Source organism: Mercenaria mercenaria, unplaced genomic scaffold, assembly GCF_021730395.1.
Source record: "Mercenaria mercenaria strain notata unplaced genomic scaffold, MADL_Memer_1 contig_144, whole genome shotgun sequence".
In the NCBI taxonomy this organism is placed as follows: domain Eukaryota; kingdom Metazoa; phylum Mollusca; class Bivalvia; order Venerida; family Veneridae; genus Mercenaria; species Mercenaria mercenaria.
Genome location: NW_026459413.1, coordinates 11197 through 72545, shown reverse-complemented (window position 1 = coordinate 72545; position 61349 = coordinate 11197). Strand labels below are relative to the sequence as shown.

The 61349-nt window shown below is 34.8% G+C and overlaps 2 protein-coding genes across 2 annotated transcripts in view; one reads left to right on the top strand and one right to left on the bottom strand.

Moving 5' to 3' along the window:
* Nucleotides 1–1700: 1700 nt before the first annotated feature.
* On the bottom strand, nt 1701–38886 carry LOC128551643 (uncharacterized; the record flags this gene model as incomplete). The annotated part of the gene is made up of 6 exons (XM_053532543.1): nt 38807–38886; nt 35701–36141; nt 30871–30942; nt 28368–28707; nt 17088–17174; nt 1701–1772 (listed from the first exon to the last, which is right to left on the bottom strand). Coding segments are annotated over exons 2-6 (958 nt in total), but the record flags the coding sequence as incomplete, so codon positions are not given.
* Nucleotides 38887–55345: 16459 nt separating this feature from the next.
* LOC128551644 (uncharacterized) overlaps nt 55346–61349 on the top strand; it is a 17054-nt gene continuing 11050 nt past the window's right edge. Inside the window, exon 1 of the mRNA XM_053532544.1 lies at nt 55346–55590. Within this exon, the coding sequence (XP_053388519.1) occupies nt 55391–55590 (200 nt within the window). The 5' untranslated portion in view covers nt 55346–55390. The remainder of the gene's footprint in view (nt 55591–61349) is intronic.

Genomic DNA, 61349 nt, shown 5'->3' with positions numbered 1-61349 from the left:
CATTCAAGGGTATGGCCTCTAGAGAGGTCAAAAGGTTTTTCTATTTTAAGACCTACTGACCTAGTTTTTAATCGCAGTTGACCGAGTTTCAAACTTGACCTATATATCATCAAGATAAACATTCAGACCAACTTTCATACAGATCCCATGAAAAATATGGCCTCTAGAGAGGTCACAAGGTTTTTACATTATTTGACCTACTGACCTACTTTTTGACGGCACGTGACCAACTTTCGAACTTGACCTAGATATCATCGAGATAAACATTCTGACCTTAGTTTATGGAGATCCATTCACAAGTATGGCCTCTAGAGAGGTTACAAGGTTTTTCTATTTTTAGACCTACTGACCTAGTTTTTTACCGCACATAACCCTGTTTCGAACTTTACCTAGATATCATCATGATGAACATTCAGACCAATATTCATACAGATCCCATGAAAAATATGGCCTCTAGAGAGGTCACAAGGTTTTTCTATTATTTGACCTACTGACCTAGTTTTTGAAGGCACGTGACCCACTTTCAAACTTGACCTAGATATCATAAAGTTGAACATTCAGACCAACTTTCATACAGATCCCATGTAAAATATGGCCTCTAGAGAGGTCACAAGGTTTTTCTATTATTTGACCGACTGACCTAGTTTTTGACGGCACGTAACCCACTTTCAAACTTGACCTAGATATCATCTAGGTGAACATTCTGACTAATTTTCATGAAGATCTCATGAATTATATGGCCTCTAGAGAGGTCACAAGGTTTTTCTATTTTTAGACCTACTGACCTAGTCTTTGACCGCACGTGACCCAGTTTCGAACTTGGCTTAGATATCATCAAGATAAACATTCTAACCAACTTTCATACAGATCCAATGAAAAATATGGCCTTTAGAGAGGTCACAAGGTTTTTCTATTATTTGATCTACTGACCTAATTTTTGACGGCATGTGACCCAGTTTCAAACTTGACCTAGATATCATTAAGGTGAACGTTCTGACCTGTTTTCATGAAGATCTTGTGAAATATATGGCCTCTAGAGAGGTCACAAGGTTTTTCTATTTTTATACCTACTGACCTAGTTTTTGATGGCACGTGACCCAGTCTCGAACTTGACCTAGATATCGTCAAGATAAACATTCTGACCAATTTTCATGAAGATCTTATGAAAGATATGGCCTCTAGAGAGGTCACAAGGTTTTTCTATTTTTAGACCTTCTGACTTAGTTTTTGATCGCAGGTGACCCAGTTTCGAACTTGACCAGATATCATCAAGGTGAACATTCTGACCAACTTTTGTAAAGATTCCGTGAAAAATGTGACCTCTGGAGTGGCCACAAGCAAAAGTTTACGCACGCACGAACGCACGCACGCAGGCACGGACGGACGACGGACGCTGCGTGATCACAAAAGCTCACCTTGTCACTATGTGACAGGTGAGCTAAAAATGTATTAATGTATTAATGTTATGAGACACACATTTTTTTCTATTTTATTTATAAATTGCCATTTGCTGCAGCAACATTAAAATTTAAGATTTGACGACTGCTGAAAACTGCAAACTTCATGTTAATATGCGTCGGTTTTCTATTTTAACAGATTGTATTTATTTTGCTATTTGTTCTCAGACTCAACCCTGTGCATTTTTCATGGATACAGCTTTTTAATGTGATCACTAAAAAGAAAACAAATCTTCTACTTACTTTTTTTCATCTGAAGATACACATCTTCCGCTGCCGGGTGTGCATATAACGGCATACTTGACTCTGTTTCTTCTGAAATCACAAATAAAATACTAGCAACTTAATCAAAACTCGTATATGTTGGTCAGTGTCTTTGACACGAGAGCAAAGTAATAAGTCTAATATTCGTCTGCATTTTTTTTGAGGCAATGTTGATGTAATATAATTTCTTTGACCTACACCTAATATTCGACAGCAAGAATAGCTTTATACTTGAATATATCAGTAATTAATGAAATGATATTTCTCATACTTGTAAGTTACCTAAAATTAAAAAGTACAGACGGTTATATATAATAATATAATACTTTAGTAATAATTCAACATTTGATTGTCGAAGTTACTTTGGTAACAGATAAGAATGTATGACTACCGAGGTCGAATTTGTCAATGCTTTTGAGAGAACAAATAACCACCAATGCGGAAGGCATCTAGACCTTAGAGAGAACAAATAGTCTGCAAGGTCAAACGTTATATCGTTATATTGATTTTCAAAGTCTGATCCCCAATTACTCAAAATCGCCCAGGTCTTTGAAAGAACAGATATCGATCGCCGTGGTAAAAGCCGGCAGAGCTTTTGTAAGAATGAATTACCACCGATGTGAAAACCTCCGAGGTCTTAGTAGAATAGATATCTACCATCGAGGTCGAAGTCATCTAGGCTATTATATTAATAACAAATGGCCAGTAATGTAGAATAGAAAAAGTGGAAACTCCACAGGTCGCTCAACACGACAAAGAAAATGGTGCAGGCTCGGTTTGATTGTGCCTGTTCCCGGACGGTAGTGGAAATGCATGCTACCGTCCGCGCACTCTAGCCCCGGGTTAAGCAGAACTCAACATTTACACATGTTACAAGTACAAAATAATTAAAGAGGCATCCGCAGATGTGTTCATACCACGGTGCACATGGAACCTTCAATGATACACTTGCATGTAATTCCATGAAAAACGGCGTTTGGTCCCCAGTTAAAATAATGGGTTTGCTCTAAACGAGAAAACAATGAGCAGAACTAGAATTTAGATAAGGGATCTGAGGTTATGGAGCCTGCAAATCACAGTAACTGACAAAAGACAAAATTAAAAAGCAAGCACCATATCCAAGGGGTGATTATACAATAACCAAAGCTATGAATGCGGGAGAATTGGAACCACACATGCCGAAATGTTCAAGCTGAGAAACTAAACAGCACTAATAACACGACATAGAAGTCGTGCTGAACGATCTGAGAAGATCGAAATACAACAGACCTGATAGAATGTACGGGGAGACATTTTACGGCCGCCACACGGCACAAACAACGCTGCTGTGATAATTAAATAAAAAAAAGAAGTCACTTTAGCCTTTCAAAGTATGAATTTTACCACTGAGGTCGAAACCATAATATTATTATTAATAATAATATAATAATAACAGTAGTTCAGCAAAAGGACTGTATATTTACAAAATGTAAAAATATCCCGTTTGAGATAAAAGTGAATTATGATAACTCTTTTAGCTCAGATGCTGACAGGAATAACAAGAAAAAATCTGACAAATTACTTTGAAAAGTAGTCTGCAGAGCTGAATAAGCAGATTTTTTAAAATTTACCGTTGAACTTTATAGAAGAAACTAGAAACACGGTAGCTGCCATGTTTGCTTTAAAAAACAGCTTTTAACACCATCATTAAAGGAGGCCAAAGAACGACTGGGTAAAATCATTCTCATATCTAACCACCGGTGCTAGAGGAGATTGTGTTTGAAGCTTTTTTTCTCTATTGTTGCCAAACAACATTTCTTTAATGGGATACTGAGTTATGGAGAAGATACGAACTTTACCTGGATGCTAAAGTCACCAGGAGGCCTTGATATTCCGATTACCCTTCTATATTTTATTATTTTGACCTTTCTATATTTTCCTATGGAAAAGCGTTCCCATGGGAAAACATTTTATATCCCATGGGAAACCATTCCCAACTGAATCTAAATATTTTCCCATGGGAAACAGTTCCTTAGGGAAACATGTTAAAGATTTCCCATGGGTACATTTCCTGCATTAAACAGTAATGTAAGTCAAAGGACCATGTACGTATTTTGACTCTATGTATAGTTACGAACAACTTATTTTTGAACTGTATAAACAGCGTCTGAAACACTTGGCAGTAGTGGTCCGTTCTACAGAGTTTAAATTTGAAAACTGATTGGCTAAATTACTTAAGTTTTAAGCAAGTTTTTGAGGCAAATGTTGAACTCAAAATTGTTTTTGTTTGTTTGTTTGTTTTGAGTTTAACGCCGTTTTTCAACAGTATTTCAGTCATATAACGGCGGGCAGTTAACCTAACCAGTGTTCCTGGATTCTGTACCAGTAGTGCGTAATTTGCTTGAAACTCGTCGGGAGAACACCAGAAATTAGGTAGATACACTGAGCTGGGATAATATAAAGATTCGGGATGCATCTGTTCCTAGGACAGAACGCAAGGAATCATCAGGAGGGATGGGGGGGGGGGGCTGGTACCTTATGTTATTGATTTAACGATGGAATCATTAGATGATAAAAAATGTACAATGGCAGGTAAAAAGTGTTTGAAGCAACATAAGCAATATGAAAAAGTGTTTATCAATCACGATCAGTCAAAAGGTGAGCAGCTTCTCGCTGCAAGTTTTAAAGCAACGTTTGATGGTTTTACCTGACGATATACAAATTTATCAATGCAAAGAGGTGTGTTGTTAGAAAAGACATTCGTGAACCTGATCGTTCTAATTACAGGGACGATCAGGATAGTAGATATGTTAGGATAATAAAGGACCAAGTAGAAGAAACAATCATAGGCAACAGGGACAAGAGCGGTTGGAACATCAGAGGCGACAGTAGATAACGACAGGTTTCTGAAATGGTTGCAGTCCAGATCAGAACATTGACAATTATGTTTTAAGATCTACATATATTTCAAATAGTGACATTGTAGGAATCTCAGAAACACGCTTTATAGGTGATAACGATCTATACTTACAGGGATATCAATGGTTTGGTCAAAACAGGGAAAAGTACACACAACAAGAGGGCCATGATGGCCCTATATCGCTCACCTGAGTTTAATTGCTTTCTTGAAAAAATTCTTTGCTAAAGCTAAACAAATAACCCCATGGGGTGGGGTCAATTTGAACCCGGAGGTCATGATTTGAACAAATTTTGTAGAAGTCTACCAGGCAATGCTACATGTCAAATATCTAAGATCTAAGCCTTCTGGTTTATTTTTAGAAAATTTTTGAAGATTTTCCTATGTAAAATCAAGTGACCCCTGGGGTGGGGTCAATTTTAACGTCGGTGGTCATGATTTAAACAAACTTTGAAGAGGTCCACTAGGCAATGCTACATATGAAATATGTAAGCTCTAGGCCTTCTTGTTTATTTTGAAGATTTTTCTATGTACAATCAAGTAACCCCATGGGGTGGGGTCAATTTGACCTCAGGGGTCATGATTTGTAGAAGTCTACTAGGCAATGCTACATGTCAAATATCTAAGATCTAGGCCTCCTGGTTTATTTTTAGAAAAATTTTGAAGATTTTCCTATGTAAAATCAAGTGACCCCTGGGGGTCAATTTTGACCCCGGGGGTCAAGTTTGAATAAATTTTGTAGAGGTCCACTAGGCAATGCTATAAGTCAAATATCTAAGCTCTAGGCCTTCTGGTTTATTTTTAGAAATTTTTTGAAGATTTTCCTATGTAAAATCAAGTGACCCCTGGGGCGAGGTCAATTTTGACCACGGGGTCATGATTTGAACAATTTCAGTAGAGGTTTTATAGGCAATGCTACATGTCAAATATCTAAGCTCTAGGGCTTCTGGTTTTTGAGAAGAAGATTTTTTAAGATTTTCCTATGTAAAATAAAGTGACCCCTGGGGCGGGGTCAATTTTGACCCTGGGGTCATGATTTGAACACATTTGGTTGAGGCCCACTAGGCAATGCTTCACGCCAAATATCTAAGCTCTAGGGCTTCTGGTTTTTGATAAGAAGATTTTTAAAGTTTTTCCTTTTGGTTGCCATGTCAACCAGAATTCTGTATGTAATTCAATTCTCTGAACAATTTATAAAGAAGACCATCCAAGGAACAACCCTCTGAAGTTTCATCAAAATTGGCATGTTGGTTTAGGAGGAGATGTTGTTTAAAGGAAAGTGTGGACGGACGCCGGACGTACGGATGCCGGACGGTGAGCGATCACAATACCTCACCCTGAGCACTTTGTGCTCAGGTGAGCTAAAAATGCCAGAAATGGGTCACGGGGAGTAGGATTTTTCATCAAGGATAACATTTTTGCTGATTTTATGATGATTTTAAGGTTTCAATTATAGAGAAATATTATTAATGTATTTTTGGATAAAGTTGTCTTCAGAAGTTTTAGAATCTTACTTTAATGCCTTCTGTCTGTTACTTGACAAAAGAGAACTCTTCTAGATATATGTTTAATGGCTTACATCCATAAGTACCAAAATGAAGGTTAATATACATTTTATGGTGACTTTAATAGCAGATGTGGTAACCTTCAGGATTTTGTTCCATGAGTTTATATTTTACCTGATCAGTAAGTGAACGATTACAAAACAAAACATTATATGGAACAGGTTAATGAATTTTGAATATGTGTATTTTGAATGGGAGAAATTCTACCCAGAATGATTTCACTTTAATATCAAAACAGTTGTTGACTGTTGTGTTGTTTGTTATTCAGACTTATGTATTAGTTTAATGTCACTGTACTGTTTGTTCCATGATGTCAATTATGTACGGGATCATTCACTGACTTTGGACAATGAAATACGTACAAGAGTAAAACGACAGAATAACTACAGTGATAAATCAGACGATAAATATGATAAGTATAAGTAATTCTGAATAATTTTATGCCTGATGACAATACTCTTTATTATAAAAATGCCCTAATAGATTGTTTAGAACAAGGATTGAAAACGCAACAGGAGGTTGAAAATGTATACGATGCATGGGTTAATGTTGTAAAGGAAAATGTGTAGTGATATTTCGTATAAACCTGTGTGTTATGATTATGTGAATAATAAACTTAGACGACCCGGTAAACCATGATGGAATGCTAAACTCACAGATTTATGGGCCAAAGCAAGTCAAGCTGAAAAGTTATGGTTAAATATGTTTAACCGTAGGCAACAAACAAATTCGATTAATTGTTATCCCACGCCGAATGGGTTTTTCGTGAGGAATGGTAATGCAATTTTTTGGGGGGAAGTGGGGAGGCTGGCAGTTACCGATTGAGGGTACAATGATCATGTTGATAATAAATATTGACGGAACACAAATTTTGTTGCGAGGTGCATGATCTGGGTGGTGGGGAGACTGGGTGGAGGAGCGAGATGAGGGGAGGGTACAACTTTGCATGTTGATAAATATTTATGGAAGGATTAGGATTCGAAAAAAATAAAAAAAAATGGAAAATTGTGGGGTGGGGTTGGTGAGGGGGTGTGACCAGGGCGGCGGGAGTGACCGGGTGTGGGTACAAATGTTGAAAATAAATGTTCATAGGAGAAAACATGAAAGAAGTTTAATAAAATTCTACCAATTGGTCAGTTTGTTATGTATAAATATGTGGATTTTTATCAAATTAAAGAGCAATAACTCTAAAGTTACTAAAGAGATCTTGATAAAATTATGTGTGCACTACCACATCATTATAATGATCTAAATTCATTTTAAGTTTCATAGTTCTAGTTCAAATATTTATGTCACAAGTTATGAAGCAGAAATTTTATACATTGACGCAAACCTAACTCATTATATATGCATAAGCACATACCCAAAGAAACATGCCTGTTGAGTAATATTTTACAAGGGATAGTTTTAGGTTTCCAGAAATACGTTAAACAATAGGTTGAATATTTAGCGGTTGCTATAGAGGGCCAACAGACGACAAGTTTACCTTATCACCTTTCCATAGGTACTACAAATCTTACTATGCTAGAGGGCGTGAGAGGTGTTGCACATTTCATTACCTCTCTTGAACAGACACTGTCAAACCGTGTCTGCTAGTATTATTCTTGGTTGCATTCTATGCTTCCAAAGTATCTTTTTACAGATTCTTTTATACTCCTTTATGGTGATTTTGAGAAATTTGAACGAACAAACGTAGCACTTTCTTTTACAGGGTGCAAGAATACATAGTGTTGTTAATTATGCATGGCGGTTTGTTGACCTGATCATAAGGCCCCATTAAAATCTTTGCTGTCTCCCTATCAAACATTTCAAGGGAAGTAGGTTAAACTTTCTTAAGGAAATAATTCACTTGTTTGTTTAATTATACTGATTTCTGTTATAAATTTGAAAAGCATTTACGACTGTTTGCTTCTTTCCTTAGATATTTTAAAAGCTTAATGATACATGACATTTTTGTGTCGATTCATCGTAAAATCCAAGTCACTAGATTTTATGTCACCTATATACAAGGCCACTCTGATATCCCAGGAATTTGTGAAGGAAAACATTGTAATTGTATTTGGTTTTATCAGCCTTGATACCGATCATGTGAATTTAGATGCTATCCAAACCGTTACTTATACTATATCCAAACCGCTAACTGTTTTCGATTACTTGTAGTAACTAAACCGTTAATACTTGATACATGGCTGACTTCACGTTGACCATATTGGACAGATCCAAACACGGCTACCGTTTTAGTAACCATACAGTGAACAATATCAATTTGACAAATAAACTAAATAGGCATACTTAGACAGTCTTAGAATTTCCTAATTTAAGCAATGAAGTATTGCACTATTCTGTAGAATTTTACATCTGTATAACATGCCTGGTAAATAACAGATCTACCTTTTTCAGAGGTATACGGTAAATCGCTCCTTTGCAACTTCCGAGCTAGTGCACTTCGCGATAAAAGAACATCAACAAAGGTGAGTGTAATCATATATTTTACATTTTAACAGGCAATGTATCGAATATCAAAAATCGGGGAATGGCAAACGGTGTAGATATGATTTAACTTTAGAGACAACTTAAAGTTTGCTATTTTATTCTTAATTTGTGGTCGTGGTGATGTTTACCAGCAAGCTGATTTAGCAGTGAATTTGGCCATTTCGTCATGAAAGTACTTTCATTGTCAAATATTTGCATTTTAACTAATATTAAGAAGCAAACCGAGTAGGCGCGAGATAGCGGTAATGTATACAATGCATTTGGAAAAAAGATATGTACCGAAAATGGTTTGGGAGTAAAAATATTCACTTTTTACTGTGAAAGAGCTCTGTCATGAAGGAGATAGTCATGTTGCCAAGGAGTTTTGAGCAGTTTTTAATGTAACAGAATAGTAGTTATGTTCAGTTACGAGATACAATTCAATTATGACATTTTAAGCTCGACTATTCGAAGAACAGTCTAGCTATTCTACTCCATTTTCTTTTTCTAGATCAGTTACCAACCTCACTGGGTCAAGTTCCATAACGCTGACATGTAAAACTGATGCAGATATTGACTTGAAACTTCACATGTGCCTTCGGGGTTATAAAACTAGTTGATAGCATCAAGTCTCATAACTCTGACCTGCATTTGGCCAAATCGTGCCACCTTTTGGACTTAGAAAATCCTGGTTAAAGTTTTGCATGCAAGTACATACAGCTTCTACTTAAAGGCATATAGTTTTGAAACTTATATTTTCTTTTTCTAGATCAATTACCAACCTCACTGGGTCAAGTTCCATAACGCTGACATGTAGTTTGGGCAAATTATGCCTCCTTCTTGACTTAAAAATTCTGGTTAAGATTTGCGTCCAAGTATCTGCAGAACAAATGCACATATGAAATCGAAACTTCACATGTGCCTTCGGGGTTATAAAACTAGTTAATTACATCAAGTCCTATAACTCTGACATGCATTTTGGTCAAATTGTTTCCGCTGTTGCACTTAAAAATTCTGGTTAAAGTTTTGCATGCAAGTTACTGTCTCCAAAACTAATGCAGAAACTGGATTGAAACTCTATAGATATTTTAACATTTAGGGTAATATGTTCCTGCTTCTGGGACAATTATTCGAACAGTCGAGCCTTGGCTGTCTTACAGACAGCTTTTGTTATATTTATACAGCATTTGTATGATACATATTGCTTATATTTTCTTATATTTATTTTTGCTTGTTTTGTATTTAGTGCTGTTTTAACCAGTACTTCTGGATTCAGCACCAGTACCAACTTGTTCTCAGCAAGTAACTGTTATGTTCTCCATATTAATCATTGTGTCAGTGATGGAAGACAAATGATTACAGACACACTCTGAAATAATCAGGGGGATCAGACACCTCTGCACATTCACTATTGACCTAAGCGGGCGGGCTATATTTTCTTAGAAGCGGCACGTGCTACTTTTTCTATAAAATAAATATAGTTAGAGAAAATATAATACGTGAAATTATCTTGTGAAAAGTAAGGGTTGGCTGTATTTTTAAGACGCCAACTTCAGTGGAAGTGGCTCTGAAACTTGATTACACTAAGTATTACACTTGTGAAATCATATCTGAATATAACGATACCATAATTATTTTTCGTTGAGGACACGAACAGTTTGTTTGTACGTAGTCGCTTTGACTTCATCATTGTACGAGCACGTTCAAATGCACTTATGAATCTAAAATCTTAAGTTTTAAACAGTCATGCTGATTTACCAGCTAAATCAAATTTATAGGACAACTTTACGTAGAAGCTAATCATCATGCATTTAGTGCGTTAACGATGTACACATTTAATTGGCAACCTCAATTACATATACAATAACTGACAAAATTACCAAATTGGTCGAAGTCTAAATTTAAGAACTTTCTGTATAATTGAAATTCAAATATTCGCGGCTATTTTCATTTCTATCAATCTATCTTTTATCTGAACCAATTAGACGCGTATCTCGAAAGGGACTGGACTAAGGATTTTGTGTAAAAGTATCTTTCTTAAGAATTGAAATTTTGTCATATTATGACGTTAGAGCATTAATTAGCATCATAAAAATGCGAAATTAAGAAAAAAACATGCCCAAGTCGTTAAACGCATTTCCTTATTCATGACCTGTGAAATCATTTAAATTCGCTAGCAGAAAATTGCGTGCAAACGGCCAAAGGCCAGTTTCGAGCTGGCTTTAATTCGCGCATTTTCGATTTAAAAAGATTTCATCAAAGCAAACATTTTGATCAAATTTCTTGAACATTCTGCATAAAATGTAGCCCCTATTGCATTTAGGAAGTTTTTCTTTGATTTTACTGTGTGACCTAGTTTTTACCTCAGATGACCCCTATTTGTACTCTTCCTAGAGTACATCAAGACAAACATTCTGTTCAAATTCCATTATTATCCAGTGTAAATTGTAGCCCCTGTTGCATACAAAATGTTTTTCTTTGATTTGACCGGGTGACCTAGTTTTTCACCCCAGATGACCCATATTCGAACTTGACCTATTTTCATCCAGACAAACAAAGTGAACGAATTTCATGAATCATCCGGTGTAACATGCAGACCCTATTGCATACACAAGGTTTTTCTTTGATTTGACATACCGACCTAGTTTTTTATCCCTGATTACCCATATTCGAACATGTCATAGATTTTATTAAGGCAACCATTCTATCTAAATTTTATAAATGTCCAGTTAAAATGCAGCCCCTATTGCGTACACAAGGTTTTTTCTTTGATTTCACCAGGTGACCTAGGTTTTTACCCAAGATGACCCATATTTAAATTTTACCTAGATTTTATCCAGATAAACATTCTGATAAAAATTCATGAAGATCTGATGTAAAATGCAATCCCTATTGCATACACAATGTTTTTCTTTAATTTGACCTAGTGACCAAGCTAAATGTTAACAGAGAGACAGACGTCAGACGACGGATGTCGGATATCGAGTGATCACAATAACTCACCTGAAGGCAGGTGAGCTAAAAAGTTAACAGAATGTACAACTGTTCAAAATTTACAATTATAGCTTAATGAAAAATCTTTATCAAAACAATATATGGCAAATTCAAATGGCAATGGAACAGTGACTTTGTATTATTTCAAAGGAGGACAACCCAACGTAAATATTGTAAACTTTTCGATATAACATCAAAATTATCAACACAGAGCTCTGTTAATGCAACACAGAGCTATATCCTTGGCGACATGACTATCTCCTTCACGACAGAGTTGTCTCTCATGATAAAATGTGAATATTTTTACTCCCAAACCATTTGGCGCCTACTCGGTTTTCTTCTTAATATTAGTTAAAATGCAAATATTTGACAATGAAAGTGATTACATGCCGAAACGACCAAATTCACTGCTAAATCAGCTTGCTGGTAAATACCACCACGACCACAAATTAAGAATGAAACAGTAAACTTTAAGTTCTCTGTAAAGTTAAATCATATCTACACCGCCTACCATTCCCCGATTTTTGATATTCTATACAATGCTCGTAAAAATGCAAATAATATGATGACACTCACCTTTGTTGATGTTCTTTTATCGCGACGTGCACTAGCTTGCAAGTTGCGACAGAGCAATTTGCCTCTGAAAGAGGTACAGAACATATACCTCTGAAAGAGGTACCTCTGTTGTTTACCAGGCGTGTATAACACTTTTTTCTTATTACATATTCTTAAAATTTAATATAAAAAATATGATATGGAAAAGGTATTTGAATTGTATGCAAACAGCATCATTGATCCACTACATATCAGTTATCCATTAGGTATTCTTTGTAGTGCAACATGTTTACTAAAAAGTAAAGTGCTCCTTTATCTACAGTTCAAAGTTTATAACAGCAGGAGCTATTTATCACATTGTGTGAATGGAAATACACAGCCTTCAAAACACCAGTTCACATGACAAGATCAATGATGAAAGGTCGATCTCCAGGTTCCAGGAGATGCTGAAACCAATCTTTCTCAGACCCAGTGTTATAGAAGAAAAGAGACATAATTATACAAAATTTGAATAGCCGCGGGAGTTATCTACTGTGAACAAAACACGGGGTCTTAACAAAAACTATAATAAGAAAGATTGGTCAGAATATAAAAAAGAAATTACTTTTAAACACTTACAAATATTATCTATTCGGCAGCTAGATTAAACATGTACTGTCAGAGTCATCAAGGGAGATAATGAATTTAATAATACTTTCTACTACGTAAATCAGAAATTCAAACCCATGACAAATATCTGAGATAACAATAATCAAACTATGAACTAGGTTGGCATACAAGTATTCAAGATTGCCTCGTGAATTTCATTTATTAAGTTGAATAAGTGAAAATACATGAAAACTTTTAAAATTTTCACAATAACTCAACTCGACGTGCAGATAAAAAGGTATCTTTTAGTTTAATTTCCTGTCCTAGGGTTAGCATGTCACATTATCTACCGTGGGGTCAGCATGTCACAAGTGTCTGTCGTATAGCTAACTAGTCACATAGTCTATCGTATGGTTAGCATGTGATGTAGTCTGTCGTAGGGTTGACATGTCACATAGCATATTGTTTTGCTGCAAAAGAATATCGTTTTTACGTTAAGCAGAAATATTTTATGACATTATTGACAATACACCAACACTAATCATGGAAACAAAGAGACTCAAGTATAATCATGGCTTTGAATTGACACATCAAAAATAGTTTCAGCAAAATATGTTTGTATAAACCTATGTACTAAGTTTAGAGACGCTTTTTCGTGGAACTAATTCTAAAGACGTGTAGTGACTATTTCAGATGTTAAATTATCGAGCATTAAAGACATTTAACGGATTATTTTGACATAACATAGCGGCGTTATGCCTGTAATGGCATTTACGACATTTAAAGGCTTTATTACGTTTAAAGATTTTATCGCATACAGCTGTGCCACTGGAATCATTTCTCTTTTTAGATGATAATATATACACCGTCAAAAGAGCCGAAATGTAATAATTAACTCTTTATTTTTTATCTTTCTAAACAGCATATATACATCCTTTTCGTTTTATTCAATAGTTAGCGTATATATCCACATATTGTAAAATTGGTTTAGTTTATCTTAAAATAACATTAAGACGGATCATAATTGTATATTTTGTAGTTTTATCCTAAACTGTACCTATATCAGTTCAGATTTAACTAAATTAGGTGTCCATATGCACGTGTACCAAAACAAACGGAGGTTTTCTTAAGGATTAGATATTTATTTTGCACTCTGTTGATGAAATAGCTAAGCCTGCAACAACTTTAGGTTAAATAATTTTAGAGAGCATGGAGCATTCATTGCTAGTTTTATTTGTCAAAGGTTTTGGCTTTGAAATGGGTCATATCATGCATGATATTTTCATCGTTCATTCTTATTCTATTAACTGCTTCAAGAAAGGAAAATGCAACACTGTCTACCATTCTTTGTTGTTAAAGTGTTGATATCATGTGAGCATTTGCGTCTCTTCAATCATTATATAAACACCTCATCTGTATATGGCAAATATTTCATTCTTGCAACTTGGATGCAAATATTTTAATATTAATTGATCATTATTCATTTAATTTGAACTAATATGGTCGTTTATTTTGTGATTCTTTAAACGTGACCGATGTGCTTGTGGAGCTCGCATTTACAAAGATCAAAAGTTAGAAAAATATTGGAGATAAATACAACTTCGCGAACAACCATTTTTTTCTCAAAATTTCTCGACACGTTTTTAACTTCAAAGTCTGTTTATTTAATGTATATCTACTTTTCAAAAGTAGGCGTTTCTTAAAATCTTTTATTGAAAGGATATGATAACGCAACAAAATCAAACATTATCCAGTGCCAAAATCTAAAATTATACTAGACTTGCTGTTATCTATGATCCCATGTTTGACACCAACACGTGGCGTCAAATTTTGTCAAAGACGTCTACAAAAGCATTTCATTAGTTGAAGACGTATATTCAGTATTCTTTTCTGATGAATGAATCTCTACATATCAGAATAAAACTAATCCAAATACTACTGGTCAATCAAAGAATACCCCCTTAGGCCTCACCAAATTACAAAGTTGTTCATCGGATTTGCCGCTCGTATATTTTCAGAAAAACAAAGAAATATTTTTTTTTGGTTTTTGGCTTGCGCCCGCCCCATTGAAAAAATCAATCCAAAATGTTTTGGTGCGCTACTTTTTACGGACGTAAAAGTTTATAAATGCTTATAATTCCAGTCCTAGATTGTTCTCAAATGGATTTTAATCAAAATAAATACATACTACGCACACATCGTCTATAATAAATCATAACACTTATATTTAGTTGCATAAAAAGTTGTTTCCCTTTTATGCAGTTACGCCATTTTCTTCAAATATTTACCAAATTACATACTATAAAAATCGATTTATTTCATTGAAAACTGGATGAAGAAAAAAATACTAATTTATTTGATAACATCAATCTACATTATTTTGGTAAGGGTAAATACTTATTGATGCATGTCACTTATCTGTGTTCTGTTTTTCCTGTCCAAATGATCAGCATTTGCATACGAAAGTTGGTGGGGTAAGGAATTTACATTATGAGTTGTTTTCAGAACATTCGATTTTCAAATTTTCCAATCATTTAGTAGACTAATGTTAATGCACGTTAATCTCCATTTCAGGCTTTAATTGAGACTTTGTTTCAACAAATTCAATATGTTATGAAAGTTTAAAGTTAGAAAAAGAGCTGTACATAAGACATCATGCTCGACTTTTCTGAATCAGAGTTTTTTCAGTAAAAGGGGCATAATAGTCAGAAGCTTTGAAAGTACAGAGCTATTGGTCATTTTATAAAACTTAATTAAAAATATTCTATGTTAAAAAGGGGCATAACTCTGTCTAGATTCAGACTTAATAGTATTGTTTCTCCAGGTGTAGATTTTGACAGTAAATAACTGTTCTTAGTTTCAAATCAGAAGCTTTAATAGATCTAGTAACACTCACATAGATCTTTGATGTATCAAAAACTTTGTAAAGTCAGCTAAGAATGATACATTTTCATAGCAGTAAATATTCAAGTCACATATGTATGTGATAAGTATGGTGTAAGGTTATGCATTGTTGTTTATTACATATTTTCTAACCGCATTTTCAAAAGCATGCATTATTTGATTACAGTGTACTGTATGATAATGTTATTACCTTTTTTTCACGAGTTCGCTTTGTTGTGCGTCTGATTTTCTTAATCCCTGGGGACTTAGTTTTTAATTTAAAAGGGCTATACATTCTATTTTAAGGTTTTCATTAGTCAGTCGAGAGCCAAATCAAGACAAATATATTTCTTCGCTCTTCGCTCGCTCCTGATTTTCTCAAAAACCTAAAAAAAAATATTTTTCTCTCGCCGCCTCATTTTTTTTCAGAAAAAAATCCGATGAACAACTTATCAATTTGGTGTGGCCTTAACACCCTTTTGCCTATTATATTTATGTAAACATTATGGAAATCTTCTTGGATCATTTTTAAATGTATAGCTGGGTCGTTTTTGCAGTTCTTGACTGTAAAGTCCAACACAACTCTCCTTTTGAATTTGAATGATTCGATCATAAAACCAAGTTTTCAAGAAATCATTACAATTTTAGAGTTCTTTGTTTTTCTTTTGCCAATGGGATTCCATACCCACGGGATTCCCATAGAAAATAATTCCGATGTGATTGCTTGATATTTCCATAATTAGTTCCAGAAACCAGTCCCACACTATTCCGTTAGATTCCCGATTCCCGTCGGAATGGTTTCCCATAGGAAAAATAAAATTTGTATTTTTTTGTCAATTTTTAGAAAATAAACATTGAAATAGTCCTAAGTAAACACAAATTACGATGATTTATATATTCTTAGCCGAATATGAAAATATAGATTTTACTATGGGAAAATTGCGCCATATGTTTCCCATGGAAAGGTACTTTCCTCATGGCAAATGACCGTTTCTGATAGGCAAATCGGTCATTTCCCATATTATGTCCAAAAACTATAGCGATAGGACACTGAAAACACTTGGTTAATATTCGGTGGCTACGATCTTTCATTTGAACCCTCATTTAAGTTTTAACTCTTTCTAGAGGTACTAGGCGTTTCTCCCAATAAGTGTTCATGGCAAACTACAACTGGCGGATATTTGTTCATTTAAATATTTGGATAGAATTATGCTGGGCTTTATTTATCTAAGTCGTAATGACCCGGACGACAACATGCGGAAATCTGACGTCATAATTAACGTTATAATGCTCTCTCTTATCGGTCTTCGTGTGAGCCACTGTTTGTCGCAGAATATACAGAGCTTGAATTCTTCTTTGTTTGACTAGCAAGCAATATACGCAATCTCAGAATACTTCTTTAAGCTATATTACCTTTCTTCTGGTGGTTGCTGAATGTAAACCATCCATATATTCTTTCAAATACGTTCGGCGTCTTCTCTCCGACTCCTTTTTTTGTTTCTGGAATGAAAAAAGACAGTATTATAGGAAAATATGTCGTAAAAAAGAAGGTGAATAAGATATGTTTCGACGCAACTAATAAAGCAAACGACCGCTCCTCCAATGTATACCTTTGAATTGGGGCGGAGTCTAGTTAAATATTACATATTTTCTAGTAAAAAGGGAACAAAATAAGAATTAATTCAGTTATACTAAATTCATTTCTGTTAAAAGGTAAACCATGAAATTATTTGAAAGTGTTTTGATAACATTTAAAATGTTAAGTTGCTTACAGCAAAACAAAACATAAGATTGAAAAGTTTCATTTTTTCTTAAATGTTTAGGCGCATATTTCAATCTACCTGTAGATGACTGACCGAGCATGTTGCCTCTTTACGATCACATGGTATTACTATAGTCACTTCATTTGGTTGGAGTAAAAGAGGATTGTATGGTAACAATATTCCTGCGAACTTAAATAATGTGGTTCAAAAGGTAGTTAAACCATTCACCAACGTTTATAATTTGTAATACATTGGCTAAAACATTTAACAGAAAGTCAGCATTTTATGGTTCAAGTACAAAAACATGTTTATTTACGCGTATATACAAACTAATATGAAATAAGGCACCACCTTTTAGACGGAAAAATCCAATAGATATATATTATATAGATTTACTTCAACATAAAATGTACAATAACAAGTATAATATTAATACATATAACAAAAGATAAACATGTATGAATTAATATAGCCATGTCAATCAACATTATTTGTCAAAAATAACACACAAAAAAGTTTAAAAATTCTCTTACTTCCAATGTGGCCATTGTAATGTAGTGCTGTATGACATATGAAGATATCACATTAGAAATCACAATAAATCCAAATTGAATCTAAAGGTATTTTGATGAAAGAAATATTTGATAATCACAGATATAATGATACTTATTAAAGATGGAGTATTATCTTTAACCGAGATCAAACTGTGAACAACAAAATTGACAGGAGGTGACACACTAATTGCAAGTAATTACTGGCCATTTGATCGTAACTAAAAGACTATCACACCTTTATTTATCAGTTTCAACTGAGAAACTCATGTCGTTATGAAAGGAACTATTCTGAAATACCCAAAACGTACCCTATACTACTTGCGCATGCGCTTTCGTGCACCCAAAACGTACCCTATACTACTAATTTCGCATGCGCTTTCGTGCAGGCAAAACTAATTAGTATTATAGTGTACGTCTGGCCTGCACGAAAGCGCATCTCTAAGGATTTTTCGGTAATTCAAGAGCCATAATTCAAAAGTGCCTAAGCCGATTTAGCTAGTTATCGAACTTGGCCGAGGTCTTATGGTATGACACATTTTGTTAAAGTTTGGTGAAGATCGGGTAAGAAATGTTTGACATAGAGTGCGGACAAGCTTTGTGACAGACAGGCACACAGGCACACAGACAGGAGTAAATCAATAAGTCTCCCACACCATAGCACTCAAATCTTATATAAGTAGCACGTATTATTTATGGGAGCCTACGGAGGTATGGTGTACCCAAAGGAGCAGTTTTATACCCTTACTTATTTGTTTTGCTATGGTGCTTACCATATATTATATATTTTAGCTTCTTCTGCCAGACGACTTTTACCAGGTGATGACGTCACGACCCGGAAGTACAATACCCGAGGTTATTTTGTCTTCACTCGCCTGGATGTGATTTTCCCAGCGCAGAGCTAGTTAATCTAAGTTTAACACAGTGCAAATTTCCAGAAAAATTTAAGACAGCCAAAATAACACCAATTTATAAAAAGCATTCAAAATCTGACAAATCTAACTATATACCAATATCAATACTTTCAATACTTTCAATATTATCAAAGCTTATTGAAAGGCATGTGCCAAATCCAATAAAGGATTTCTTAGAAACTTATCATCTTCTGTATTCCAAACAATCAGGCTTTCGAGCAAATCACTCCTGTGAAACTGCACTTACAAATAATATTGATGATTAGATTAATGCCATAAATAATGACTCTTTTGTTGGCACTATATTTCTAGATCTAACCAAAGCGTTTGACCTTGTAAACCACTCTTTGTTAATAGAAAAATTAAACCTGTATAAGTTGGGTGAAACCCCCGTTATATGGTTATCGTCGTATTTAAATAACTGCTCTCAACAAGTGTGTGTATCTGGACAGCTTTCTTCTCCAAAGAAAATTCTGCGGGGGTCCCACAAGGCTCTTTTCTTGGTCCTATATTTTTAAACTATATATCAATGACCTTCCTTTACACACAGATAAATCAACCGTTGACATGTTTGCTGATGATGCAACGAAGTCAGCATATGGTAAAAGTGTGACTGAAGTGCACAACAGCCTGCAATCTACGATGACAAAGTCCATGAATGGTGCAAAGAAAACTAAATGCTTCCAAGTATATCTAAAACTAAAGCTATGTATATCACAGCTTATCATAACAACAATAAAACTACAGATGCTTTTGAGAAAAGCGCATGTCTCCGACAACTGCCTAATCATCTAAATAGTAAGTCAGTCTTTATATACTGTTTACTTAGAGCACATGCGCATGCGCTTTTTTGACACTAAAAGGACACACATACTACTTTTTAAAGTAGTATACCGTAGATACCCATGTGTAATGCGCAGTTTTTGACCCCCGGGAGCACCCCCGAATCGTTGGTGCGCATTATACACAGGTATAGACCATTTTCCAACTTCAAAACAAGTTTATATTCCAATTTCGCCATTTTGGTCAAGTGAAACTACTCTCCGTGCTGTCACCGCTAAAATCTAAGATAGCCGTTACGTTCTGTAAAAGATCGAGTTGTTTATTTTTCTTTCAAACAAAATTAATTTCGTATAAATTTTAAGGTATTTTGATGAAAGAAATATTTAATAATCACAAATATAATGATACTAATTAAAGATGGAGTATTATCTTTAATTGAGATCAAACTGTAAACAACAAAATTGACAGGAGGTGACACACTAATTGCCGGTAATTACTTGCTATTTGATCGTAACAAAAAGACTATCACACCTTTTGTTATTAGTTTGAATTCAGAAGTTCATGTCATTTTGAATGATACCGTTCCGAAATACCCAAAACGTACCCAATATTACTTGCGCATGCGCTTTCGTGCACCCAAATCGTATCCTATACTACTAATTTCGCATGCGCTTTCGTGCAGGCAAAACGTATCCTATACTACTTGTATAGGGTACGTTTCGCCTTCACGAAAGCGCATGTGCTCTGAGGATTTTTCTGTTATTCAAGGGCCATTATTCCAAAGTGACTGGGCCGATTTGGCTAGTTATCGAACTTGGCCGACGTCTTACGGTCAGACACATTTTGTTCAAGTTTAGTGAAGATCGGATGAGAAATGTTCGACTTATAGTGCGGACAAACTTTGTGACAGACGAAACACAGACACCCAGACAGGAGTAAATCAATATGTCTCCAACACTACTGTATGGTGGGAGACAAAATTAAAAATCACATCGATTCTAATATCTAATAGCATACAAATGCAGGTTCAGCCCCTATCATATTCATGACATAACAAGCTGTTAGGAGTACATGCTGATGAACATCTGAACTGGACGATCCAAGTTGAACAAACTATGAAAAAATGCAATTCCAATTTATCTTCTTTTACGAATAAAATCTTACCTCAACCTACATTCAAGAAAAACTATGTTTTAATTCTTACATTTTACCCGATCTTAATTAATGTTGTACTGTATGGGGGAACTGTACTGATGAGCTTTACGAAACTGTCTTAAAATTACATAAACGTGTCGCAAGAATCATACTTGACAAAGAATATAATGCTCCACCAGCTGAATTGTTTAAAGATTAAAATGGATGATTTATTCTGAGAGAACAAAGTATAAAAAGGCAATCCTTGTTTATAAATCCATTAAAAATCAATCTACTGAACACCTTGCTTCAAAATTAATTGAAAAACAAACAAGTGATCGCCAACTTAGATCAAATGAAATCGATGAAATCGAAGTACCAAAGCCAAGAATTGAATTCTTTCGTAAATCATTACACTACTCTAAAGCTGTAATTTGGAACATCATTCATAAACATATATATACTCATCAGACACGTTAGAAAAATTCAAAAGATCCTGTGTTCAGTGGCACTTCTCTGATATAAATAATTAGAGTTAAGAATATAATACCTACCAGTACATATACTACTAGATGCTCATTGTACATAGCAAAATTATTAGTATAAAAAACTTGAAAGGAGAACATTATGATATGGAAAGATATGGAATGATATTTAGGTAAATATTACACAATGCCTGCTGACTGTTACAATTTACTCACTGACACTCCCATTGTGCTTACTGGTATAGTAATCCAATAGTATTTGCCAAATGAAATTATGATATAGACATCAGGGTCTAAGCAGCAAAGAAGTTGTAACTTTCAGCACGCATGGTATCATTGTCAGCAAGCATGGTATCATTGTCAACAAGCGTGGTATCATTGTCAACAAGCGTGTTAAAGGTGCCAGCATACATGATTACTATACCAGTAAGCACAATGGGAGTGTCAGTGAGTAAATTGTAACAGTCAGCAGGCATTGTGTAATATTTACCTAAATATCATTCCAGATCTTTCCATATCATAATGTTCTCCTTTCAAGTTTGTTATACCTGTTTATGGTTTATTACATGTATGTTTGACGTTCTGTAGAAATCTATTCGTAGTATACAGTGGAACATATTGTTAATCGGTTTTGAAAAATGTATATAATGCCGTATATGTTATCCACTTTAAACAATGTCGCTACTTACTTACTTACTTAAATTTCATACTTCAATCTTCACATTTCAAACTTCAGGGTTCACACTTTAGACTTCAGACTTCCTATTTCATACTTCAAACTTTACACTTCTGACTTCATACTTCACATTTTATACTTCAAATTTTACATTTCAAACTTTAGATTTGCATGTGTTTCAACTGACTTCATGCGGTTTTTGAGCGTTTTTTTTTTTCGTTGTTTAAAACAAGATTGGACATAATAAAGTATAGTGATTATGGCAGAGTTACTTTTGGCTCCAGAGGCATATTTTGAATAAATAAAATAGAGTATAAAATAAAGACAAGAAGATTTTAAAAAGATTTTCCTTTATGAGTCCGTTTAAAAGTACTGTTCCGCGGATTGAATCAATTTTTAATTTTGGCATAATTTGAATACCACTAATAATCTAATAAAGATTTTTTGAAAATATTTTTCCTTTCGTTTACCATGGCAACCAGACTTCCGCACTGAATGAAATTATTTTAGCAATTTTCATGTGCGTCACCCATGGATCATTCCCGTGTGATTCTTCAAAAAATATTCCAATAATTTTTCTCAATAAGATTTCAACGGACGGACAACAGACGTTGAATTACCCCTTAATTTTCGAATATCAACAAGCCATATAATCTAAACTCAGGAAGTCGTTTATTTTCCTAGAACATTTAAAATGTGCACAATCAAGAATACTTAACATTCAAATAAAAAATGGCGCACAATAAGCAGATGACGTCAAATCACGTGATGTTTAGTCTATGAAGTGCAAAGTGCGAAGTCTGAAGTCTTAAGTGTGAAGAATAAAGTGTGGACTGTGAAGTGTGAAGTGTGAATTATGAAGTCATAAGTATGAAGTCTGAAATATGAAGTCTAAAGTATAAAATATTTAGTCTGAAGTGTGAAGTACGAAGTGTCACCACCGGTCGTGCGTACTTATTAGTGTACTTCGGTTCCATTGTTATCCGTAAAAGTTTGCATAGTTGGTAATTTTATTAGTATGCTCGTTATCTTTCTCATGTAAGCTTAAAATGTATTTGTCCTAGGGCTCGTGCTAACATGGTAATGCATTTTCTCTCAGTTTCAAACAATTATGTATGATAACGGTTTTTTTTACGTTATCAGTGCCATTTTCTATATGATCAAAATAAAAAATTAGGGTAATATTATTAGCAGAATATCAAAAAATATACGTAGTAACTTATTTATCTTAAAGTTTTAAGTAACCATTGCAACGGAGGTGTTTAAAGTACCTTTTATCTTGCTTTTTATCAGAATGTCTTAGAAAAATATCAAATAAATTTACCTTTCCTGTTTAATTTAGCTGCAAACCATTTTATTCCTAAATTAAGTAATATGTTCGTTTTATTTGCATCTACTTAAACAAATATTAAAGCTTAAAATACTTACAGCAGTAATTTTATTCTCATAGATATAGTTGAAATACAGAAAAAAAAGCTGATACTGTGTTCCTTAATTAGACTAGTGTTAATGTCTTTGAAATTTAAATTTAGATATAAAGATCACGGGGCTCGTGTCCATGATAACATTATATTAATTCAAAATCACCATATTCTATAGAAATATGATCCATTGTAGAGTACAGTTTTTGTATATAAGTGCTAAATTGTCAATCGAAAGGGAAACGAGGTGCTACAAATCAAACTGCCCAAATTTTATTTGAAAATGACGGAAATAGATAACCTTGCACCCAACTATTTTCCCAGTAATATCAGTTACTATCATCCATTGACTAACATTCCGCATAACATTTCAATAAAAGTTCGTAAAAGCCGCAATATGTTGAACACTATTCAAAGCGAAAGACTAATAAAGTATTTTGGCAAACAATAGCTGTTTAGAAATAGTTCATATTATAGGCATAGGAAATAGAGATCAATATAATTGCACCTTTACTAATCCTACCAGGTGTTCTGTATTACAAAAGTGGATCTATTGTGACATTTTGATACAAGCAAAACTGTATTATCTGCACTACTATTTACCTACTGGTACTTCGTTTTATTATTGGCTTGTTAAAAGTTAATTTTTTACCATATGTAAGTTGACAGAATCATAGGAACCATGTCTTGAGGGTAAATCAAACACAAATGAATAAATCCTTAATGATTTTTTTGTGCAAAAAAGTATGATATTGTGTCTTAAACAGTTTTCATTTTCCACTCAATTGTGTAATTGCAAGGGAAGTAAACTAATAGATCTCTACTTATAAGTACTAGCCCAAGGCAAGAGTTGTCATTCTTTGTGGATCACAACTTTAAATTAAAAAATAAAACTTCTGTTATTGATATTAACAAAACTATCATAAACTTCACATTTGTGAAATCATTTTTGGTTATTTCAAGCACTTGGAAATTAATTTCTAGACTTTATTTAATGTAATTCTATCACTGAAAATTTTAAGGCCTATCTCTACATATTAAAAAAAGCCCTATCTGATGACAGCGCGCTCGACTATTAGAGAAATTGATAGAACTTTAGGGTCAAAATATTAACAGATATATTTAGACAAAACAATGAAAATAGATAAGACAAACGATGTACCTGTATATGTGTATTCGGATAAGCTAAATTAATGAAAAAAAAATCGACAGCAGCTACATGCAATTGCTTTTTAGTCATCGGCTTAATTAATTAGAAATCGGCAGCAGCTACATGTAATTGATTTTTAGTCATCGGCTTAATTAATTAGAAATCGACAGCAGCTACATGCAATTACTTTTTAGTCACCGGCTTAATTAATTAGAAATCGGCAGCAGCTACATGTAATTGATTTTTAGTCATCGGCTTAATTAATTAGAAATCGGCAGCAGCTACATGCAATTGGTTTTTAGTCATCGGCTAAATTAATTAGAAATCGACAGCAGCTACATGCAATTGCTTTTTAGTCATCGGCTTAATTAATTAGAAATCGACAGCAGCTACATGCAATTGATTTTTAGTCATCGGCTTAATTGATTAAATATCAGCAGAAACTACATGAAATAGAAATTTTAGTCATCGACTCCACCGATTAAAACCAAACACAAAAATCAGCAGCAGTTACATGTAATTAAAATTTTAGTCATCGGCTTGGCAGAAGAATCTTATAATTATAACTTTTATCGTCGTCTTCATTATGAACATCAGCAGTAGCTACATGTAATTGAAAGTTTAGTCTTTGGCTTCATTGATTAAAAAAAATCAGCAGCAGCTTCATGTAACTGAAATTTTAGTCACCAGATTCATTTATTTAAAAAAAAATCAGGAAAAGCAACATGTAATTTAATTTTAAGTCATTTGCTTCATTGATTTAAAAACAATCAGCAGTAGCCACATGTAACTGAAATTTTAGTCAACGGCCACAATGATTAAAAGTATACACTGAAACTTCATGTAACTGAAATTTAGTCATCGTCTTCATCATTAATTGAAAAATCAGTAACAACTCTATTTTTAACTGAAATTTTAGTAATCGGCTTTATTGATTAAACAATCGACACTAGCTTCAAATAATTGAAATTTTAGTCATCGGCTTCATTGACCTAAAAAATCATCAGCATCTACATTTCAGTTCTCGGCTTCATTGATTAAAAATATCAGAAGCAAATATGTGGAATTGAAATTTTAGTCATCGGCTTCATTGACTAATAAGAGCAGCAACAACTACATGTAACTGAAATTTTCGTCATAGTCTCCATTGACTGAAAAAAAAATCAGCAATAGCTTTATGTAATTGAAATTTTAGTCATCGTCTTCATTGGAAAATCAGCAGCAGCTTCTTATAATAAGCAAATGATTATGTGCATATTAGCAATGAATACAATTTGTCACAGTTGCTTTGTAACAAAAGGGTCATGATGACCCTGGATCGCTCACCTGAGTTATATGAGCTACATGTTTCAAATGTCAAATTGATGCTAAAATATTAGGAAAGTAGGTCAGTAGGTCATATTCAAGGACACTGAAAGTCAGTTTTAAGATCGTAGTGCAAAACTGTACATGTCATCCAAATTTCAAGGTTGTACCATACAAAACAAGAAAGTAGGTCAGTAGGTTAAGGTCACAGTCAGGTGACCACTTATCATTTCAGGTCATCAAGTAATTATAATCAAACAGTCAACGAAATATGATCTGATATTTTTAAGTATTTTTTCCAATATAACTCATATATGAAGTGACCCCAGGGTGGGGCCTCTTTTAACCCCAGAGACAAAATTTGAACAATCTTGTTAGAGATTGACTAGGTATTGATACATACCAAATATCAAAAGCCTAAGCATTGAACTTTCAGACAATATTTCTTTTTAGACCTTCCTATATAAGTCTATATAAAAACTTGGACCCCTAGTGCAAAGCCTCTTTTCATCCCAGGGGCATGATTTGAACAATTTTGGTAGAGGATCACTAGGCAATGCAACATACCAAATATCAAAAGTCCATGCCTTGTTGAGTTTGAAATTTTAGTCATCGGCTTCATTTATCAAAACATCAGCAGCACCTTGAAGTAACTGAAATTTTATCTATCGGCATCATTGATTAAAAACAATATCGGCAGCTTTATGTTATTGACTTTTTTTCCATCGGCTACATTTATCAAAAAGTTATCAGCAGCTTCATATAATTAAAATTTCAGCTGTCGTCTTCATTGATTAAAAACTCTGTCGCAGCTTCATATAATTGAAAGTCTAGTCACAGGCTTCCTTGATTAGAAATATCGGTAGCAGCTACATGCAATTGAATTTTAAGCCATCGGCCTTATTGATTTAAATAATCAGCAGCAACTGCATGTATTAGAAATTTTAATCATCGGCTTCATTGATTAAAATATCAGCACCAACTACATACAATTGAATTTTGAGTCATCGGATTCATCGATTAGAAAAAATCAGGCGCAACTCTCAATGTAATTGAAATTTTAGTCATTGGCTTTACTGATTAAAAAATCAGCACCAGCTTTAATTAACTGAAATTTTTGTCATCTATTTTCAGCCTTGGCGGCCCCTATATGCAACTAAGCAGAAACATTTAAATATTTCGGAAGAAGACTACGCAAGGAATATCCAGGACAAGTTCCATCAACTTCCACCAAATAGTTTCAGAGGAGATATTGTTTAAAATATGAGACAGACGGACGCCGGGCGGAAGGACGGTGAACGCTCAAAACAGCTCACCCCGAGCACTTTGTGCTCAGGTGAGCTTTCAAGGCAGCAACAGCTTCATGTAATTGAAATTTAAATCATTGGCTTCACTGATTAAAACCAGAAGCAGCAGCTACATGTATTTGAAATTTTAGTCATCGGCTTCAATGATTAAAAAAATCAGCAGCTACATGTAACTGAAATTTTAGTCATCGACTTCAATGATAAAAAATCTGCAGCAACTACATGTAATATTGAAATTTTATTCATCGGCTTCATTGATTAAAAATTCGGCAGCAGCTATATGTAATTGAAATTTTAGCCATTGGTTTTTATTGATTAAAAAAATCTGCAGCAACTACAGATACATGCAATAGAAATTTTAGCCATTGGTTTCATTGATTAAAAAATCCGCAGCAACTACAGGTACATGTAACAGAAATTTTAGCCATTGGTTTCATTGATTAAAAAATCCGCAGCAACTACAGGTACATGTAATAGAAATTTTAGCCACTGGTTTCATTAATTAAAAAAATCGGCAGCAGCTACATATGATTGAAGGTTTTGGTCATCGGCTTCGATGATTAAAAAATCAACAGAAACAATATGCAACTGCAAGTTTAGTCATCGGCTTAATTGACTGAAAAATCAGCAGCATCTACATGTAATGCAATGATTTTTTAAAAAATCAGCAGCAGCTTCATGCAATTGAAAGTTTCTTAATGGTGTCCCGTGGTAACTATAGACTTTAATATAGATCTTTTAATTTGGGACACAACATAATTATTTCTCAGTATTCAATATGAGGAGTGTAGAAAAAGTCGAAAAATACTTGGAATCATCAACAGTGTGTATTAGAAAAAAAAACTACACTCAAACTGTAATTAAGTCGCGAATAATACGTCCCAATTCTTGAAATTGGTGGGCTTGTCATAGAAACAAATGTTTATAGGTTGTCTTTAAATATCTGTTCAATCATCTTTATTATTTGGTAAGAATTTTTCATGATGAATGTATGTTGTTGTTTTTTCAAAAGTACTTTACCTCATGCCACTTATGCATGACGTAAGATAATTGTTTTACTTTCATCTGAAAGGTTATTTACATTGATAAGTGAGATGTTACTGAAACAGTGCCAAGCGCCTGTGATAACTTTAACTATTCCAAAAGGTTGTTCCACTCTGTGGCCCTTAAATTGACAAAAATGAAATAAAACATAACTGTTTACCTTCTGATGCCCTCTGCTTTTCCAGCTCATCCATCCTTTTGTGTGTTGATTTAAAATCTTCTTTTAGTTTGTGAACATCTTTTAATACTGTGTGAACACCTCCTTTCACTTCGATAACCTCGTCTTTCATTTCGTGAATATCTTTCGTTACGTCGGCAACACCTTTCTTTATATCCTGCACTTCAATTTCTAATCTTTCCTCCATTTTTTGCATCTTCTCTATTTGTTTTTCTATTTCTTTTTCTGCTTCGGGATCAAGAGGACCAGTTTTGTAATCATTAATGATTTGTTGTAGGCCCTGAACAGGATTTTGAACTAAGCCGTTCAGTCTGTGCAAAGCCTGCAGAATAAAATATTTTTCAGGCTCATAACTTTAATAGTAGTATTATAGTGCCGACTTATATTAATAAATTATGCTATTTAATTGTTGTTTTCTTTCGTTGCGTTAATATATATTTCACGACAACAAACATTGAATCCATTTAACACGGTTTCATTCTAATTTGCACACTGGTGAAAAATCAGCTTTTATATCGTTTAATAAAGCTGTAATATTTTGTACATATAAGGTTTTTAAGAGGTAAGAATCTTGATGGACGCAAAATGCTAGTTAAAACTAGAATTGTGCCCTTTTGACACGGATGCCCCAACATCCTCTAAACAGCAAACAATTTAGTACAGACCATTTTCACATGAAGGATGGTCGGCTTAAAGTTTGAGCAAACTGAATTTAGACTAGGTTTTGGATCTAAGTAATTTTAAATCTACTCCTTTAAAAAGTGTATGAGAAGTTGAACACACCAAATTTCTTCACTATGACTTATTTCCTGAAATTAAGGAAGGGTCATAATTCTAGACTTAGTATAGAAAAAAGTAGCCAAATCAGAAAGTTCCTTATTTACTGTTATCTTCACATCAATGTCCTTCATCTGTGAAACTTTCAAGTACAGTTGCGTATATCCTTTCAATAGTGTTTGAAGAGTAATCTATAATCTGGTTGGTACATCAAATGTTTGTCAAATTCCCGCCTGTCGGGAATGGTCTTCTGTCTAAAGTCCCGTGTATGCCCGCCGCTCCCCCGGGCGGGCAAAATACTGATAGGTGCATAACTGCAGTTAAAATAGCCACTGCACATCAAGCTTATTCATGTGTGAAAGTTTGAATTAGATCAGGCCAACTTAGATACACAAGACATTTTTATCAAATTCAGCTAATAGTGTGGGAACAGTTGGAAACACAAGGTTTTTTCTCTATATTTTTTATATAGCAAAACTTCCAAAGTGCCTAAACTGAGGTAAAATCAGTCACTTCAAAAGTTCCTCCCTTTATTGTCATCTGCATATGAAGCTTTTTCATTTGTGAAAGTTTTGATTAAATTAGGAATACAGTGTAGGAGAAGGCTGACTCACAAGACTTCTGGACGTCCGAATCTACGGACAGTAGGAGCGATATATGCTCCGCCACTACACGAATGTGGCGACAAGGCGGGAAACTAAATATACAACAGTTGTTATTAAATGCGGTAAAATTAATAAAATCGGTTTAATTTATGAATGATTTTGTCGGTGATTTAAATTTACTCCTCCATTTGTAATGCCATAGAAAACAATGTTTTAAGTAAGATATAAACCTAAAACGATCCCATATCTAAAATACTGGACACGCGCTTCGGACAGTCCAATATTTTACATATTGGATCGTTTTCGCCTTAATCCTATACAATCCTATACATAATTGTATCACACATGCATTCACAAAGCACAGTATACTTTCAATCAAAATTTTAAATATTTGTAATGTATCTGATAATCACGAATCTGGAGTGACACAGTCATAATTTAATTTTTTATTATCTTTTCTTTAAGGATCAATAAAAGCATTTGGCAAGGGTACACAGTTTTGAGAGAAAAAAAATTGCTTGCTGATTGTTGAATTGTATATCATTCTTTCAATAACGTGTCTGGCTTTTATTGTTATCAACTTAAATGGTGGCTTTAGCGGGCGTTATTAATACCTTTTTCTTAAGTGGTTATCACATTTGTTTCACTTCTTAGTATGACGCAGTTGGTGCTTTTATATGCATTGTCATGGAATCGGCACATTTTACAAATAAATACCAAAAGATTTATAGTACTATAAGTATAGTCTAGGCTGTTGAGAGACACGAAATTATATAACTGTGACACTCTAATGTGAATTCAATGTAAAGTGCTACTTGATTTTACAACACTTTTCTCATTATTCTTGTACCTGTACGTGTATATTCTTCCTTCATTTCGATAAGCGGTTTAGACGTCAAAGTTATAAACATTGAAAATTATTCAACTGTCTTCGTGCATCGTAGTCTAGTGGTTAAGCCATTCGTCTCGGGAACATGAGATCGAAGGTTCGAGCCCAAAAGGGAACCGTCCCGATGTGGTCGGTTGGTGAGCCGCCGGTAAATTATAGAATGAGAATGTTTAAATCATTTAGCAGTAGATGTCTTAAATTATGAAAAACATACCCCTTCGATATCAGCCCATTTAGCTGAAAAATCTGTTTCCTGGATTCCTGTCGTCGAAGATATATGCGCCAGCTGAAAGAATTAAATTCTATTTAATGTGAAAGCTACGTATTCAGAGACTGAGTGAAAAGTTTAATATACAGAAAGATAATAAAAATGTGAAACCGTTAAGTGCGAATGTAACGAAGGTAAAGCTGTTTTAACATTCATTTGCACTGGACATGTGAACGTGGATAGATAAATAACATAAAATTTAAATTCTTTAGCAACAATATGTGAGCACTGTAAGTCAGTTGACGCAATTGTGAACAATAAAGTTTAGCTGGATAACTACTATTAGCACACTTTTACTGTGTGTCACAGACTTAAGTCTATAAAATATCAAAGATGTAATTATGTTGTTTGAAGTGTGACCATTAAAGTACAGACGGACACCTGCTAATTACTGCATTCGTGTACTTTTGTATCAAAGACTAATTTCTATAAAATGTTAGTAATGTAAATCAATTGTTTAAAATGTGAGCATTGTTCAGTATAATCGGATAACTATAATTTGCAGCAAAAATATCAGTATCTAAACATAGCTCGAGAATATATGACAGGTGTGTCCTGGAACTAGAAAGTATATGGAACGCCGCTGCTGTCAATTGTCGGGACATTTCATGTTATCATGTCAGATCGTGGTGTTAACTTGTCAAGACAGTGTCTTATTATGTTGAAACACTATGTTACCAAAGTGCGGTGTTAACTTACTAGTATCAAAACGGTGTCTTATTCTGTTAACTAGTCTTGTTATCTTCTCAATGTGTAGTATTAACTTGTTAGACCCTGTTTCATTTTGTTAACAAGCCATGTTATCCTGGTAAAGTGTGATGTTACCCTGTCCAATTAGTGTCCTATGATGTCAAAAAGCTATGATATCATGTCAAAGTACAGTGTGGTCCTGTCTACAGTGCGTGCTATTATGTTAAAAAGCTAGACAAAGCCAAATGATACTTTAAAAAGATAACATGGTTTTTTCGGCATAATAAGACACTGTTTTGACAAGTTAACATAACACTTTGACATGATAACATAGCATTTAAACATAATAAGACACTGTTCTGACAAGATAACGCCAAATTTTGACAAGATACTTTTGCCTTGTAACATAATATAACACTTTGTAGACAAAATCGAATGATACTTTGACATGATAACATAGCTTTTTAACATAATAGCACGCTCAGTAGAGAAGATTACATGACATTTCAACAAGATAACATAGCGTTTAAAATCACAAAGTGATTTACAAGATAATCTTTCGACAAGTTAACACCAAAATTTGATAAGATAGCATGGCTAGTTTACATAATAAGAGACTGTTTTGACAAGTTAACACCACACTTTGACATAATAAGACACTGTTTTGACAAGTTAACACCACACTTTGACATAATAGCATACTTTTAAATAATAAGACACTGTTTTGATACATTAACACAAATTAACATCGCTCTCTGACATGATTACATGTAATTTCCCGGCATAAGACAGCTGCGGCGTTCCATAATAGTAGGTCACTGATACTAGTTGTAGGTGCAGATGGGAATATTTGGCTCGAGGGTAACTGTTTAGGCGGTAAAAAGGCTCCTGCCTAGAAGTATTTCTTATTTAAGGAGGTAGGTTACCTTGTTACAAGGGTAAATTCAAATTAGTTGAACCGCAGCATCTTTTTGTATTTCGTGTAATATGAAGTTTTAACTGCTAATATCTCAGTTTCGTTTGTCTCTGTCCCTTCAAGTTCATTTTTTATCCAGGTTTGAAGAACATGACCCTCCAAAGGTATTTCATATTGGAAGAAGAAGGAAAGTACGGATATTTAACACCTTTCAGTGTATTTTAGTTTCATTGATATCCGTAGAAGTCAGCATAATCTATAATTTTACTAGTATGCACGTTAGCTTTCTAATATAAGCTTAAAATGTATATGTCGCGGGGCTCGTGTTTCCATGGTAACGCATTTTCTCTCATTTTTAAACAACCATGTATAAAAATAGGGGTTTTCGACGGCTTCAGTGCCATTCTGTTAATGACCAACATGGAATATTTGGGTAATACTATTAGCAAAATACCAAGCACTATACATGGTACCCTATTTTTCTTAAAGTTTAAAGTAACCATGGCAACAGAGATGTTTAAAATGGCTTATATCTTGCTTTTTGTCGTAATTTCTTATAAAATAATATTGAATAAGATTATCTTTCTAGTTGATGTAGCTTTAAAACATATTATTTCTAACGTAAGTTATATTTCGTGTTATCTGCATTTATTCAAACAAATTTCTAAGCTTAGAATACTTACAGCAGTACCCCTCGTCTGGCATTTTTCATGGAAAAATCGTTCAGCATGCTACTATTATTCTCATGGATATTATTGAAATGAAAATAAAAAGCCGGAGCTGTGTTTCTTAGATAGACTAGTGTCAACGCTTTTGAATTTTACATTTAGATACATAGGTCACGGGCTTCGTTTTCATGGTAACATCAATTCGATTCAAGAAACCACAATTTTCTACTGGAATTTGAACAATTTTAGATCTTAGTTTTAGTATATAGGTAACAAATTATCAACGGAACCTGTAAAATAGGTGTTACAAATCGAACTGCCAGATTTTTTATTTGAAAATGGCCGTAACAAGTAACCTCTCACCCAGCTATATTCCAAATAACATTGGTTACCATCATCCATTTTCTTACATTCCGCATAACATTTCAATATAACTACATAAAAGAAGCAAAATATTGATTATTATTCAGAGCAAAAGACTCATAAAAAATATTTCAGCAAATAATGGTTATTTGAAAATAGTTTGAATAAAGAAAATGCACAGAATTACGTACGTTCAAGATAAAAGCTATAAATTTTGCGCGGTAACTGACACGTAACGTCATGACGTCAATGACGTCATTTTAAGGCAACATTGTTTTGAAGCGTTTCTGCGGCAATTTATTCATTATTTCTGCATTATTAAACCATAAAGCGTCAGATCGAAGACAGGTCTATGATTTGTTTTCAGAAGAATGAATATACAAACACATTTAGTTTGTCGTAAACGTCGTCGTAAATCGTCACGTTAGCTTCCGGTTGGACATGCGCACATACAAATATAAAGGTAACCTACCTCCTTAAACAAAGCGCGGGAAACCAGCGTCCGTAAACAGGAGAGACGTCATGACGTTTCCAAGACTAATGGCAAAGCTTAGTTCTTGTTTTATCAGTTGCAGAGTAACGTTATGATTTTTTGATAAAATAACGTTTTTTGAATCGAGAAATATGCTATCAGGAAAAAAAAAGGAACTGTCATGCTATTGGATTTTTATTCCGTTTTATGAAATATTATATAAATTACTACATTCCCGGTCGCGGCTGATATCCCGACTAGTGTTCAGTTCTGGGTGTTATGCTTAAATTGGTACTGTTTCCAGCAGTATCGGCCTAGACTGGATGCTGGGGAGGTAAATATGACACCTGCCTTGGGCTCGGCTGGAAATAAGTTGTTTCATCCATTCCAGGTGGAGACTTTCGTCGACTACCCACGTTAAACAAGAAACTTTACCTTTTTTTACATAGGCTAAATCTTCTAGATCTTACATATACAAATTTATGAAGTTCGTAATACGTCATTCATTTACAGCACGAGAGTCATCTTACACCCGGGGTTTAAGATGGCTTTTCCAGCACCGGTAAAAATACCGGAAATCCCCGTCTGGTATGCAAGAAGGTGCAGTGAACTTAACGAAAATAGAATTGTGTCTTTTTTATAACAGGATAATCAGAAAGGAATAAAGTTGAGGAAATTATGGTGGCTGCCATTTTGTTATTTCGTTCGGTCGCAGCGACACAACTATAAACGTCGTTATGGCGCCCCGCCGAATGTCGCCCCGCAAACGTCTCGCCCCACTGAATGTCGTCCCGCGGAACGTCACCTTTTCACCTTCCGGAATGACATTATAGTATTAATTAAATTGGATATAAAATTTAGTTAGATTTAATAGTGATGATATATCTGTTAGTCCCTAATAAATTGTTACCGGAGGAAATGCTCACTCTTAGCACCACTCCCTCACCCAACCCCAACCTTCAATCCTTCAGTGACACTTTTAATTTATAAGATTTTTGTTTGACATATATATAGATAGGGAGCAATATGCGTGCGTGCGGTGAGAGAGAGCAATTTCCTTAAGTAACACTTCGTTGTGAACTGACAATTCAAACATGGTTCGATTTGATTTCCAGTTAAAAAAAAAAGAAGGAAATCAAGCTTTGTATATTCTGCGGTAAACAACGGTTGACGTGCGGACCGGTAAGAGAGCATTATGACGTCAATTATGACGTCAAATTGCCGCATGACGTCCGATACATTATTCCTCTGGTAAATGAAGTCCAGCATAATATTTATCAAAATATGTCAATGAGCATGTCAGAATGAAAACAATCAAGGCCTTTTATGATTTATCGTCTAATTTACCACGATTCATCGTTCAGATGCTTCAGTATTTAACCACTCGGTCTAACGCCCTCGCGGTTCAATTCCTACGCATCTGAACTCTGAACCGTGGTAAATTAGACGATAAACCACTCGAAGGCCTTGATTATTTGTTAAATATATATCATAAATATTCATAACTATTACCACCTCTTATTTCCAACTTAATTAATACAATCATGTCAGTCCGGAAGGCGAAAAGTTCACATTTAGGAATCAAATAGTATTTTCTTTTCCGTGTGCTTAACAAGACCTATATGATTTAATTTAGTTCTTGATGAAATGAAATAATCCCTACTTACTTCATTCCGATACATTCGCAGGCGACATAAATCCGCTTCAAGTGAAGTATCTCCTGGCTGTGGTGTAGCATTCCAGGTAAACTTGGAATTTAAACCAAACTGTTTTAAGCTCCTTAGAAGGCATGTAGCAAGACTAAGATCGAAGTCCGCCGTCGTGGGAGGGGTGCCACTTTGCGGATACAACAAATCAATCTGGACCTTCGTTATTGTTTTGTTTGCTCTAAGGTTGATCACAGTTCTTCTCTCTTGAGCTAGAAGGGCTGTTAGTGCAGTATTTCGGCATTTGTCGTCAATTAAATTCCTAACGATTGTAGTGCCGCAGTCTATGTTAAGCGTTAGCAAGCGGTAGAGATACACTCTGTTGTCTGTTGGTGCTGCTGTAGCCATATTCACAATCTTTACATCTTTATTTCATCGCATAAATCAACTGTTGGTTCAGACCTGTTAGAATACACATAAAAACAAAACAATTACATGTATAAATACATTATAAGATAAAGAAAATAACTTCAAGCTAATAACTCAATACCTGACAAAGTAAGTGTAAAATGGAGGCGAAACACGTTCGACATCAATATCGACCTCAGACAGGAAGTAAAGTTTCCTCAACACGATCCACAGAAATTTAAAAGGTTGTACAGTGAATGTGATATGTTCCGATCTGTTTTTTTTTTTTTTTTTTTTTTTTTTTTTTTTTTTTTTTTTGTTGTTGTTGTTGTTGTTGTTTTTTTAAGAGAGAGAGAGATTTCTACTTCTTTTCGATGGAGATATATCATTGTTCCCAAAAGTTATTTAGGATGAAATATATAATAGACGAAGCCTCGGTCGGATAACAGATTTCCATAAGAGGTCAACTTGCTGTCTGTTAAGACTGGCAAAAATACAAAGTTACGAGGGTGGGATCAAAAGTAATGCAACCAATGGTGTAAAATGACAACTGAAGGTTAGATTAAGGAAATCTTTCAAACCTTCAAAGTAATCTCCTTTGACAGATACACAACGGTTCAATCTTTTAATCCAATCCTTAAAAGCTTTCTGATAGTCTTTTTCAGGTATATCACTAAGGAGGTTAAATATGGCGGCCCCCAACTTTTGGCAGGATGTATATTTTCTGCCTGCAAGCTTTTTCTTGAGACGAGGGAGAAGGAAAAAGGCACAGGGGGCTAGATCCGGAGAATAGGGTGGGTGTTACTCCCTGTTCATTTAAAAACGACGTCACAATCCCAGCCTTGTGATTCGAGGCGTTGTCATGTAACAAATGGATGCCTCGGATACCCGTCTTTTGTCGACGTTTCTGGAAATACTTGAGAAGCTTTTTAAGAAATTTTTTCTTATAAAACTTGGCATTCATTGACTTGCCTTTAGGTACAGGTCCCTGGATGGCAAGACCTTTAGTAGTGAAAAAGTTGGCATACATAATAACCTTTTTCGCACTTGCAATCCTTTTGGCAATCCAAGGCCTTCTGGGTTTTTTGGTGAGCCATACTCGGTTACTAATTTTTCGATGCGGTTCGTAGAAATGTATCAAAGACTCATCACCTGTTACTACATTCATAAATGTTCTTTTATCGTATCTTGGAAACCTTTTCAAAAGCTTGTGCGCCATCTTAACGCGCGTGCGTTTTTGCTTATCAGTGAGCAAATGCGGGACCCACCAAGCACTTTCTTCTTCAATTTCAAAATATTTCGCAGAATGCGCAACACAGATGCTTTTGAAATGCCAACCATGTCCGCAATCTGCTGCGTCAGAAAATACTATTTGATTTTTTCAACAATCCTTGGACTACTTGCAGACTTAGGTCGACCAGTTTTAAGCGCATTTTTGACAGACTCCACGCCTGCACAAAATTTCCTAACCCATCTGCAAACGGTGGAAAAGGACATTTCATTACTACCATAAACAGCACATATGTCAGCATAAATGTCCTTTGAATCTCTTCCGAGTGAAGCGCAAGTCTTAATGTAAGACCTAATTTCGTTCGCATTTTTTACACTTTTACCAACCATTTTGCCTAACCGCCTACGAGTGCAAGTTATTCGCATAAAAATAGCCGTGCGTGTTATCAAAAACTTATGAAACATATATAAATTTATTTTAGTACACGTATGCTATTGCTACCTCTATGTTATTTATGATAGGTATTGCCGTCACCAGTTAAATAACAATTTGAAAATGAAGAGAGTAATCTAGAGGAATTTTTATAAAAGCCCGCACAGCTTGCTTCTAGGGAAAGCTTTGTATCGTAAAACTGTGAATTCCTTATAGTTATAGAAGTCTTCCAGCAAATTATACATAAACTCACTAAAATTTCTCAGGATTGGAATTCGTTTAAAATAAAATCTTATTTACATCTAACAGAACTACCCCCTGACCCCAAATCAGACCATCATTTGTATAATTCAAATTCCAAAATTTACAGGATGTCCTGTCAAGTAGCTCAGGAAAATATATTGTTAAAGGAAATGTATGCTGATCCATGCTTCCCCAATTTGATGAAACATGACCATGACCTTATTTTAGTACCAAGAAGAGCTCAGCTTGATTCGAAAATGTATGAGTTTGTTTCGGTAATGCAGATTCGAATACGTTTACGTGTTTCTAGCATATGTCTATCGCGTTCAAACCGTATTTTCACATAAACGATAGACTTGTGTGATACTTGAAAAGCAGTGGCAGATAGTTAACAATTGAAAATGAAAAATGTCTGTAACATTTGGTGATTATCCTTTACATTACTACCAGAAAAAAATACATGTAATTTAAAACAACTAAGCCATGTTCTATATTGTACGACTGAGCGTGTACATGCTGTTCTTGTATATCAAAAGTATAAAGAAGGAGTTTAAATTTTCCAAAAAAAAAAATCTAGAACGCTTTGACTGTAAACATGTCATAATTATTACATTAATAGACCGCATGACTAACAAATCTAGATTTTTAGACGAAAAAAAGACAAATATCTCTTGTTTCCTGAAGTAAATAAAAACTCGAGAGTTATTTTCCAAGTTGAAGAACAGTCAAATGATACAATGGTTGTACTGTTTAACATGTTTAATATACATGTAGTAATACTGATATGTGTATTTCAAAAAAGAGTGTACTCACCAGACATTTTGTTTAAGTATATGATATGTTCTGCTACAATTCATGGTCTAAAGAATATCAATGCACTCATTGCAGTTAATCCACATATATGTAACGTACTCACTGCGGGCAGCTTATTTATATCTAAATATTTATCTTACCATGTATCACGTGACTGACATTTAAATGGGTTAGATCTTGACTTTTTACAATAACAAATAACATAATCTTCAAGCAACTGTCCTTGTTTTGGAAAACTGGAGAGAGGACATGTTTAATGAACTACCATTCAATATGGGCATCGGGCCATTCTAAGCCATAGCTAAGCGCCTTCGTGCTGATAAAAAACCTTATATTACTCTATTTTAACGCGGAAAAAGAACATTCTTTACGGGTCAGTTTCATTGAGCAAAGAAGAAATCCCATTTGAAGTCATTTGCAACATAGAACACTAGCGAGCGCTATGGAGGAGAGGGCTTTATGACAATTATTATAGGTTATCAAATGGCCTTTTTTTGTAAAATTAAGAAAGGGCCATAATTCTGGAGAAAATAGCCACAGAAAAACATGTTCATTATTAATGGTCATCTTTACATGAAGCTCCGCCATCTGTGAAACTTTCAAGCATATTCTTTCAATAGTATATGAGGAGATGGACACATCAAGCTAATGAAGCAAATCACGCTAAAGGTGTTGGAAGGTTTGGACGCACAAAATTTCGGGACGTACGGACAGCTGCAATGCTATATGCCCTACACATAAATGTGGGGCATAAAAAGGATTTAATTTCAGTTTTGATATCCTTTCATATTGAAACTGGTGGGGAAAAATAGAAAAAGATGTAAGAAATCGTCATATTAAAGGAAAGTAACTCTGAGGAAAAAAGAACGCACATTTTTAAAGGGTCCACATGATACATGAGTTTATATATTTGTATTAGAAAATTTTACTGACTGGACACGAAAAGATCCATTCTGCCCTTTGACCTCTAAATGTGACCTTGACCTTTGAGCTAGGGGTCTAGATATTGCACACAACACATTGTCTCATTATGAACACGTGTGTCCAAAAATATTAAAATCCCTTAATGGAGGACAAATTTATTGACCAGACAGGGGAAAAAAATATTGACCTTCGACCCCCGACTGTGACCTTGACCTATGATTAAGGAATACTAGTGTTGCGAAAGACATGTTGTATTATCATTTGGATTTTTTTTGTCATGTAATATCAAAATTCCTTTATGGATGAAAGAGCTATAGATCGAACAGGAAAAAACTACTGACCTTTCTGTGACCCTGACTGTTAAGTGGTCTGGGTGTTGCACATAACATATAATCTTATTATGGGAAACATTTGTGCCAAGTAATATTAAAATCCCTTTATGGATTGTTGAGTTACAGACCTGACTGGAAAAAAGCCGTGTTTACCTATGACCTCAAAGTGGGACCTTGGCCTTTGAGTTAGGGGTCCTGGTTTTGCGCATGACACGTAGTCTTATTCAGGAGAATATTTGTGCCAACTACTATCTAAATCCTGTTTTGCATGATAAAATAATGGACCTGACAGGAAAAAAAACCTAAAGACCTTCGATCTCCAAGTGTGACCTTGACCTAAGCTTCTGTTTGTTGCGCATGACTTGTTGTCTAATTATGAGGAACATTTGTGCAAAATAATGTCGTTATCCCTTGATGGGTGGCAGAGTTCTGGACCGGATATGAAACAGACCCTGTTCAGGCAATGTTAAAATTTGACTGCCATGTGTGACCTTGACCTTTAAGCTAGGGGTCAGAAAATTGTGCATGACACTTCTTCTTATTACGGGGTACATTTGGGTCAAGTAATATTAAGTTGTCTTTATTGAGTGGAATTATTGAGTGCATGACCGGACAGGAAAGAAGACCTGTTAGCCTTTGACCTTCAAGTTTGACCTTGATTTTTAAACTAGGGGTCCGGGTTTTGCGCATAACATTCGTCTCACAACTGGTGCATAAGTGTTATCAAAATCCCTTGATGATTGAAACGGACACGAAATAGATGACGGACGGACGGAATGACGGGTGGACGGCCGGACAGAAAAATGCAATTTTCAACCAGTAGGGGACTAATAAATATGACATACCACAGATACAAATGGCAACATTTAACGAGCAAATTAATAGTTATAGTATCATTGATGCTCATAAAATGAGTAAAACCTTTTGACACATGTCACTTAATAAATTAATGATATTTGATGGATGTTCACAAAGGCGGATTCAAGTGGGAGGTGCAGCCAGTCGGTCTAAATAATGTTTTGGTATACTTTTCATATCGTTTATAATAACCCAGCACAACATGTTTTCGAGCCAATGGCGCAGACTGATAGCTATAAATATGAGTGACCGTTTTTTCAGGACACCCATTAAAAATCGGTGACAGGTTCAAAATTAGATGTGATCACGCGGTATCAACAACATTTCTGATTAACTAAACTAGAGCAGTAAATGTGTAATAGTTGAAGGACAGATACGAGTGCATTATCGCAAATATCATGGCGTTGGGTGCAATTAAGAGTATTAATAAAATCAAGGCCTTTACCGAGATTAATAAATTCGTAGGAAATCCCGAGATTTCATCCAACGCATTGATATTTACGGTAAGGCACGATTGTCTGTCCTTTAACTGTTTTATCGCATGGAAACAATATTTCGTTTTTATCCAAAATGATATAGATTTTTCATAAACAAGAGTTCCCCAATGGTTCCCCCAAGTATCATATGACCTTTTTAGTATACCTGATACAGCTCAATGGGAATAACTATGCTGCTAAATATCATCACAGTTATTTCTATACTGTATTCTTTCCTGACTGTGGAGACTGTTACCATGTATAATGCATTGAAATATCAAAGGAAGTTTGCCACGCAATGCTATAAAATATTTATACAGTGTCACCTGTTTACTGTGTGTAAAACAGAAGTGGAAACTTCTAAGGTCGCTCAACACGACGAAAACGAAAATGTTGCAGGCTTGGTTTGATTGAGCCTGTTCCTGGACGGTAGTGGTAATTCATGCTACCGTCCACGCCCTCTAGCCCCGGATTGGGCAGAACTCAACATTTACACATGCAACAAGTACAAAAACAATTTCGAGAGATCCGCAGATGTATTCATACGGCGGTGCACAAGGAACCTTCAATGATACACTAGCGTGTAATTCAATAAAAAACCGCGTATGGTCCCTACGCGAGTGACGATTTCCTAGAATTCTGAAAACATCATTTCCTAATATGTTATAGATTTTATTAATATTTTAGCACCATCTTTTCTAAAACATATCAAGTTTTGTACTCACTAATTACATTACATGTGACGTCAGGTAGTAGACTCTAGGAGCCGACCATTTGAAGGGGTTGGGATTTTACCTGGAGCCAAGAATATCTTTCTTTTTTTTTTTGCCTTCTATGACAGTCAGAATTTTTTCAGAACTAGAAGCCAGAATCCTTTTTTTTTTCAGAGTAAACTAATGATAATTCCTTTTTTCAAAAATTATTGTTGTTATACTTATGTTACTCAAAACTAACAAGCGCGAGAAAGACGCATTCTGTATTGAGTAATTTGCCAATGTATACATGAAATATCTAAATGCAATCTCTTAAGTTTGTTTAAATCTTCAAATAAGAAGCAATTTGGCCCAAATTAAAGTTCCTTTTTTTTTAGCACTGTAATATAGAGACTTACCCTAAGCCCTCTTTGCGCAAGGGAAACAATCTGTTTATATAGTGAAATTGTTTAGTGAACATCGTTTGTTTGTTGATTTCTTTGATTTTCTGATACTTCTAGATGTTTTTCTTATACTTTGACGCATATATATTGATAGAAGAGATTGTTTTCTTTCCAGCAGTAACCTTTTCAATATATTTTACCTTGTAAAATTCTGTGGGTTTTGGCTTTTTCAAAATAATGGTTCGTTTGTTGACAAAAAAAGGGTCACGCTTTCCCCAGGGCATTAACTTATTTGATCTTTACATAATTTTCTATTTAGATTGTTAATCCTTATGGCAATTATGCATAATTATGCATGCTTTTTCCCTGCGTAGTGGTAAAAAGTGCATAGTTTGCCTGGGGTACTAGGTAAATAGCCACCTAAGCCTACAGTAAAGTCATAGCTGAGTTGTCTCCATTTTTCCCAAATATTTTACCCGGGATCACTTTTTCAGCTCAAATTACTCTCCGAAAATGATATCTGAAACATTTTTTCAGTCTACATACTTTGATGCAGTTAGGTACACATAATATCTAAAATAGATAGTTCCTTCTTGAAGTTTGTATTTTTAGTTACAGTGCCTATATAATAATAGATTTTATCTGTGTACATCATAGACATGCCCTGGTCTCTGGACCTGTGTGGTTTATCTGATGTAAATGCAAGCAAAAATGTATAATAAAGTTAACCCATATATTTGAATGATCATTGTTTTTTGGTAAAACAAAGGGTATTACAATACAAGTTATTAGCAGTCTGATGGGTAGAGAAAGGGGGAAGGAGCAAACTATATTTTCTAAAATGAAGATAGTAGGTCTGTGTTTTAATCTATCCTGGACTTCAGCTTAAATATAATACTACTAATACCAGATTTGTGAGTGTGTGGGAGAAACTATTCGACGGGGAACCCATTCTGCAATATTTTGGTATTTAAAACACTAAATTCTGCATTTCTGCTGAGTTTTAAGAGATAGATATTTGTGTCATTAACTGAAGTTTCACAAGTGTTTGTATTTTAAATGAGGTTTTTATTATAATGTGTAAAAAATTATAAATGTTGTTATTCACATTCTTCGGTCAATGTGTTTGAGAGCTGTTCTCAATAAAATGGTTATCTCATTATCTCATTTTGAGAAAGTGTTGTTATCTCTGTATGAGCGGATACGGTGGTCACCCCCCCCCCCCCCCCCCCCCATGTATTCTGCAATTTGTGCAAGCCAAATCCTGAATTTTACGAGGAATTCAACACTGAAAATTATGGTTGTCGATTACTCTAGGTTAATGTTCTATCAATAAGCCTTGGAAAAAAGGTATTTTGAGTAGAAGTCTTAAATTGAGTTAGAGATCATGGTAGGAAGTGGTACCGTTGATGCTTCCCTCAAGTTCTTCCATATATTCCCCGCAATTACTGACAGAAACATGAAACAGCACCGATTGTGTAATTCATATTTTAAAACACCGTTAAGGTTTAGCAGTATATCACAAAACAACAGATTTTTTAGTAAATGAACAGCATCTTGACACACAACTTATCTGTCCATACATGTTTTACTGTTCTGTCCCACAGAGTTGGATACTTAAAATATTCTAAATGAGTTGTCTACCTTAAAATAAGAATGCCATTTGTAAAGAAATAAATGTAAACAATTGTCAAAAACGATGTTTTACCTAGTTATGTAAAGTTTAAATACTCGCACGATGTTGCAAATGCATCAAAACGAAGACATATAACAGCTTTTAAAAAATGGTGTGTTTTTAAAGGCGCTGAACTGTCCAGAAGTGTGGCCCCTTCATGCAGTCCCTTTCCGGAATTCAATACATATATGAGTAAATTGACAATGGTTTTGTAGAATAATATAAATGTTTTATACGCTGTTAAATTTTCATGTAAAACAATGCTTTCTTTCTATGATTTGATGACATTTGAACTTTTCTTTCCGAAATATGGACCTATACCTTAACGAAAGCTGTACAGGACTTTAAAGAAATTCTAACCAATATCTATGAAGGGGCGCTTTAAAATTTAAATATGGAAATGATATCAATTTTGATATATAAACTTACGTTAGGATAGAGATAAATGGCCTTGTAACATACCTTAAATAAACAGAAAATTACTGAAATGACCGAATTACAGCTTTATCATCGTAAACTATCAACAATGGGGTTTGTCAAGTTATAGGATGTGTTCCTAAGTTTTCGCACGAAGTTTTTTGCTTAATTTCTTAAAACCTGTCCAAGGCCGATGGTTTTCCATAATTATGATAAGCATACCTTATATATAAGAAAAGTATTTTCATGATCTCATTCATTATATGTAAACACACTACATTTAAATACCGAAAAGTGGCTGTTCATAAAATCTATTTTATTCTCAGTTAATTGTTTAGTAGTGGAACTGTAATTAGTAGAGGGCTTAAATCTGTCGTCATTACAATCATATACACATGTGATAGCCATTGGCATTGGTTAGGCTGCCAGCAAGTAAAAACGATAATTAAGTCTTTTGTTTCTAAGCTGGTATCAACTTGTTTAAATGAATCGAAACTCAACACACTTGTTCAATATGAAGATCTAAGATGCAGTGGCAGGCATCCGTTTTGATCATTATACCACCATGATGTCGAGTTATTAGTTCTTGTGCCATTTTGACATCCAATATCATAATCATATCATCGTGACGTCGAGTTCTTAGTCTTTCTGTCCTTTTGACATTCAATAACATCATTATGCTTTCGTGAGATCGAGTTCTTAGTCTTTCTGTCCTTTTGACATTCAATAACATCATCATGCTTTCGTGAGGTCGAGTTCTTAGTCTTTCTGTCCTTTTGACATTCAATAACATCATCATGCTTTCGTGAGGTCGAGTTCTTAGTCTTTTTGCCATTTTGACATCCAATATCATAATCTTATCATCGTGACGTCGAGTTCTTAGTCTTTCTGTCCTTTTGACATTCAATAACATCATTATGCTTTCGTGAGGTCGAGTTCTTAGTCTTTTTGCCATTTTGACATCCAATATCATAATCATATCATCGTGACGTCGAGTTCTTAGTCTTTCTGTCCTTTTGACATTCAATCTCATCATCATGCTTTCGTGAGGTCGAGTTCTTAGTCTTTGTGTCCTACTGACATCCAATATCAAAATCTTATCATCGTGACGTCGAGTTCTTAGTCTTTCTGTCCTTTTGACATTCAATATCATCATCATGCTTTCGTGAGGTCGAGTTCTTAGTCTTTTTGCCATTTTGACATCCAATATCATAATCATATCATCGTGACGTCGAGTTCTTAGTCTTTCTGTCCTTTTGACATTCAATATCATCATCATGCTTTCGTGAGGTCGAGTTCTTAGTCTTTGTGTCCTTTTGACATCCAATATCAAAATCTTATCATCGTTACGTCGAGTTCTTAGTCTTTCTGTCCTTTTGACATTCAATAACATCATCATGCTTTCGTGAGGTCGAGTTCTTAGTCTTTTTGCCATTTTGACATCCAGTATCATAATCATATCATCGTGACGTCGAGTTCTTAGTCTTTCTGTCCTTTTGACATTCAATATCATCATCATGCTTTCGTGAGGTCGAGTTCTTAGTCTTTGTGTCCTATTGACATCCAATATCAAAATCTTATCATCGTGACGTCGAGTTCTTAGTCTTTCTGTCCTTTTGACATTCAATAACATCATCATGCTTTCGTGAGGTCGAGTTCTTAGTCGTTTTACCCTATTGACGTTCAATAGCATCATGTCATCGTAATGTCGAGTTCTTAGTCCTCCTGTCCTTTTGATTTGATTTTTTTTTGGCATTACACCTTCACAATTATGCCTTCTTGATTTTTTTAACCTTTATCTTTCTGTTCTACTTTCATTTTACCATTATCTTGCAATGGAATTTAATGCAAATACAAGATAAATAATTATTTTTTGTTTCTTTCAGATTGTTTAGTATGTTGTTACCTGTGGTACAGGCATTTGACACGAAGACGCAGCGTATACAGTTATATTGAAAAGAACGTTACAATGCATTTATGTCGTACAATTGTAGAACGGACACTCTTAGAAAGATCTACACTAGTTACCAGAGATACAGAGATATAAAGACAATTACAGTGGACATCGTCCTCGCGACCACCTGTTTTAAGCGACCTTTTTTATCAAGCAACCACTTTAAATCCCTTTCAAACATTTTTATTATACAAATACATCCCATTTAACAACTTCTTTATAACGCGACCAGCGATCCCAGCAGAAAAAAAATTGTATTCAAAAGCTAATGGGAAACTTCTTGCAACAATCTCATTGCAAACATATACAATTGGCCTTTCTAACAATCCAGAAACAAACAATTGCCACAGCAATGTACTGCGAGTATGTGGTAAACTGAAACAAATTTTGAACAATATTGATCACAGTTTCAAACTAATATTGCTATTTTACAAGGGAAAGAAAGTTTTGAATGGGTCAAAATACAGTTGGTATACGTCCGTCCCGTGGCATTATTTGGAAGTGCGTAGACGTCAGGTGAGATTACTTGCGCATTCAAAGTGTATGGATTAAGCGTAACACCTTTCTGGTATATCATTTCGATATTGAAATGCCTTTATTTAAAACAGTAGATCAAATGTTGTGGCACTCTTTCTTGGGGTCGTATTATATATCGATGTAATGTCAATATTGTCGGGAGATTTCTTTTTTCATATTAGAATGTTTCATTAAAACCGGCATGGCATACTAGTACTTCGTGCAAATGTATATACTTCAAGATGAACCGTGAAAACCTAACTTGAAATACATGTATAGATATGTAACCAAGGTCATAATATCTACAGTGAGGACAAGCAGCTTAAATAAACATTCAAATACAGCACTCGTCAGCATGATTTATGATAACCTGAAATTTACCACAGCTTTATCAAAATCTTGACATTGATGAGCGAGTGACTTTATCTGGTACTTGAGACAACACTCAGTCTGTAGATTTTTCGGTTAAGGTAGTTCTGCACGTTTGGATCGAAACTTTTTCTACAATGTAGAATTTGATTAAACTCTGATTTTTCAAAACTTCTGAATATACCTAGAAAATTCAGCAAATAAAAAGGATAGGGTCGTGTGCTTGATTTTTTGCTAGACTGATTTGAAAAATTTGGACCTCATGCATTTTTTCATAACGGGAGTCTATGGGAAAATAGCAACTTTCGTAACATCTTCGCGAATAGAAAATTTTCCACAATGTAGATTTTAATGAAACTTCCCACAGTCTTAAATAAACATATGGCCTATAATAAAGTGAAATAAAATGTATAGGTCCGTGTGCTCACTTCTGAGATATTTGGCCATGATTAGAATGAACCGCCTATTTGAAGCTAATTTTAAGACATTATTTTGATTTATTAAACGTTTCAAATGTTTTAATATCATATTATAACTTTAGAAAGATAGAGACTGTTACAATTTAATAAACTTTTTCACATGTTGCCTTTAATTCATAAACTGATTTTCATTTCCGTACGCCGAATCCAGGCTTTATTATACGTTTTCCGGATAAATGACGTTACGCCATCACTTCCGGTTTATCAAACGTGCAGAACTACCTTAAGTGCATTTAAAGAGGCTGTCATATACGTTATAGAAGTTTCAGGCATGCTGGTTAGCATAAAGTAAATTTCAATCTTACACTAAAACAAACAAATATCCTCTAGTTATCTAAGAGAAAAAATAATTACAACATTCATATTCATTCAGTTGGATGTCAACAGGATTAAATATAAACTTAAACCATTTTAGTATGTTTTCATTTTCAACTGTGTCACAAAAATGAAACGGGGATTGAATATTTTATTGTAAAAACAAAAGATATTCCGGTAATCTATTACAATTAAACAAGAAATAGTTTCACGTAATATCATCATATAAATGATATGAGACAATTGAGTGTTGTTATCTTTTGAATGATATTATCTTTTTATTTGGGAAAATAAAAGAGGTCTAAGAAACATTCCACATTTTGTATTAGATTATAAGATTCTTTCACTGGTTGTAGGTGCAGATGGGAATATCCGGCCTCAAGGGTGACGAGGTACCCTGCCGAGCTACCGCCTAAACAGTTACCAGAGAGCCGGATATTTACATCTGCACCTATAACCAGTGACAGAATCGTTTTCTTGCATACCGATTTCAAGAAATAATAATAAAAATAAATTCAATCGAACGGCTTTCTTTTTAAAACTATTTCTTATGGCAGTGTATTTAAACAAAGCGCGGGAAACCAACTTCCGTAAACAGGGAAGACGTCATGACGTTTCAAAACAAAAAGCAATGTTTAGTTCCGGTTTTGTTTTATCAGTTGCAGCGTAACGTTATGAGTTTTTGATAAAATAACGCGATTTGAATCGAGAAATATACTATCAGAAACCAATAGGAACTGTCAATGTATTGAATTTTTGTTCCGTTTTTTAAATAAAATATATATATAGTTCGTAATACGTCATTTACAGCACGAGAGTCCTCTTACACCCCTGGGTGTAAGATGGATTTTTCCAGCACCGGTAAAAATACCGGAAATTCCCATCTGGTATGCAAGAAAATAATGTTTTAAAAATTGTTGATCATTTTACTTACTTTGCAGTTCTCTTATCATATGACACCTTAACAACCATCAATAAATATTACTCTCTGACTGCAAACATGGATTTAGAAGACGACGGAGCTGTGAAACTCAGTTACTTACACTGACCGACGAGCTCGTCTGGACCGTAAGAAACAACACGACCTTGCTGTACTTGACTTCAGCAAAGCGTTCAACCGGGTGCCACACAACCGTCTGCTCTTCAAGATACACAATTACGGCATCAGGGGCCAAATCTTGAAGTGGACTGAAGCCTTCCTGACAAGTCGCTCACAGATAGTTGATGGGACAACATCCGAGCCGGCACCCGTTATCAGCGGCGTCCCACAGGGAAGTGTCCTCGAACCTATCCTACTCCTCATGGGCCGGTGGCCAGTATCAAATAAACATTTTGTCATTTGTCATATTCATCAACGAATACCACTACAGGTTTCATCCAAAGCAAGACTCTTCGCGTACGACTGTGTGGTATATTCGGAAATCCTCACCGAACAAGACTGCAAGCACTTGAGGATGACCTGAACAAACTAGCAGAACAGGAAAAACGCTGGGACATGAACTTCAACCCAGAGAAGTGCATCATCCTGCGTGTCCGCAGAAAGTGGACCACAATCACTTAATAAATAATGAGTACTCACTGAATGGCCACAAACTCGAAACAGACTCGACCACCCCCGGAGTTCACATATCTTAGAACCTCTCATGATGGATTTACTACATCGACAAGATTGTGAAGGGCAAAAGCACACTTGGCTCCCTTCGACGCAACCTGCGCATCAGCAATGAAGGGATGAAGGGAGGGTACGGCGTACAAGACACTCGTGCGGTCAAACATGGAGCACTGTTCCACAGTCTGGAACTTTTATACCAAGGACCAGACCAACAAACTCGAGACGGTACAGAGGAGAGCTGTCAAACTGATGTCACAATACCAGCAGTGTCTCCTCCAGGTATGACTACCTTCACTGGGTGGCATTGGAATCCGGACGACCCAAAGCCTAACTGACCATGTTGTACAAGATCATCAACAACCTTTTGGACATTCAAGCCAGCCAGTACATCATTCGAGCCCAGAGTAACACCAGATCCCCCAACTTCAAGAAACTCTGCCAGACGTCTACATCCACGTCGTACTTCAAGAGATCAATAACACCAATCTGCCTGCCGATGTTGCAGAGGCCTCTGACGTGGTATCCTGCAAGTAGGGGCTGTCATTACTCTCATTCTAGTCCGTAGGGGCTAACTTATAAGTACCTTCTAGTGATTCCCATGGCTGTGCAGGCCGCGGTCACCGTAACCAGAGAGGTCTGGGTTGAAGAGACGAAAACGTAAGTGGCCAGACTTTATTCTTTATTTTAAACCCTTTAATCTGTCCATCCTCTTCTTATATACTATCTTTCTTGACCCAGCACCACCCATCGCGTAATAGTCAAGTGTGACTGCGTCGTTGTACGATGTAGATGTAGATGGTAAATTCGGCATGACAAAAAGCACCTGGTTGACCAAGTCAGAAAGACTATGTTCTTTATTATCAAAAAGACACGTAAACTGGTACTTTCTGTTGATTTGCAGTTAAGTTTGTTTAATACTAAGGTTGCTCTCGTTATTTTGTATGGGTCGGAGGTATGAGGTATAGAAAATGTTGATATTGTTGATAGATTTCAACTTAAATATTGTAAACTCGTACTTAATCTTGAACAGAGCACACCAAATTGTATGATTTATGGCGAGCTTGGTATAACCCCTTTGTCAGTGCAAATTAGTAGTTGTATTTTTAATTACTGATGTAAATTTCGTAATGCTAAAAATGATAAGATATGTAAATCTTGTATAAAACATCTTTTATGCTATATACACGCGAAAATGCGAATTTAGACTGGATTCGGTATATCAAGAACACATAATGGATAATCTTGGTTTGTCAAAGTTTTGGTTAAATTAACAATTTTTGTCACCAAAATTGTTTAAGAATATTGTTAACTCCAGGCTTAAAGACCAATTTGTTCAAAGATGGAAAAGTACACTAACCAACTCTAGTAAATGTCTGAATGATTGTATTTATAAAGAGGATTTTGTTACTGAAAAGGTATTTCAGCATTTTGTCATTGCATCTGGCTAATACTTTTTTGTAAATTTAGATGCATGAATCACAAAATACCTATTGAAAAGGAAAGATTTTTTAATATAGATAGAAAACTTAGAACTTGAAAAATCTATGCAGCTAAAATACTTCAGGTGATGAATTTCATTATCTTGTTTAAGTGTAATCACTTTACGGTTGAAAGATGAAAATATTTAAAAGAGTAATATTATAAAAATCCAAATGCTGTCAAATTTTGACAGCTAATGAACAACACCGACAAAGTAGTATTAATAAAACTTTTAATCTTTTGTAAACATATCATGTCCATATGCAAATAATTGCTGTAAAACTCTCATTCTCCGTTTTTAGTACTGCATATAGAGAGGATATTTATTTGTTTGGGTTTGGGATTGGGGTGTCTTTCGCGAGTGAGCATCGGGTGTAGTATTTTCACAAATGGCATAGCCACGAGTGGGGATGCGGGATGTGGTGTTCATAAGTGGGGATGTTTTTGTCGTACATGTGGAGCAAACAGATTTTCTTTTTTTTTATTACATATTTTGACTAATTTACCCTAATTTTTCTTAGCTTCCTACCAGTAAAAAAATATATCTGACTTTTTTCACTGTGAAAATTTGTCGATTATATCTCATTCTATTGGAAAACAAGCTGTCACACTTGATTATCATACCATCATTGTCATTTTTTGCCATTTTTCATTATTTTGTTACTGTTTATGTTGTTGTTGTCAGATGCCCTTAAAGGGACTTCACTTTATCACTTGAAACTTCTATTTTAAGAATGATCTCACAGTGTTATAAATAGAAACGATCCTAAGGAATCAACTTTTACAATGACGTACTATTCAGTTTTATGACCTCAAGTTCTATTTATAGGAATGAGATTCTCCCTAGAAGTATATGGAGCTGGCTTATATACCCTATCTCGGACTTTTTCGCAGACATTGAGGGTCAGGTCCTCAGCCCGAGACGGGGATTGAGAAAAACATGATTATACAGACTACATTCGACAATATCAATTAACGATTACATGTTAAAAACTTAGCTTACTCTTTTTACCAGTTACGGACAGAAGAAGGGGTAACTGCAATCACCACCTCCATCTCCTCTTCCAACTCCTCCTCAACCTCAACCAACTCCACCTCCTCCTAAACATCCTCCACCATATCTTTAATATCAACAAGTTCTTCAACTCTTTCAAGAACAAAACACAATTTATACCTTAATCAAAATGCCGCAAGCTCTTCGTCAAATATCGAAAAAGAACTTACGGAAACCCCTGTTTCAGAATTGGTGTATCAAACGGTAGAAGAAAAAAAAACCAAATATTTGAATCAGTAAAAATGTTATCAAAAGATTAAGAATCATTGCTTTTTGTGGCTGAATATTTATATGTGTTGGAACATTTACACAAGCAGCCAGGGGAGACTATTTTGATGTTTGATTTAGTAATTACAGACATAGACTAAAAGTAAAATGGGGATATAATTCATAGAATATTTTTGTCAGAGTTATGGCCTTTGTGTCAAATGATGCGGGTGATGAGGTAGAACAATTAAGTTTGAATCAAATCCATTCAGATATATCTGAGACTGTGTGGAAATGCATAAAAACTTTGACCTGAAATTCAAAGTAAAAATGGGGTAGAATTCATATAATATTGGTGTTAGAGTTATAGACCTTATGTCATATGATGCAAGTGATGTGATGATAAGGAACAAACTAAGACATAAAACAGATAAAGTAAAAGTGCATCAAAATGTTTACCAAACTGTGGACGCCGATGCCGGGCGAATAGGATAGCTCTCCACATACTTTGTATAGTCAAGCTATAAAAGCCAGTAAAACTGGTCATAAAAATACATTCGCCATTAGATTACTACCTCAAAACAATTAGAAAGAATTCATATGACATTTATTTTCACATAAAAACTGAACATCCAGACTACATTTCATCTGAGCCTGCAAGGATGTAACATAACATTTTTTTATTTCACAGTAATTTTGGCAGTATTTTTATCAGAAACAGAATACGAGTCCCATTTTTTCTCTGGATCATATAGCTCCACCCAACTAGCTGAAAATATGTGACCACCAAATTACAAGGTATATTATTAATTTCTTGAGGTAAATTTCTAAACATCCAATTAGAGGAATAAATATTTATTAATATTTATTAATTGCAGTCATGCAGATCATCTTAATTTATTGTTAGCAAGTATTTTGATTGGGTTTTGTTTGAATTTCCAACTCCCCATACAAAACAATGGCGAACATTGATTGGCTAAAATAACTCTCGGCAGTAAGTAAAAGTGCGCATGCAAATATACGAAATAAATAAATCATAGGTTCATCTTGTGATTTTGATGATCCTATGATGAATGAGAATGATAATTAATCTGTTTACCAACTTTCAAGTTTGGGACGAGTTGGACTCACAATATTTTTCTCTATATTCTTTATAGCAAAACTATCAAAGGGCCTTAACTGCGGTAAAAATATTCACAGAAAAAATCCTTAAAATCCTTCCTTTATTGTCATCTGCTCATCTAGCTTGTTTATCTGTTAAAGTTTGAAGCAAATCAGGCTAATAGTTTGGGAGGAGTTGGACACACAATATTTCGGGACGTACGGAGGGACGGCAGCAGCAATGCTATATGCCCCCAAATCTACTTCCTTTTTATGGTGACTTACTAATGGGGCAAAAACTGGATATACAAAAGAAAATACTGCAGAACAAAACGGAAGTGCCATGACTTCCTTGAACAGAAACTGGTTCACTGTACATGTTGAATAGAATAAATGTTATCATTTCTAGTTAAAATGACTGGCTATCCATTACCGAGTCTTACTTTGGTACTTCACTAGATTCTCCCAAATTCACCTGCATTGGTCCTCTTTTGTAATCATATTTCATTCACATTGGTCCAGTAAATGTTTAACTTTTTTTAGATTTCTAAAGGATGCGAATGTCCTACTGATTGAATGCTTAGTTACATGTAAATGATTTACTACATTTATTACGAACTTGAAACCATTAAAGAATAGCAAGGGAAATATCTTTCTACTCTGAGAGGACCTTAGTTTTGAACAAAGTTTTTAATAATAAACTCATTGAATATCAGACAGAATAGCTTAGAAATGTAAAAGTTTTATTTTCAGTCTATATTTCAGTGATGTTTTATTTTTTGACAATCTAATTGGTCATCTAGTACACTGAACAAGGTACCGCCGTGGCCAAGTGGTTAAGGTTGTTGGTATCAAATCACTTGACCATTGTCTCTGGGGGTTCAAGCGCTGTCATGTAAGTTATCTGGCCGACTTGTGGAAGGCCAGTGTTTTACCAGGCGGCCAGCCATGCATGAAAATTCATGGAGAGGCATCTTGAGTCTTCTGCAATTTAAGCTAAAATGTTGCCCTGTGTCCTGAACTTATAATGTCAGTTTGAACTAAAACTTTAAAGATACATGTACAACATAAGACTGTCTTCAAGACGTAGGATGTGAAGTTCTGTTTTGTTGGGCTACATGTCAGACCAAAACAATTTAGAAATATTGCAACCTTCCAGTTTGTAACGGAAGACCCCAGGCAGTGATTACGGCTTATTTCTATATCCGAATAGGCTTTTATCCTAGCCAAAAATAACCATATTTTCCCTAAAATTGTTCTATTTTCCCCTCAAGGTCACATCTTCCACTTGGAATTTAAAGTAAACGTTTCGTGATATACAGTGAGAATAATGTTTCGAAAGTTGGAGTTTATATATTTTTCAACTCAGTCTTCCTTTATATGACTATAGCTCTAAAAGTCCATGTGTAATACGTTTCTAACTACGCAATTATACATTATATCTATTTGTACAGCTCCTTTTCATTTGTCTTTAATATAAAATCTAACGCCTTATATGGAATATTTAATTCAATTATTTGAATAGAGCTATATTTTAATCAATGCCTTTTATTCAAACTGTACATAAAAAGAGTATGCATACAGTTTGTAACATGATCTTAGTTTGCCATTAAATAATGTTCGTATCGATTTTGATCATTCATTTATTTCAAGTTTAGAAAAGAAAAAGGTTAAATTAAATAAGTGTTTTGTCCGTTATATATTTTAGGCATATACAGTTATGGAGAATATTGAAGAATTAGCAGAAAGTAAAGAATACAAAAATTACAACAGTGTTAATACTGCACTAAGTTTGATCGGACAGTGTTTAGAACCATATACTAAGCAGAAACTGGAGTCTGTTCACAACAAGATAAAACAGAAACTTGGCGGTCTCCAGCCGTGTACCAGACAGTGTAGTAAGAAAGTTCGCCTTAACAGGTACAAAATACGTTTTTCTCTTGTAAATGTATACTAACTTAACATTACCATGACAATGTGATTTAGTAAACAATGTTTCTGTCGATCGACATGTATATCTTCTTTTCACAATCCACCTTCACGCCATGTACCCGGATAATCTTAACTCTGTTCAGCGACCCTAACTCAGTGCCAACATGGCTGACAGAAAGACGATGTATGTAGTTAATTTCCTTGTCTTTTTTCATGTTTTATGTGAGTATGCAATGTTAGCGTAAAACCTTTGATAGTCATAATATCCTGTATTGATAACATGTTTTGTGTACTAAATATTTCAATCGAAATGTCACATTATGTGGCTGGAATTCATTAAAATGCACTCAAAAAAGTCTTCAAAATGAACATGTTTTATGTTTCTGACTGTTTCAAAGTACCGGAAATTGCAGTAAGACCTTACTTTATAAATGTATTAGTTCCATAAATATCTCTTTGACAATGTTTAACAGTATCAAAGTTTGAAATTGATTTCTAAAGCTTGAAAATTGTACTGGTTATGAGGTAGGTTTAAATTTGGGGATAATTCCTAACTGGTATAGGAAACAGTGCTGTATAAATACAAACTTAGAATGGATAAACACCTAACCAAATGAAAACGGCTGTTCGTCTGTGCTTTTTGTGGACTGTTGATGCTCGAAGTTCTTTGATCTACCCATCCCTGCAGGGATGTGGGATTCCTATGTCCAACTTATCCGACTCGTGATTTTTTGCCGGCGGACAACTGCATTTTTCATTCTGTGTGTCCGCGGACAAGCACACTTTTTCAGGTATAAAATGAGAAAACATAAAATATCATTTAGATTGTGTGTTGCTTCAAGTGTATGGAGGTGATAAAGATAATAGGTTCTTTGACTAGGTCTCGCGCACACTGTAACTCGGTGACTATGATAAAGTCGGATAAGTATAAACATATAACACTAGCTTAAAGCTATTTTCCGACAAACACATGTAAATAAGCTCAACATAAGTAAATCAGCTGTAATAAAATGCAAATATGTTAAAGCACATTAAAGCAAATAAAGCATCTGGCTCTAAGTAGATAAGAAACAAATCACAAATTATCACATACATGTTACAGCGCATTAAAACAAATAGCACATAGGTACTTGCAAATAAAAGGAAAAAGTAATTTACCACATACAGATTTAGCACATTTAAAGCAACATAAAAAAAGATTAGCTGACTCTACACAAAAATAAGAAGAGTAACATTTTAAAACATGCATTTAAAAACACAACAACATAAAAGTAGAAATCATATACATGCTAAAGGGAACATAAGAACTACTTAAAGTAGCTGAAGAAAAACATTTACATCATCAGCATATAGCATTCTGTAACTAAAACTAAAAAAGGAAAACAAGGGTTACACACAGAGAACTAAAAGGACATTTAAAGACATCAGAAACGTAAACAACTTAAAAAAAGTATTATGACAAGTTTGTAAGTAGAATTCCAACTGCTGAGACAATAAGTCACTGCCAAAGGAAATATTTGAGCCAGTAGTCAGCCAAATTAAAATCAAAAGCACACAGAGATCGCAAATATGACTAAAATAAGTCGGAACGTTTTAAGAGTCTTTCTCTGAATTCATCTGGCTTTTCACCATTGCGTGGGCAGTGTTTCGGACATGACCCCAAAAGATCCCGAACGCTGCTTACGCGATTTCAGACTTTTATAAACGTTAAAAGGCAAATATTTCAACAGCTTATTTTTTTACCACAGTTACTGTGATATGCTTTTCTATTTTATTGTCCTAAATAAAGAACTCGATCTCCAGTCTATTTGCGCTTTCATGAAGGTTTAATATTACAAATCAAAGCAAGTGAAATTTGAGAAGTGGACTTTTAAGTGTCCGTGAACAAGTGAAAAATCTAAGGATACCCACACCCCTCTCCCGTCAGTCCATGGATCACTCCCCCTCCCCCACCACACACCACACACACACACACACACACACACACACACACACACACTTTCCTTCCCTAATTACCGTCTGAAAAATATCATATTTAATAATTAATCATAAATCTAATCCAATTTAAACAATATCAAAAATATTCCATTCGCACCTCTATAAAAATCTCTTACACTACACGATATACAAGGTTTGAAACAAACACCATTCTTCTGAAACAGTGTGTGTGTGTGTGTGAGCGTGTGTGCGTGTGAGAGAGAGAGAGAGAGAGAGAGATGGAGGGAGAGAGGGTTGGGGACTACAGAACTTCGAACATCGGTGGTATTAAATAATTTCTTATATAAATATAATAATTTTGACTTTTATACTCAGTTATTTTTGAGGGTTTATCCAGATTTTTCCAAACATTGCTATTTGCATAATATTAAAATTATGAAAAAATATTTGACTGTAGTGGGCATACATATAACATCTTTTAAAATTTAATGACAAAGTTTGAAGACAATACCGCTTATAAAGTAATGTTTACAATAATCAGACCATGTACATGTCAACTCATTCATTTCTAATTCTATAGAATACTAGTCAGTTAGGTGTTTATCCGTCACGCAATTTCGTGTAAGTTAGGTTTTTATCCATTCCTCATGTAAACTGAGTTCGGTTTTTATCAAATCAAAGTTAGGTTTTTATCCCTTTTCTCGCTGTCAGTACATTTGAACATGTATTGTGTCAACATGTAGTGGGTTAACAACATAGTGTAAACGGGCCTATACAGCAGTATATCTTTGATTTCAAACAACAAAATAGTCGAGGCATCAAAAGCATAGAAGTATTTTTAAAGATTTTTTGTAAAAGTTTTCATTGAAAAAGTTGCCTTGTTCGTCGTTTTTCCACCTGAAAACACAAGGGTTGATATATTTAATATGATATATTTTGAAATAAATATAAACTTGATCAATGGAGATAGATATAACAACAGAAAATTCCTTTATACATCGTAATTACACAGAAAACAAAGTTGTATCGGCTTTACATCCGCCATGTTGGCACTGAGTTAGGGTCGCTGAACAGAGTTAAGATTATCCGGGTACATGGCGTGACCTTGGCCTCGACTGTTTTAGTATATGAAATACATACATGACACACCGATAGATTTAAATACGAGTTTAAAAAATTAAATATCCTGATACCTGAAACAATGCCACCCATCATTTCCCACCCCCACTCCCCACCTCGCCCCTCTCCCTCCCAATCAAAAGTTGGAAAAGTCTTAAATATGGCCTACATTGTGTGTCCGAAAAAAAGTAGATATTTACAAATTTGAAAATAAGTTTTGCTAAATGAAAAATGACAGAGTTATAATTGTGTTTGTTCTGTTGTGCACCATGGCAAGTTCATTCTGTCTGGACTTTACATTTACTCATGACCTTCACAAGTAATTGACAACTTTTCCATGTCACTAAATGGTAAAACTATGACATCATGTCTCAGAGAAAAATTTCGTCACCTCAGCGGAAAATGGTTTGCTTATTAAATACTCCGCGTCGTACCGTCGTGTTATTGATACTGTCTTGTCTAACTTGTTTAAATATCATGTAGGCATTGTAACTAAAAGTACAAACTTCAGGTAGGAGCTATCTATATTACATATATGTGTAGTTAACTGCATCAAAATACAAAGACTGAAAAAATTATTAAAATATCATTTCCTGAAAAAGAGTTATTTGAGCTGAAAAAAAATGATCCCGGATGAAATATTTGGAAAAAATGGAGACAACTCCGCAAAGACTTTATGATAGGCAAAGGTGACTATTGACCTAGAGCCTCATGCAAACTATGCATTTTTTACCTCTAATCATGAAAAAAGCATGCATACTTGCCACATGGATTAGCAACCTGAATACAAAACTATGTAATGATCAAATAATTGATTGCCTTGGGGAAAGTAGGACATATTTTTGTGGTGAAATTTGTCAACAAACAGACGATTTTTTTTAAGTCAAAACCCACAGAATTTTACTAGGTGAAATATGTTGAAAAGGCTACCGCTGGAAAGAGAACAATCTCAACTACCCATACATATGCGTCAAAGTATGGGAAAATATCTAGAAATATGAGAAAATCGAAGAAATCAATTTCAAGACTATCAGATGCATAACTGTGTAATCATACATGGCATTTATCATAGATAGGTTACTTTTCCTTTGCACTGATATAACATGGGCAGGATTAGGATTAAGAAACGGTGTTCACTAAACAATTTCACTATATAAACGGATTGTTTTCCTTGTGTAAAGAAGGCTTAGAGTAAGTCTCTAAAATATGTGTTATTTTGTTACAAGACAGTATAGCAAACGGACAAAATAATACAACTTTTAACAAGTTAATACTGTACGTAAACATAATGACATGCCCGTTTTACAAGATGGAATGGTCTGTAGACAATACAGTATAGCAAACGAACAAAATAACACAGCTTTTAACAAGTTAATATAAATGGCTTTAAACAAGATAATACTTATGTTAACATAATGGCATGACTGTTAACATAATGACACTATAGCTGATCACAGAAGACAGTCCCGGCGTTCCATAATACAGTATCCTAGATCTAGTTACTGTTATAATGACCCTTTCATTATATACTTCTACCTTTTTGTTTGTTGTTTTGTTATCGAACGCCAGCTTCAATGTTTATCGGTGCAAAATAGAACTGAATGTAGTTTGTGTGTGCTATGTTAATTGATTTCTGCCATTTCGCGTTTTCGCCCCGCGACCCCGCCGAACGAAAACATGAGAATTAACAACTTAAGATGGTGGGAGCGCGGGGCGAAAACTCGCTATTTAGCGGAGGCGCGGAGCATAAACACAATAATTTGCGGGGTCGCGGAGCGAAAAGTCGAGATTTAGTAACTCTAATGGCGGGGGCGCGGTGCGAAAACTCGTCGTTTGAAGAGCGCTAATTATCGTGTTTTCGCCCTGCGTCCTCGCCATTTTAGTTACTAAATCTAGACTTTTCGGCCCGCGACCTCGCTAATTAGCGGGTTGTCGCCCCGCGACCCTGCCGTTTTATTTCTCAAATTTCTTGTTTTCATAGCGCGACCTTTTGCAATTTCGTTTCGTAAGTATTACGTGTTGCAATTATCTATGAGCCTGATTTGTGCCATTTCGAAATTTCGCCCCGCGATCTCGCCGAGAGAAAACAAGAGTATTCAGATGGTTAAAATGGCGTGGGCGTGGGGTGAAAACTCGCTATTAAGCGGAGGCGCGGAGCGAAAACACGATAATTAGCGCTGCTTAAACGTCGAGATTTCGCACTGCGCCCCCAACATTCCAGTTACTTAATCTGGACTTTTCGCCCCGAGACCCCGCTAATTATCGTGTTTTCGCTTCGAATACAAAAAATAAGGATTTTTCTATCTGTTCGTTTTTACTTGTGAAATACACACCGTCATTTCTACAGAATTTATACATTGTGTCAAATATTTACAGTAAATATGTGTACTAGTAATTTATAACGTTGTTTATCTAATGCATAAAATGCCAAGGCATCCTAACCCGTTATTCAATTTTTATTTTGTCAACCTCAGTTGTAATCCAACCATACTAATATAGCATCAGCTGTGGCACTAAGAATGCTCTGCTATTGTCGATTATTCGGTTATAGGATGATTGTCTATAATAAGTAGATGAATACTTTTGTTTCTGATTATTAACATCGTGGGATGTTTGCCAATGGTAAATATAAGTAATTGTGGTTGATTAAAGGTAAAGGTAAATTATATGTGTTCGGTGTTCGATTTTAT